The sequence below is a fragment of the Lupinus angustifolius genome, chromosome LG14 (genome assembly GCF_001865875.1).
Source record: "Lupinus angustifolius cultivar Tanjil chromosome LG14, LupAngTanjil_v1.0, whole genome shotgun sequence".
In the NCBI taxonomy this organism is placed as follows: Eukaryota; Viridiplantae; Streptophyta; class Magnoliopsida; order Fabales; family Fabaceae; genus Lupinus; species Lupinus angustifolius.
This window is the reverse complement of record NC_032022.1, coordinates 12,753,118-12,817,246: the sequence shown is the minus strand read 5'-3', so window position 1 is coordinate 12,817,246 and position 64,129 is coordinate 12,753,118. Positions and strand designations below refer to the sequence as shown.

Below are 64,129 nucleotides of genomic sequence, written 5' to 3'. Positions count from 1 at the left end.
AAGTTGTAAAGGTAAATAACTATATGAAATTCTTGAAAGTAATAAAAGTAAGGAATTGCTTTGTTAAAGGTGAGGCCCGAGGGTGTGATATTATGCTCACACAGCGAGATCGTTTGACCGTAAGAGGATTGGCTAGAGGAGTCATCCAGGATAATTCAACGATGGTTCCCAGTGGTGCTGAGAAGTATTATGTTGTGCCCATGCAGCGAGATCGTCTGACCGTAAGAGGCTTGGCTTGAGAGCCGTCCAGGACAATTTAGCGATGGTTCGTAGTGGTGCCGAAATTATTCTCCTTTTGTTTATATGTTAAGACCGGGACTCACTAGAAGCATTCCCGATGGCAGATGTCTTAGGATGGGCATATCGCTAGAAAAGATGGATTAAAAGATATAATTTGCTAATTTCGGTTAGGGTGCATATCCATAGACAAAAATGAAGTAGTGGAGAGGAAATGTACGATGATTCGTCATTAAAGTCTTGTGGGAGAGTTTAGGTGAAACGAGTCCCTTGTATTCCTAGATAAGGTATTCTGTTGGATCGGACAGTGCTCACAACGCAAACTAGACGATCTCTGACAACCCCTCTTTGCAATCAGGATGGATGAGAGGGATGCCCATAAAGTGTTTGATACGACACCATCTTGAAATGGACAGTTCCGTTGGAACAGATCGATCATATATCCTTGCGAGGAATAATTTTGGTGTGATCAAATCGACTTGTTATGGGAACTGTACTTTTCCGAATAGTTATTGGGAGGATAAAGGAGTAAGGATGGTGTGATCATATATCCTTGATTCTAAATTCTCGAGTTTTATACTTCGGTCATCGTTATTATATGCTTGTATGTTCACATGATATATCTGTACTAGTGTGTTGTCTTGTGTATTATTCCGTGTAATTCCACGACGTCGATGACAAGTTTTTCATAGATGTTTTACTCCCCCTCTTTTCTTCAAGTGTATTTGTATGCATGTTCAGATGGACCCATCAGCACTGATCTGAGGTTATCGCTTCATTATGTTCAGGAGGTGACATGGAGTGTTGAAGGTAATCGACACACTTACATAGGTCCTTGCGACCTGGAGCTGGATTGGGTAAGCAATGGCTCAGATCTACATTTTCCACCTTACTACACAGTTCGGGAGGCATCATTCACTTTGCCCGACCGAAGACCTACAATCGCTGGACTTTCTGTACCGGCTGAAGCTCGAGGCGTACCAGAAGTTGTTAGGACCTGGTCCCACACATGATTCTCATCATCAGGATCGGCGCCAAGAGAGACAGACAGGGCCATGCCAAGGGGGTACACCCCGGACCCCCTCGATAGATTGGGGAGCGGATGAAGTGGAGGATGAGGAAGACAACGGCGACAGTGTAGAGCTTATCTGCATAGAAGATTTAGTTGAGGTCATTGAGATCTCTTCTAACTCGGAGGTGGAGGAAAACCCTAGCGAGGCTTCCAGTACACCTCTGATTTAGGAAGTTCCTCTTTTGTTTTGTTGTGATAGGAATCTGTGTGAGGTACTTTTTGTAATGCCAATGCTCCGACATTATTTTTTTTGTATTTTCAGTTTTTTTTTTTATTTGGGGCGATGATTAGATTTCGCCCTATAAACAATTATGTATTTATTCAAGAATTTTATGAATGAGAATTATTTAGAAAAGAATTGTTTTCATTTAATTATCTTCAATATATTAAGAATTTTATTTCCGCAAGCTTTGAAAATGTGGCGTCTTGAAAATGGAATAAGTTAAAAGTAAAAATGATTTATAAATTATAGGTTACATAAAAGAAAAAAAAGGAAAGAAAAATTTACCAATTTTTCTAAGAGATTAAATATATTAAATATTAAATGATTTTTGTGGCGTTACACGTGAACTTACTTAAAAGCTTGTGAACTGGAATTGAGACAAACTTAAGTTAAAAAATCGCATTAAACTCAATTCAAAATTTGACTCGGATCAATTTTTAACAAGTCGAAATAAGCTAAGCTAAGATGGGCTCAATTTATTTCCTCCTTGAGATCCATTGTTTTTACAACTTTACATGTGTGATAATTGGAAATGAAGCATTATATTTATTGTAAACATATATAAATGATAAAGTAGTAAAATTGTATAAATTTACAAATATATAAACTATTTAGTTCAATAAACTTGACTCATAAACTAAACAAGTTGAACCTGAGATAAAAATTAAACTTGTTAAATAAATGAGCTGAACCTGAGCTAAAAATTAAACTTGTTAAATAAATGAGCTGAATTTGAGCCAATTATATTTTGAATCATTAAATTCATGAATTGACTCAATTATATATAATAGTTAAATTTATATATATTAAATATATAATCATATATATATATAATGTATAAACTTCAACTCGTTAACTCACTCGAAAATTCATGAATTTTAATTGAGTTAAACTTGAGTTAAAAGTTACATTGAAATCGACTCAAAACTTGACTCAAATTAATTTTTAACGTGTTGAAATGAGCTAAGGCAAGCTCGGCTCTACTCGTTTATGAACCTTAGATTGAATGTTTTTACAACTTTACCCATATTTAAATGAAAAAGTAGTAAAAATTGATATAAATTGACATATTAATCATATTTCCCTCTTAAATATGAATGGTTAGTAGGAGTAATCGTTTCGTCCCAATTTAATTGTCATGTTATCTTAATATACATATTAAGATAATTATTAAAAATGTTAATATAATATCAAACAAAGTATTTAATTAAAATATAATTAATGATGTTTATTGTAGTTATCAATATTATTTCCAATTTCAAGATAAATGCTCAATATATAATGATATAATATAAATGGAAAAAGTGTAAAATAATTACAATACTAAAAAGATGGAGAAAATACTTCTTCCTCCTACATAATTTTTCTCATTTCTAATTATTGTTAGAAATTTATGATTTATAATTATATTTGTTCATCATATATTTAATACAATTATATTAGCTATTTATTTAATGAGTATGAATAAGTGGTCTAATCTTAATAATTCATATTACTTCTAGAAATTGATACGAGATTAATGAGTGAATATTTGTATTAGGTCATTGGAGGTAATGAGAAGTTGAGAACTCAACTTGTTTACACGTTTGTGATGGTTTCTAACAATATATCAAATCATAAATAATTTTCTTTTCTCTTCCTTAGAGAGAAAATGATCCTTGAGGAATTAAAAGGTTTGTTTGAAGATTATCATCATATCAAAACTCTCATGAATTCAAATATGTGTTTACATCTTTATTTTATTACATATCCTCAAAGAATTAATAACTCTCAAATTATATGAAAATTCTAATACATTACATGAATAATGATCTATGTATATCGTGAATTTAGTAATATAGTTTCATCAATAAAATTTATTGATAGTAATAATAAAATAAAATGTATATAAAATTTAAATTTTATGTATTGTCAGTATAATAGGTTTTTTTGCATGGTGAGTCAATCAACCATTTATTTATGCTATGTTTTATTTAAAAATAAATGGTAGTTAACACATGAATAATGATTGAGAAAATGACATTATAAAATTTTTATAATATCAATAAATATAAATATTAAACTCTTACATGGATTAGTTCAAGTGGTACATGTTTGATTTCCCTTAAACAAAGTTTCAGGTTTAAGTCTTGTGAATGAAAAAAATATATGTTGGTACATGTTTGATTCCTCTTCTTAAATTATGTATTTAATAAATCAGCAACTATTCAACTTATTTTTTCAACACAAAATTATATTATTTTATATTACTTAACTAATATCATTAAGCTTCTCCTTAACAGTATCTTAAAATTAAAGAGTTTTATCTATAATTTATCACATCATTGAGAATGATTAAAGTTAAAATGATGAACTAAAGTAATGACGACTAAAAACTAAGAAAAATAATTGTGACTAAAATCAAATTTGTCTATATTTTCAAGAATTAAAAGAAATTTAAGCATTTATAAATTATAAAGTGATTAGTAATTGTTACACTGAAAATGAATAATCATAAATCCATCTTATACACCTGCATTCAAGATTATCACCTATATAAGAACTCAATTTTTTCTTCTATTTTTTTTAAATGACATGTTTTCATTCTTCTTAGATTAATAATTTTGATTCTCTTATATTCATAATATTCATAATCATATGTTTCTTCTTTTCAATTATTTTATCTTATTGTTTACTAACCCCAAAAGATACCTCTCTTTTTTAATGTAAAATGAAATTTAATAATTCAAAGTAGGGCAACAAGTTAGTATCTGGATATTTTTATTACGATATTAGCTTACTTTTTGGGGTCAAAAAGTTTTGAAATTTCGTATAATAGGTGATTTAGGATTTTAGGTATAATTAGACAGCCCAATTTAGTCCTAGAGTCACGATCGAGCTTCTTGTTAATTGACTTATTAAACAAGTACTTTAAGAAAAATGTTGCACATTGCGTAGCTTCTTGTATGCTTGTGTTTGAGGCCGACTTAGAATTAAAAGAGACAAACTTGGCTGAGGACATCAAAAAACAAAAGCATATTAAGTTCGTTAACTCTATATCTCTCTTTTTCTAATTTTATATTTCTGCCCAAAACCTTAACATTAATTTAGCATAAATGAATGTTATTTTCGAACAAATACCACTTGTTCCTAGTGATATTTTATTCTCTTTATCGGACTAATTAGAATATTGTTTTTCATTATTTTTGTTTTTAAAAATTTCTCTTTATTTATGTGACAAGATATGATTAGTCTAGAATATAGATTAAAATATCATTATGATATGTGATCTCTTACATTGGGTTCTCTCACCCATCATCAATTGTGACCTGTCGGTGGGGTATACCATTTCCCTGGGGCCCAAGTCAGAATTGCTAATCCACCCAAACATTTTTTATGGAGATCAGTAAAAGCAAATAACCTTTATGTTTCACCAGAATAAAAATGAAATGTATTATATTAGCATAGGTATTAGCAAAATGTTTAGGAGAGAAATTTGATTCGTTTTTCAAATTAAATAACAATTAAAAAAAATTACATTGATTCTTTGTTGTGATTCTTTCGTTCTTCAAACGAAACAAATAAAATAAACTCAGAGCGATTCTCTAAATTCCTTTCTGGATTTTTCTCAATGTGACGACTATTCATTAAACCTAAGAAGTAGATGGTCAAAACTTCATTTGAGTTCGAATCTACTGAGAGGTCCACTAGAGATCACAAATTGAATGACAATTCTAAGATTTGAACATATGTTTGTTTCTAGTGATTTTCATTTTTTGTACTAACAATGATATATTCTCACCTTTTGAGTAAGAAATTAATCTCTTTTGGAATGTGTGGTTGTCTCTCCTAGCAAGTGTCACTATTATGAATCGAATTTTTGACATTTTGGTTATTATAGAAATCTAACGAGGCCTTATACCACTAAACCAACTCTTTATCTCGTGATTATAAATAGGAAAGATATATCAATTAAGAATAGCAATTTCTAAATAGAAAAAAGGCAATTTGCTATTACTTATTTATATGTTTTATGCAACTATATATAGTTTCCCCCTATTGAGTTAGTGTGGATTATTAGTGAGTTTATTTTAAGTCAACTCCGAAAGCAACACTCATTCATCCAAGTGTAAAAGTGAGCCCCACCCATTTAAGACTTAGGCGTCAAATAAAGCAACAAAATGTACTCTCAAAATCCAAACCTTGAACAGGCTTTTAAAAAATCAATTATAAATACTAAATAAATAAGTGATGACGACGTGTTGATTAATATGTATGTGTAACATCTTTGTTTAATTTCATTAAAAAAAAATGTGTCTCACTCAAAGAACAGTATAAACTTATGAGTAAATTATACTGACACTCCCTGAGTTTTAGTGAAATTACACAAACCACCCCTCACTTTTCTACACTTACACAAACCTCTCATATTTTTAAACTTTCATTACATTGGCTACCCCTGCATAAGAAATAAGTGTAATTTTTTAAACAAAATATGTGATAAATACAATTAAGTTAAAAAAAAGATGATATATTGAGTAGACAAGTCTAAATAATATACAAATCAATGTATCTTTATTATTTTTTGTTACAAAATCCATCAACAAGTCTAAAGAAATAGTGTTTAAATCGTTCTTATAATATAGTGTAACGAACCAAAAATAATAAAGAAATATTGACTCATATATTATTTGGACGTGTCTCCACAATATATCATGTTTTGTTTAACTTAATTGCATTTATCATATTTTTTGTGTAAAAGATTACACTTATTTCTGATGCAGGGGTGGTCAATGTAATAAAAGTTTAAAAATGGGGGAGGTTTGTGTAGGTGTAGAAAAGTGAGGGATGGTTTGTGTAATTCCACTAAAACTCAGGGGGTGTCAGTGTAATTTACTCTAAACTTATTTATAAATATCTTACAGACCGATTTAATCAAAAAATCATTTAACTGATCTCTCATAAGTGTCAAGGTATCATACTAGAAATAACATTTTTATGACGTTTTAGCTTAACAACTAATCTAATTATTAGTAAATTGCTCTTGACTTAATATATTTTATGAATTGTCATATTTTACCCTTTAGAATGTTTGTGTAGGCTAAAATTGAAGGAATCACTGTAAAGTAAAGTTTTCATACAAGAGTAGCCTAAGCCCAATGCAGAAGTCACGCCCATCAGATTCGACAGAGCATGAAAGCTACACTTAGCACAATCCCTACACTGAGTGAAAATAACAGATAGTAGAAGTCACGCTCATCGCAATTCCTGCATCGGGTGAAATTTGTTTGCAGCCTTTGTTCTGAATTTGCCCTGAGAATCGCTTGTGCCCAATGAAATAAGGCAAATTTGTATAACACAACTTGGCTAGATGAAAAGTCGAGGCTTAACCAAACGAAGTGTCGCGCCCATCAAATTTCTTGTGTTAAACAAAATCTTAGTTCCTTAAGCCAGTTTAGCTCGAATTAGGGTGTAGAATCAATGAAGAAAGGTTGAAAGAGCTAATTTATGCTATTTGAAGCAGTATTGTTGAAACCGTACCGGTTATCAAACCGGTCATAATACTGGTATAGTGATACAATGATTCAACCGGTGGTTCAGTAATTAAACTGCATGCCAGTGAAACCGGACATATCTGCTTATATTTATATATATAAACTTATAACAAAAAAAATTTAAATAGGTAGATACTCAAATTTATAATCCATATTCATAATCTACTCAAAATTTACATAAACAAACAAATTTAAGTCTTTAAGAAATTCAAAGTTTAAATTACAAAACATATATCAATCCAAAAATATCACTTAACAATCGCAAAATTTAAATAAATGACACACGTTTACAACTCACGCTACAAAACAAATAAATTTGGAGTTTTAACAATTAACATCAAAAAGTCAAAGTTGTCTCATATCGAGATTATATTTTTGCACCAAATCCTATCTTCAGACAGTACTCCAATATTACACAATTGTCATTGAGATTACACACGAATGTTAGGAACTAAAAAGTGTAATCTAAGTATGTCTTGGAAACATGTTCTTTGAAGTGTTGAAGAAGGGTCACCTTGTAATGGGTTTTTAATTTTTTTTTAAATATGTGTATAAACCGACCGATTTAGTCAAATACCGGTCAGTTCACCGATTTTGACTGGTTATGATACTTGCCCAGTTCAACATCTGTACTGTACCGATTAGGAGTCCGGTTCGCTGGTTTTTCAGTCGAATCGACCGATATGGTACGGTTTTTACATCATTGATTTGAGTAGATAATTTCTTCTTCTATGAGCTTAATTTATCCTTTTGTATATTTATGTTTGGTTACCATGACAATGTGTACCTAAACCTATTCCTTGTTGAAATTGAATGTAATATTTACTTGATGTATACATTCAAATTAATACTTATTTGTTATGCTTTGATTATTATGAGTTATTTATGTGCTTGATTAATGCATACTTAATGTTTATATATTTTTGGTATGATTGTGTACTTGTGAATGCATGAAGGAACTCTCATTCTAAATTCTGAATATAATAGTTCATCATATTGATAAAATTGCTAGACATAGATTTATATCAATATGTCACATTTTGCAAGTTGTTGATATAGTTGCTAGAGATGAAGCTATTTTGACAACTAAATAACTCTCAAATTTGTTAACAAAGTTGTTAGATATAAAGCTATGTTTGCGGTTCATAAATCTTCTTATTATTAATATAGTTACTAGATATACAACTACATATGAGATGCTAATATGACTAAAACATTAATGATTAGTACCATTGAGGTGTTGCATTCAAATCTGAATATCATAAGTATAGTTGTTTGACATAGATGTATGTTTTTGTGGATCATAATTCTCTATCTTTTGAGTAGAGTCGCTAGACATAAAGACTTATTTCTGAACTATTAATTTGACAAAGTTATTAATATATAATACTATTCATGTCCCATATTGTTTTTGAAAGAATAATAGTTTATAAATACATGTTGTTGAATGAAGTGTACGTGAATAATCTAATCTCAACATCTTTATTCCAATAGTTTTATGAAATCATTTAGTTAGTTATTAACATAATCAAACAAATCAAACTTATAAAAACCCACTAAGAACAATAATCTTTGATTGAAAAACTGGTACCGAAAAAAGTTCTTGTGGTTTCGACAAAGACTTTTTAGTGAACTAATATATGAATACTTTAGAAAAAAATCAATTAATATAAAACTTTGAACAAAGTTCTATAAAATTAAATACTTCAAATAGTCTTATAAAAAGGTACTATGGAGTCTATAACAAAATTAGCAAAACCACACCACTATTGAAATACTTCAACCTAGTTAAAAAATAGTTTTTTTTCGATGATACAGGTTTTGTAACTGTTATTGTACTTTTATATAAATTTAATAGTGTAGAATTGGTTGTACCTAAAGTACGCTAACCTTTCCTAACTTAGAGCACGGACTAATAAATGAAGCATTAAATAAATATAATTTTTATATGAGTGTAAAATGTGTAAAGATTTAGCTAATTGCATTTCATCATCTACTATTTATTTAGATTACTTTTTTAAAAAAGTCACCAACAATCAAATATTATTGATGAGTTATGTAAGGACAATATATAAAACTCATATACAGTTAGTGTATACATCCTTTTCTTTTTTGATATATTATCACTATAACATTTATATATGAGTTTAAAATCTATGAATTGTTACTGTAAAGTTTTTGCACTTTTAGCTTATCGTCCATCATTGGTTTATATTACTTTTGTTTCTGAGTCAATGATAGTTAACATATGAATGATTGATGATTTTTTACAATATAAACAACATTTACATTATCAGTATATATATATATTAAATCATTTATATATTATTAATTATTTAATGACATAGTATTATGTTATAGGTAGTATTTAATTCTCACCACACTTAAAAAAGTTACATGTATTAAAGTCTACTATTTCTAACACAAAAAATTCACACGATAGAGACAACAAAATCATGCAAAACAAAAATAAATGACAATGGACCATTTTTAACCACAACAACAAAATACATATCCCCAACATCATCAATCTCCATACCATTTTAACATTTTTTATTTACATGCATCCCCTCCTTCCTCTTCCATTACTTTTCTTCAATTAAAAAAACCAACTCTCTTTATTAGGGTATCAATTCTCTCTAGTAATGGATAATCAGATACTAAAATGTCAGGGTATAATAAGTTTAAGAGAGTAATATTTATACACTAGCAGTCTAATTTTTTTTATACAGTCAGTATATTATTTAGAATTATTTTAAATTACTTTTATCGTGTCAATAATAATTGAAAAATAAATGATAGATTATATAATAATAATATAAAAAATTCCTATATTGTCAATGTATATACTTTTCTTTTAATGATTTACAAAATAAAATATTTATAAATAATTTAAAATTTAGATCCTCAAATTTTCTTGAAAGACAAGAGTCACCATCCCGTTGAGTAACAAACCCTCTTTTTGGTTCCACATCTTTCTCCAACCCGTATGTGTGATTGTGCCAGAAGATATGATTGATCAGAAAAATATTTAATAATTATATTATAACCTAAATAATTTTTTTCAACCAATCAGAGGTGATGGTACATTGGCTGACACAAGAAGTGAGATAACAGATGTGCTTACCTTTTCGTATCACCAAGAATATATCCTCATATTGGGTAATGAACTAATCAATTTTGAATTACGTGACTATCATTCTCAATAAGTGTCAATCTGAAACTTTTTCCTAAAATTACACGTCGTACCCAATCCTCTATTACAATGTGGATTCCTCTTATTCTCCCTCCCTGATTTGCATGAACGGTGATCCTTCTCCCTCTTCCATCTCAGCCGTCAGATTTAATTCTCTCTCTGATTTTTCCAAATCAAGTTAACCTCAAAATCCAGACATGAGTGAACAGATATAGTAACTAACTGTCATAAAATTCAACAAACACTGCCTCACTCATTTACTTCATCTCCTTCTCCTTCTCCTTCTATATATCACTTTCCATTTTCCAATAATACCCTTGGTGGTTTTGTTTGGTAAATTATGCACATTCATCGTTGAAATGGGTTGCGGTGGCTCCAAGGCGGAGGAGTCTCCGTTAGTTACCCTCTGCCGGGAGCGGAGAGATTTCCTTAAAGCCGCGTCGGAGCAACGATATGCTCTTGCTGCAGCCCACGTCTCTTATTTTCACTCCCTAAGAGATATCGGCGACGCGCTGCGTAAATTTGTCGATAACGATCTCATCATTGCCACCGCCTCCTCCACCACTTCCTCGCCGCGACTCACATTACCCTCCGACGAAGGAAAACCACACAAGAAGAAAAACCACTCCTCTTCTTCCACTTCAATTTCTCACGTAGTAGAAGAAGAGATCGAGGGCTCTCATTTGAACTTGTCTTCCGGGTCGGATTTTTCTGATTCGGGTCACATTCATGTCAAAGATAGCACCGGACACGTGGCATCTGAACCTTCTTCTTCTTCTCCTTCTCCTTTTGGTTATGAACATCGAGATTTTGAAGATTGGAACCAACCTCAAACTTTTGCTTACTACATGAAAAGATCAGCTCCTCATGGAAAATCAATGGTGTATCAAGAGCCAGAGAATCATGTAGCTTCTTCTTCACCGTATGGGTATCAGAACGGTGGTGGATATGGGTACCAGAACGGTGGTTTCTTTGGGTTTCAGATTGGTTCTTCGCCGCCGCCGCCGGTGAGGGATTATGGGTTTTATTCTCAGCCGGGGCCGTCTAACACAACTCCTTCTCCTCCGCCGGCACCGCCTTCGCCGCCGAGAGCCTCGGCGTGGGACTTCTTTAACTTGTTTGACAGTAACGAGAACGGTTACCAGCCGGGTTATCTTAACGGGTACAGGTCGAATACGAGTAGCCCGGATTCGAAAGAGGTGAGAGAAAGGGAAGGGATTCCTGAATTGGAAGATGAGACTGAGAATGAAGTGGTGAAAGTGAAGCAACAAGTTGGTAATGTTAACAAGAATGAGAAGAATAAGAAGAAAATTTATATGGAAAAACATTCTAGAGAGAGAGATTTTGGTGAAGGTAGTTCTAATTCTAAGGCAGTGCCATTATCACAAGAACAGAAACAAAGCAGTAGTGAGGGAAGTTCCAAGACAGTGAGATTCCATGGCAGTGATGATGATAATCATGATGATGTTGATGATGATGATTCTTCGCTATCAGTTTCGGGTCATGAGGAGATTAAGATTAAGAGCAGTCCTGATTCGGTTATTTCGAAAAGCTCTCTTAAAGAAGAGCGAGGGCGAAAGAAAGGGGTGAGTTTTGAGGTTGATGAAGTGCCTGTTGTGACAATGGTGGATGTTGAGTCTTCAAAGTCGAGTAGTATTACCACTTTGTCTGCTCACGGTACGAGGGATATCCATGAGGTTGTTGAGCAAATTAGAGATGAGTTTGAGACTGCCTCTAATTTTGGAAGAGAGGTTGCTGTTCTGCTTGAGGTTTACAAACCTCCTTATCACTCCAGGCTTGCTGCATTAAAAGGTATTGATCGACATTTTTATCTCCTTAAACTTGATCACAATGTTATGGACACTGGTTGCGTGTCGGACTATGTTTATGTAATCTTCCATGGTCTCAACAAAATTTGATAGCATTGAGAAGAAGCTATTTACTAAAACAGTAGTGGTTGCTAGTGTTACTAACGTATATCTTATGCTGAGTGTTACTGATTATATTGAATGCGTGAGTTTACTCCCTCTACAGATAATTACTGTGCGCAATCTTGTTAATATAGACAGGCTGTGCTAGAATGTATGACAAATTCATAACCAAGTTGAATAAGTATAGTTTTTCTTCTTTCAACTATGCACCCCTGGGGTTTATATTCCAATAGTCCAGCTTCCTTGAAATAAAATTTTTACTGCATGTTTTAGCCGGGGTTTTGTTGATCATCTTTTCTTTTTTTAATTTTTATTCTCCATGCTATTATTTACAGTTAGTCCACTACCATCTTGTGAATATTAGTTAACAGATTTAATGTCTTGTTATGTCTTCATATGCAGTAATCTTTTCCAGAATCTTGCAGATGGTAGCACCTTCCAGTCTACCTTCGCATCCTCCATCTAGACCGCCTATACAATTGTCTTCTAAGGCAATGAGATTGGCAAAAGCATATTGTGGGGAACCTGGGAAAGACTACAAGACAAACCCTGAAAACATTTCATCCACATTGGAGAAACTTTATGCATGGGAAAAGAAATTATATAAGGAAGTTAAGGTATTGAAATTAATCAATAACATGTACTGTTTGATGTTAAGGTATATCAATGGTCAACATAATTTTGTATATAATATCATACTTCTTGGTTCATTTTAAGTTGTGCTTTATATTCATATATTTTTAATGATCTCAGGATGAAGAGAAGTTACGAACTCTTTATGAGAAACAATGCAAGAGACTCAAAACATTGGATGACCGAGGAGCTGAATCTAGTAAAATTGATGCCACTGAGGCATCAATAAGAAAGTTGCTGACAAAAATCAACATTTGCATCAGAACAGTTGAAAGTATATCGGGGAGGATACACAAATTGAGAGATGATGAATTGCAGCCTCAACTTGCCGAATTGATTAATGGGTATTGCTTCACTTATTCACTGTGCTAAATATCTGTCAGTGCTAGGTAGTAATTTCTTACCGGAAAGATATAATTCTGATAAGAAAATATGTCCAAAGTACAATTTGTTTGGCAATCTCTGATTCTCTTCCCCTATAAGGATTACACTGAATATGCATTACGCAATCATATATTGATGTTTTTGTTGTTCAGAGCCACCAAAATTTGAAGTTTCACATTATTGATTTGAAGTCTCTGTGTGAATTTGATGAGTTAATTATCTAATTGTTATCAATTTTTCTGTCTTAAAGAGTCGAGCAAAACCCTGTTTTGTTCTCCATGATGCTTCAATTTACATTATCCCCCACATTCAATTTCACTAGTTTAGTCCCTCAAAGATATGATTTGGCTAAATGCTACTCCTCTGTCCATCTAAGCATGAGAAATCCCTAATGGAATGTCTAAGTTTACAAATTAGTGCCTTGCTTTCTCCGTGAACGCTAATATTGGAGTCCAGCTGGACATAAGAGGCTTCGAATGGCTCCTGGCGAGGTGCTTAACATGCCAACTCAGACATTCCGTTCAGGATTTTTATTTCAGATGGACAGGGAGGTGACATTGAGCCAAACTATATCATTAAGGGACTAAATTGATGAGAAATAGGCTTCACTGACAGTGATTATGTCTCGTCAAGTGGAAGTGGTTGAGGACTTGTTTACATCATTATTATTGTTCATATTAGCCTTTTTTTTGTTTTGGATGGCAAAATCCAGTGTCTTCCAACATTGTTGAATTATTTTCTGGAGTTGGTTGTTAAGGAGCTTGGTATCTCAGTTTTCTATTTTCTTCATTTGATGAGCAAATTTTGTTGGCAGATTGATAAGAATGTGGAAATTCATGCTCAAATGCCACCAGAAACAGTTCCAAGCAATCATGGAGAGTAAAACCCATTCTCTTAGGATTAACACTGGTTTACAAAGAGATGAAGGTTTGACAGCCATCCTAGAGCTTGAAAAGGAGCTTCTGAATTGGTCCAGTCAGTTCAACAATTGGGTTAAGACTCAAAAATCATATGTTGAAAATTTAAACCAGTGGCTCATGAGGTGTCTTCATGATGAACCTGAAGAAACAGCTGATGGTATTGCCCCTTTCTCTCCGAGTAGAGTTGGAGCTCCACCAATTTTCATAATTTGCAATGATTGGCATCAAGCAATGACTAGAATTTCAGAAAGAAGGGTGGCTGGTGCCATGCATGAATTTGCACAAAAATTACATGAGCTATGGGAGAGGCAAGATGAGGAGCAACGCCAGAGAATCAAAGCAGAGTTTCTCACAAAGGACTTCGAGAAGCAGCTTAGAACGTTACGAACAGAAATAGGTAGCTCAGAACATGAGCATGATAAAGATTCAAACAAGACTGCATTGTCGAATTCTCCTTCTGATGGTGTTTCACCACTAGATGATCTAAAGGTAGATTTAGATTCAATGAAGAAGAAATTGCAAGAAGAGAGGGCCAGGCATAAAGAAGCCATTAAGCTTGTTCGTGATGCTGCTTCTAATAGTTTGCAAGCAGGTTTAGTTCCCATTTTTAAGACATTAGAAAGTTTCACTTCGGAGGTGGTGAAAGCTCATGAGCAAGTCAGGCTTCAAAACAATCAAGACGCTGGAGACTCCTAGAGATGCTTCCTATTTGGTTTCTTTTGACATGATGAGATTGGATTTCCTAGTGGCATTGAAAATTTTGTAACTAACCACCAGTTTTGCAGCTAGTTAATCTTACTGCATAAGAAAGCACCTCTTGGAATACCTAATTGAGGTTTGCTTTGAACAAGTTTCCGGGGCTTCGATGTCCAAATGTCGGGAATGGTCATCCTGAATCCACCTCCTCTAACACTCATTCTACAGTTAGGTAAAAACATTTACAGAAAATTCATTCATTGATTGATTGCTCATATGTATTTGTATATGTTGTTGCATATGCCTAGATCCTAGGAGTATGATCTTATTAGGGAGCAGGGGATGTTAGTAGAATTTTCAAAAAATGGTCTAATGAGTTAAAGTATGCTATAGTTTCCTGCAATCTTGATTTCTTCCCTCTTCTTTAATAGCTATTGTCATTTTATTTAAGCCACATCGATATGCCCAAAAGCTGGTAGTTGGCATCACTTAGTGAAAAATATCAGTGCATGACATCAGTTTTCTTGCAACTTTCTTGTCATGCAATATGATACTCTCAGGACACAATCTTGATGCATAAAACTAGTTATGCCAGTTTAAATCTTGTTTAAACGTATCAAAATTCAAAAGACTCTTGCTTAAATGTTTTCAATTCTCTCAGAAGTATAAGTTAATCAAAAGATTATCTCTGCTGCACTCGTTTGTTCATGGAATTTCCATTAGAAATTTAGGATAGCTATTAATTGGAGTGCAATTTCTTTTACTTTTAGTGTATGTGGTACTCTACGTCCAGTTCTGATACACAACCTAGCATCTCCAACCCATATTTAATACCCTCATGGTAAGGGTACCTTCTGTTTGTTTGTGAAGTCATCTTAAGCTTATTTCTTTAAAAACTAACTCAACATTTGAAACATAATTTATGTAAAACATCATGCCGAAATTTAATCAAGCCGACCACACCTAATAATACGAGAAAAATTGGTTGTTGTTGTAACTCAACATTTGAATAGTTAACATTTTTCTCATACACTAGTGGTTCACATATTAATCTCAACAGTTTATTAATCTACCATTTATATTTTAAATTTACCCAAATGAGAAACCCAATTTTTTTGGTTAACGTATATGCTAGGTGGAATAGACTTGTAATTTATCTCCAACAATGAATTGCTAGTAAGCAAGTATGCTTAGGCTTAACGGTTGGACTAAACCAGGCTGGAAATGAGTCGAACCAAGCCGAACCAGAACTCAGCTCGGTTTAGCTCGGTTCAGCTCGATAAGGATTGGTTCGACTCGAAACTTGACTCGAATTCAATACGAGTTATTTTTTAGCTCGAGTTCAGCTCGATTAAAGTTCACAAACTATTCGATTCATTTCGAATCGTTAATTCAGACAACTTAAATAATTAATTAAAATTTGAAAAATAATGCAAAACGTCTTATATATAAATATAATCTTGCTTATATATATATATATATCATAACATTAAATATAAAAATAATGTATGAGTCATAATAAATATAAAATTTAGTCTATATATATATATCGAGCAAACTCATGAACCTAACAAGTCGAACTATATTCAACTCAAGTTCGACTCGTTTATTTAACGAACTCAATTTCTAGCTCAAGTTCAACTCATTTGGTTCATGAACCAAGTTTATTGAGCTAACTAACAAATCAAATTTCGAACGAATACCAAATTGGTTCGGTTCATTGTCAGCCCTAATATGCTCACAAATGTAGCACATGGGCTTAGAAAACAATCTTTGCCACAACCTCATTCTTGTTCTCATGACTATTAATTGAAAAATGTTTAAATTTCCTATTCACACACATGAGTCAATATTTTTAAAAAAATGCTCATTTTTTTAGTTTTGACAATGTAGAAAACCAATGTTTTTCCAACCAAAACTAGAAATTTTTGTTTGTCCTAAAATTAAAAAGAATCTTTGGTCAAATAATGAAATAAAATTAATTTGTCAAAACGTGTAATGAAGTTAAATGAAAAAGTTTACAAAATTAAAAAGAATCTTTGACCAAATAATGAAATAAAATTAATTTGTCAAAATGTGTAATGAAGTTAAATGAAAAAGTTTACAAAATATTTTTTTACCGTGAGAAGTAATATAAAAAAGTTACATAAATTTTCTTTGACCAAATAATGTGACTATTTTTGTATAAAATCTTAATTTGATAATTAGTTTTTCCTAATTAGTAATACAAAATTAATTACTAATTTCATATTTTTTATTTGGCTCATATTAATACTAAATATAAGAGTAAGTTATACCTACATGGCCTAAGATTTAACTCAATCACATTCCCAACTCATTATACATATTTGAAACATAACAAACTTTCCTAAAGGTGACTGTAATAACATCCATCTTCCCCATAAGGATACTAGCGTAATATATATGTATATAAATTAGAAGTAATTTATATATATATATAAAAGATGGTTTCTCTGATAAGATTTTAAAATCTATGTACTATCGATACAAAAAAATTTATATTATAAATACATCAATCATTATTGATTTGTATTACTTTTGATTGACAGTTAATGATAATTAATATATGATTAGTGAATTATTTGTAAACATTATAAAAAATACTTACATTGTTAACATATACATATTAATTTTTTATGTAGGCGAGTATAATTTACATTAAATAGTGCAAAAGTTGACTTCAACATTTTAATTAATTTTTTTCCTTTCAAAATTCAAAGTTTGAAATTTTAATATGTGAGTGGAAAAGAAAACTTATATATATAAAAACAATCAATAAAATTTTATCAGTACATTAAAAGCTAATTTTAATTAAAATTCTGTTATATATTAGTAGTAAGGATTATTTTCATTTTTATTAATGAAGAAATAAATATTACAAAAAAATAAAAAAAATAGTAACATAATAATATATTTTTTATCTTTTTATACACACAAAAAAATTAATACTTGATTCACCATTAATAAAGATTCTTTTTCAGAAAAGTTATTGGATATTTCTAAGTTATTCTCCTCATGTCTGACAGGAGCAATCCAATTACATTGTGCCACGCAAGAGAGAACGCGCACGTGGAAAGCGTAGAGTCGTCGTGTCCTACGTAAAGTCCAGGAAAAAGAAAACACATGCTGACGTGTTCCCTCTTTTCACTCACGTTCGTCTCATTCCATTTCTACTCTCATTCACTCACTACAAAACCCTCTTCACATCTCACAAATACTCACACCAAAAAATTTCAAAACCTCTACAGAGGAATCGTTGCAATGGCGGTTAAGCTTTCGATATGCTTCCTCATCTACGCACTCTCTCTCTCTCAGATATTCGCTGATGAATCCGCGGAATCGAAGGAATTCGTTCTTACATTGGATCACTCCAACTTCTCTGATATCGTTAGCAAGCATGATTTCATTGTCGTCGAGTTCTATGCACCTTGGTATTGTTTCGATTATGCTCATTCTTTTGTTTTTCTTAATCTTTTCATATAGCATATGGCCCGTTAAGATTAAAATAAGATGATTTTGAATTCATCTAGAAAAACGATTTCTGTTGGAGAAAAAAAAAGTATATATGTCCTGATTGCGATTTCTACACACTGTAACTGCATCATCAATAATTCATATTTAATATTTTACACCAAAAGTGCATATTTACAACGAAAGTAGTACATATGAAGAAAAAGTCTGTCATGCAGTAACTATATATAAATATTTACGAAGTGCATTAATATGACATAATTTCTGTTTTTATCTTTTATGTATATCAAAAAATCTATTTTGTGTTTGATTATCATCATGGGGATTACTTTTAACAAAAGCTTTTTCCTATGAGTGATTTTTTTATTTGTTAAAATTAGTTTTATCGTGCGAAAAAACTGAAACAGTGTCTACTCTGAATGTAAAAGTTCATTTCATGAAGGCATAATGATTTGTTGGCTATATTAGTAAATTGCAGTTTTATTTCTCTTAATTATCAGTAATTAATTTATTTTGTTTAAATCTTTCTAGGTGCGGTCACTGTCGGAAGCTTGCTCCAGAGGTATTATTTGTTCACTTTTTATTTTATTTTGTTTCCATTGAATGTATGCAGTTTGATTAAACAAATGCTGATTTGCTATCATATTTATTTATGCAGTATGAAAAGGCTGCTTCTGTTCTGAGCAGTCATGATCCTCCAATTGTTTTGGCTAAAGTTGATGCCAATGAGGCCAACAACAAAGATCTTGCAGCTCAATATGGTGTTCAGGGATTCCCAACAATCAAGATTCTAAGAAATGGGGGAAAGGATGCTCAAGTATACAAAGGCCCTCGTGAAGCTGATGGTATTGTGGACTATTTGAAGAAACAAAGCGGTCCTCCATCTGCTGAAATTAAATCTGCAGATGATGCCACTGCTTTCATTGGTGAAAACAATGTTGCTATTGTAAGTGGCTAATGATTGTTCTTTTACTTTATTATTCTATAAGTCGTATTATTATTAGCCTTGAATCTTATTTTCCTATGTTTTCCAGGTTGGGATTTTCCCCAAATTTTCTGGGGAAGAGTTTGAGAACTTTATTGCAGTAGCAAAGAAGTTGCGTGCTGAGTACGACTTTGCCCACACCTTGGATGCCAAACTCCTTCCACGAGGAGAATCATCAGTGTCCGGGCCCACAGTTAGGTTATTCAAGCCATTTGATGAGCTTATTGTTAACACCCAGGTAATGATGATTTCTGTAGATTGATTGCTCCATCTTACATATTTTAGTGTTTTTATCTCACTTGGCTGTATATAGTTTTCTCATGGTTGTCTCATGCTTGTAGGATTTCAATGTCGATGGTCTAAAGAAATTCGTTGTAGAAGCTAGTATCCCCGTTTTGACTGTCCTTAACTCTGATCCAAAGAATGCCCCTTATCTTGAAAAATTCTTTACCAGTTCTCGTACGAAGGTAATACACTATCTATGCCAATTCTGTTCCTTTAATGTTATGCTGTAGGGTTCACCTTAATCTTACTGTTTTAGCAGTATTTTGTACTTGTTAATGAGTCCCTCCTTCAATTAGTGCCCTCCTCATGAGTTTATTACCATTCTGAACATCATGGCATTTTCCAAAATTTGCTTGATTTCCCTAATTTTTTATTATTTTTTACTTCGTTTCCCCTGCATTTTATCTTGTCTCCCAGAAATCTAAATTTAGATTTTGAATTTGGTAGGCAATGTTCTTCATTGACTTCAATGCTGAAGGTGCTGAATCTTTGGAATCAAAATACCGTGAAGGTGCTGAACTATATAAGAAAGACGGCATAAGCTTTTTGATTGGAGATCCTGAAGCTGGTAAAAGTGTCTTAGAGGTGTGTATTGCATAATGTAACATTATGTTGTTATATTCTTTGCTTAATATCAATCTTTTACATTATGAATGGCTTGTCTTGGCAGTATTTTGGAGCTAAGAAGGACCAATTACCTTTAATTCTCATACTACAAGATGATGACAAGAAATTCGTTAAATCCAATTTGAAGGCTGAGGACATTTCAACTTTTTTGAAGGATTACAAGGTGATGCTTGTTTCTTTTGCCTGCTTTCACTTTGGTATTTATTTTACTAGAAGTCTGGATATATAGTCTGGTTAACTCTTTAACTTCAAATATTTTATTATGGCTGTTATTTGTAACTGAGATTGTTTTTTACCATATGCCCCCCCATATTTCAGGATGGAAAGGTTGCACCACATGTGAAGTCTGAGCCTATTCCGGAATCTAACAATGAACCTGTTAAGATAGTAGTTAGGGACAATCTTCAGGACATAGTTATCAACTCTGGAAAGAATGGTATACTTCATTGCTTCTTCTATCTGCTTTTATTCCATTAATTATCATATAAATTTTGCTCTAATTAAATAGTGTTTCTAAAGTAATTATGTTCCCCGTATTGATTGACAGAGCATTGTAGTCCAACTGCCATGATGAAATAATGAATGAATCCTTGTAGAGTTCTTGTAATATCAACCATTACATCTTAGATACAATTTTACCTCATTTCTAGGACTGCCAAATTTCCCTTTCAGTATTTTGTATGCCATCAATCCTTTGCTGTGATCCTTGGTTTTTGGTATAATTTACATGCAGGCATGCATCACTTGTGTTTAGTGGTGTGTCTTGATCTTATAGAGTTAGAATAATATAACTAATAACACACACTCCTTGCAGTTCTTTTGGAGTTTTATGCTCCCTGGTGCAGTCATTGCAAAAATTTGGCTCCAATATTGGATGAAGTTGCTATCTCATATGAAAGTGATGCTGATGTTGTTATCGCAAAGCTGGTAAGAAATGTATCTAGTTTTCAACATTGTTCATTCGTTTGAAAATAGTCTCTCAGCTTGTGGAGATAAGGCTGTGTATATCTATCCTCTTCATACCCCATTAAGTGGGAGTCTCATACATGGGCATATTCAGCTTGATAACTCCTAAACTGAATGTGATTGGGTACAAAAAACCATGTCGCATGACTCTATGTGTGCAGACTTTAATAAATGCATTTTAATGAACTACGTTTATTTTTGTGCTAAAATTTACTCTGCTCATCATATGTGTCACCTTCTAGGATGCAACTGCCAACGATGTCCCAACTGAGACCTTTGATGTCCAAGGCTTTCCAACTTTGTACTTCAGATCATCAAGTGGAAAAGTGTCCCCATACGATGGCGATAGGACCAAGGAAGCCATCATAGAATTTATTGAAAAGAACCGCGATAAACCTGCTCAACAAGAACAAGCAAAAGAAAAAGCAGAAGAGAAACCTGCCCAGAAAGAACAGGAAAAAGATGAGCTTTAAAGGTAACTATTTGGGCATGTCATAAGTTTCGCAATCTGATTCTAGTGAACACTACACTTGCAGAGTTTCTATTAACATATTGATATTTTTTGCCCCATGCAGGAAAGGAACGGTTCCTTCTGGAGCACACTTAGTTAAATGTAGGATCTACAATTCTACATCACTATGTAGCTCTAGTGAATCTTAATTCCAATGTATACCTTTATCTTGTTGCTTTTCTCTTAGTGATGTTTTTCTTAATAAAACGGGAGTTTTTGTTTGGCGTAGTTGAGTTTAGCAGTGTAAAAGTGGCGGTTGTTTATCCTCCCCGAGTTAAATTAATACAGATCATGAATGAATTTCCCGTTTCTCTAAACATATGTGTCCTTTATAGTGTTTATACAGCATTTCAGTTTTAGACTCAATAATATGAATAATTGAATTGATCATACACGATAAAGGATGCATGGTTCACCAACCCAAAGCGGTGTAACTGGATCCGAAGAATTCAGGACCACAACAGTTTTCGACTTCATAATTGTTCGTCTCGGCTAACTAAAATTAGACAGCATTTTCTCGGCTATATATATTCTAACATAGCCACGGTCAAATGCTTGAAGTTTAAAGACAGTAACTGAACAGATTTAGACAATTTACTTTAGGAAGCGTTGTCTAATCTGCACCTTACAAATCGTGAAAGATCATGCTGTATAATGATAGAGACAACCAACTTCAATCATTTCCACACTGGAAAATGATATATTCTCCTACTACATCCTCCTACTTATCCTCCTGGGAATATAATATAATACTTTATTTATTAATGATTGGTTTATAAGGACATGTGTCATTTCCTTGTAGGTAGAAAGATTAATATGATGATTTAGTAGAAGGATATAACATTATTCTTGAATAAATTAATATGTATAATTGGTTGGAGATACTATTGGTGCATGAATAAAGAGTATATAATTATATTACTTTATTTGAGAATTTATTTCATTAAAGAAAGGCATAAAATGAAATACATTTTTTTCTTTTCATTTATTTATAAAAATCTTTACAAATCCTCCTATAAAATGATTTGTTATATATTCTCTTATTACTAGTATGTCGTATTTGTCGACTCGCGTTCTTATTTATAATATTAAATATTAATTTTTTATTTTAGCAAATTAGAATGTTTTTTGTTGGAAACTTTATGTTATAATTTTTGTATTTATTATAATATTCAACTTAAAGTGAGATGTATTAATATAGTTATTTAGGATTATATGATTTCATTATAGAAATAAAAGAAAATAAAATCGTGGTAGTTATTTCAAATTTTGACATTATATATATAGTATAAATTAATTATAAGCGAAAAGTGTTAAATTCTAATCATTAACACTCATGTGTACAATTTTAAAATAAAAATAAAAGGAAGTTCATATTTTCTTGGGTACATTGGAAATAATAAAGAAATAAAAATATGAGATAGAGATCCAATTTTAAAATCTGAACCGCTTTAGGAGACACGAAGTTCCAAACTTGAAAAGGGAATAATTTCCCGTAATAAGCTTTATTGAATTATAATGAGCTTTATTGTTTTAGTTTCAAATATAATTTTGAATTTTGAACCAGTATAATATTTTTTGGATAATGTATAAATGTTGCACTAATGAAGTAAATGAGAAGTTATTGCTATGTGTGTGTGTGAAAAATAAGAATTGACTTGATTTAAGGAAACATTTATAATGACAATTTATAATTTACAAACATGTAATTTAGTAATGATATAAATATGTGGAATATTTTGTTGGATGAACAACAAAAGAAAAATCCTAGATTTTTTTTTACATTAAGATTTTATTTTACATTAAGATATTTTTTTATAAGATTTGTAGTTTGAATAAAACATTCCAAATTATATAAAAAAAAATGTGATTTGTTAGAATGATATATCATTGTTCATGCCAGTTAATTAGTCAATTTTTAAAACAAAATAAATCAAAATCACCTCAAAGTGATTTACTTTACAACATTATTCAACAATAAAAAAACGCATTAGCCATTAGGTAAATAAGTATACATGGACTTGATTGTTGGCAATATTAAATAACACTATGCACTCAGAATTCATTAAGCTCTTAAGTTAAGAGTTAAGACAATAACCATTATAGATATCTTAATAATAAACTACATAATATGCATCAACCACCCCATATAGTGTTTTTTAAGCCACCTCCAACCCTTTCATTTTTGGTCTTGATCTTTCTGGAGGGTCAGGAGAAATGGCCTTCCTTTTGCTAACACTATTAATGTTGTTATTACTAATGTTATCTTTGTTGATGATGAAATTGTCATTTTCTGAAGCTATAGAAGTGTTAGTTGATTCTTGTTCACAAGAATTATTATGGGATTTCATAAAATATGGCTGAAGCTTTTTCAGATCTGATAATTGAAGAGGCTTCAATAGAAATTCTTCTGCCCCTTCTTCTAAGCACCTATCAAGAAATGATGTTGTCAATTAAATGAATTTAATTAAACTGTTTGCTTTAATAAAATGTTTGCTTATCAGGGAAATGTTAAATAAGTAAAGAGAATTAGCATTTTCAACAACTTATATTACATGCTGATTCTGGAAGGTACATTTTCTGATGACATAACCACCACTGGAACATCTTTCCAAGAAGATCCCTGCAGCATGCAATGTCAGCAGAAGAAAGAGAGTTAAATAAATCAATAGATAAAAGAAAAAGGAGAGGAAAATGATTTTCTATGAATTGTAGCACTGTATGTATTATTAGTTTGTGATTGGTTGAAAAACATGAATTTATGGTAAAATTTTAATAATTAACTAATTTTCTGATTAGCTAATAAAACATGCAGTGACACAACTTGTGGGACAACAAATGTGCATAAAAAACTAACTATGTATGATTATGGAACCTTCAACTTTTCCTTTTCCTTTCCCTTTCTTTTTACTAAAAATGGCAATATTACTTATATAAAATAAGTTAAACTAATGTATAAAAAATCAACCAGGTCAGTTCTCTGCACTGATTCAAGTGAATGAGCATAATATAAATTCTAAAAATGTTGATTCATGTGGAAAGGAAAGTTTGGCATATTTTTGGGTCTGAATATGTACATGCATTGAACCTAAAAGGACGTAGGGAATTTCTGAAAGATATGGATGAGGGGAATAAGAATTGTGTTATTGACCTTGACTCGTTTAAGTAAATCATAGCCACTCATCCCAGGCATGCAATAGTCTGTCATTATCAAATTCACTTTCATTCCCTGCATTTCATAACATTCAACATTATTATTACATGAATGTAACTATTAAGGATATATTAATTTAGATTATCTAGCTACACTGGAAAAATATACAAAGTATGCACTAGAGTGAAGAATGAAACTTCACTGCACAACCAATCAGAATCACAAGATAATTGTATTAGGTGGTTTTATTGTGTCTAAAATTATCATTATAACCTAACCAATGTATGATTCATTGTAGTTAGATAGGTAGGTGCCACACATAAGAGTGGTGTAATAATTAAAAGAGAATGAGTCTCGGCATTGCTGCTTAATGATAAAGAGGTTACGATTTCAAACGTTGAAAACAAGCTATCTGCTTAGAGCATCTATCCTCCTAGATCCTATCACTGGGTCGGAGCTTCGTGAACTTGACCTTCCTTTTAGTGATGTAACTATCAATGGCCACCATGAGCTAGCAAAACCAAAATTGGTGACTAATCTAAAGCCTTTTCCCGTACCCTTTTTTTCCAAAAAAGATTTGAAGGAAAATAGAACACTAGACTAGGCAATGGTGAAACTAACATAAAGGAGTAGATCCGGTGCAATAAAAGAGTTTCTGCTTTTTTCCCAAATAAAGTTGTTTAGTTCATTGAATTGTATATATTTTTTTCCCTGATTTGATCAATTCTTGGTGATTAATAGTATTGGATCTGGAGGAATGAGATCAGTGAACATGACTCATTGTACATAATACATTTATATACATAATATGTAGTGAGGAAAAATAAAATTGGAAACTGCATGTGTACAATGTTATGGTTATAATACAATTTGCCTTCATTTGTAATAGTGTTTTATTCATCTTGTGCCATTTAATTATCGATTCAGTCCGTACGTATATGGTCTATGTATTTATTATACTATACAAAAATATATAACATGGAAATCATAGAAAACACTCTTACCATTGAACTGTGTTATTTGAGAAGGGAGAAGAACTTAAATAAAAGAATACTGTTATTAAATAAAATAATAGTTGTATCCTCCCACTTTGAGATAAAAAAGATAGCCCGATATAGGAGGCTCATTTGGTAGATATGTGGAAAGTAAAGGATATTTTTAAAATCTAAACACATAATCTATAAAACACAACCAAACAACCTTTTCGTTAAAACAAGTCTCACCCTATAGTGAGCAAAAAATTTGAGATATGTGGAAAAAAATCTTAATATATAAAGTCCAAGTAGAGCTAATAGCTTAACTCAAATGTAGTAAATAAATAAGGACCACACACTTATCTTGAAATGATTCACAAAGATGAGAAGGAGAACATTATAATACCTCTTCTTGTAATGGCTGAGGAAGAAGACAAGACGGTTCTATAGAAGTTAAGGACTTAGTATTATCAATGTCCTCATTCAAGCCAAGATACTTCAAAGCCTTGTCTCCAGAGTCCACACATGTAACTGCTTAACAAATCAAACACATAAATCAAGAAAACCATAAACCAAAAATTGAGAAGACTCACTTTTCTAAAAATGAAATAATTGAGATATGTAAAAATTACACAAAGGGTATCACAAAATACCCACCTTTGCATGAAGAACCTCTAAGGAGCCTCTCCAAAAGTTTCCTATCAATAACACTATCATCCACTGCTAATACATGAAAATGTTGTTGCTCTAGTTGTAGCTTTCTAGAATCCACAAGCTCCATTTCACTATTGTTGAGAACTAAGGTCATGAACGCAACAACACACTTAGCTTGTTGTATATATATATATATATATATAAGTATGTATATATATAGAGTTATTTAGTGAGAGAGAGAGAAATGTGATGAATGGGAATGTGAAATTATGGGAAAGGAAATGAGAGGTGGCATGTAATTATGTAGCCATAGCTTTTAATTTTGCTATAAGTGGGTGCATGAAAGGAAAACTGTGCTAGCACAGTGAGAGGGATATATATGTCGTTGTTTTAATGTGTGGACTTCATGTTCAAATCTTCTCCTTAGATTCTTTAGTATAATAACCGCATATAAATAGAGAAGACATGTTTTGAAGATATTTTATTTCTATACTAATCAGATTTTAATAAGTAATATAAAAATATTTTTTTGTTTGTAAATTTTTTATTTATTTATATATTAATATCTTATTGGTTTGGAAAATAAAATGAGAACCTATCATAACTTATGATTTCTGTTTCACCACACATTACTTGCTCTCTCTCTTTCCCCTTTCAAGTAGATTTTATTTGATATTGCTAAGTAAAAAGAAGATAGCGAAAATCTATGATATGTGTATGACATGGGGGTGAATTAATATTTTGTATCTCGGACGTAAATGTAATTGGATGTTATATATTTTATGAAGTGATGTTTTATGAGTAGGACACAATCTTGTCCAAAAATATATATATAAGGAAGGTGTTAATAAACTAGTTGTATATTTTATTTATGTTTTTATGTATATTAATAAACTAGGTGTTATTGGCTCATTTTGTTGACATTTTATGTACATTGTTAGATAATATTTGTTATTTTTTTATATAACATTTTATTGGTTCATATTCAATGGATTTTCCGATATTAAAATGTGAAGAGAATGAGAGATTTATAATTTTTTAGTCTAAATTCTTAAAATTTATTTATGTTACATATTAGTATCTCTAAGTAGATATCCTAACTCATCTAATTTATATTTGGTAGGCAGTGCCTAACAGTCTTTTATATTTGAATTTAATGATGTACAATAAAATGCAACAACTGTTCTAAAAAAAAAATATTTATTTTGATTTTATCAGCTATGAGTTTCAAGTTTGTAATTTTTTAATTACCAAAAAATCACTTTAGTTAATTATTATGTACTATTAAGTCAAATATTTTTTTGCTGATATAACAATGCAAAATTAACCGGTAATGTGAAATACTTTTATACTAACAAAATATTACAATTAAATCAGAAAATATATTCACATATGTCGGCTCTTGATTTAAACGTGTTAAATTTTGATGTGGTAGATAGTGCCTAATAAAAAAAAATACTTGATGATGTTGGTCACTTTGCACCCAAAATTACGCAAACAGCTATAACAAGATCTTCATGAAATCTCACCGAATATCACAAGAAGGTAAATGTGCTTACCTGAAATTGGACGCAATGTTGACATCTCTACAAATTTGTTTGAATTCAATTTCCAATTTAAATTTGGAAGAGTAAAAAAACAGGGCATAGATCTCCTCTCATTCAATTGTTCACTTTGGGTAAATAGTCACATCATAAAATCCAACAAAAGATTATCACACTTTTCAGAATTGAAGATGTCACCAAGAAAACAAATAAGAAATAATAGAGGGACCACCATTCATACAAGAATATCATACAATACAAACTACATTATATATATATAGTTAGTGTTTGTAATATAAATATTTTTCCTGGTACTCATTTTGAAAAAGTTTTGATGATTTTGTTAGAGAATAAAGTGTATGTTGGTAAGCTCGTGAGTGAGGAACTAAGTTATTTATTTCATCTACTAAAATTACTCGTTTTATTTCTTTTTAGTTTTTATAAAAAATGATTAAATAAGACATGTGTCATGATTTTAGTGGCTGAAGAAAATAACTAGTTTTTAACTTCTAGTTTGAATAGATATTTTATTTCATTCTTCTTAGTGGATATTGACATTTTCTATACATCACTTACTTATTTTTTTCTCACGTATTGGCAAAATATCTCGTCATCATATGTATAAAGAATTAATCATGGACTCTTAACAAATGTCTCTTCTAAGAATCAAACATTTGACATGGTTCAACTGTCGGACTTTGTACAAGACAGGTGGAGAGTACAGCCTCACATTTTTTCAAAGTATTTATGATAAGTATAATTTTCTATGTATACTTCAAAATACCAACAACAAAACTCAACAATAGAATAAGGATCCCTCTTGTACTTGAGAAGTGAGTACTACCAAAATAAAGAAAAAATATGAGATGGAACTTTTATTCTTTTATATATATTGAAATAACATTTTTGTCATTGAAAATAAAATGATGAAAAATAAGTATTTGTCTATTCAGTACTAGAGATGATTCTTGTTCTCAAGATCAACATTTCTACATGAGTTTATAGGCGTGGATTTTTTTTTATTATTCTATTTAAAACTCTCACCTCAAACTCTACGAGACTTCACCATTTTAAGTATCATGTGGGTCATTCTCCGCCTATGATATATATAGTTTCTCATAACTCTCCCATTCAAACCTCATTTGATTCTCACCTTAAAAATGTCTTATTTACTCTTTGTAAAAAAAATTAGTTTTACTTTTAAAATTTAGATATTCTAGTGATTTCATATATTGTTTATGTGTAAATATGGTCATGCGCCCCTAAAATTATGATCAAAATTCACTACTACATATTCAGATACTTGGTGATCTAATTAGTCTTTTTGATTTTTTTGTTCCTCCATCTATTCACACAAAAGTTTTGACAATTTTCCATTTTTTAAACCAATTGAGACTATCAATAAAAGTTGTTGTCTATGTAAGATTTAGATGGAAGTGTAAAAAAGGATGACAGAAGTAGTAAAGAGGACAAAAATAAATAAAGGTTGTGAGTTGGGACCAAAAGGGGACCCCACAAAGCAAATATTTGAAATCTTATGTAGGTCCAAGCAAATATAATCTTTTGTAGGACCCTAAACCCATTCCTCTATTGTGATGTATATAGATCTTTCAATATTTGGAATATGTTCCCATCAAGGTGTCCAAAGTAGAAATTTTTCCTTTAGGACTCGGTCATATCGTTCAAAACAATGTTTTCATACTAGAGTGGGGGACCCATTGTTGTCTGCCACGTGTATGTTTCTTTCATGTGTAGACATAATCATCATCTGACAAGTGTGGATAGTTTTTTAACGTGGGAACGCATGAACCGTCAGATCACATCACCATCATTAACCCGGTTCCTTAATTCTTACCGACCCAATACTTTCTTAGGGTGGCTACTAGCCTTGGCAATTAGGGTGGTCTTGTCCGCCCTGCCTATATTCACAAATGCCCACTAAAATTAATGTGGGTATGGGCATGCCCGTTTTATAAATAGAGTATGAAATATCGTGTATTGTCCGCTCTAAACATGGATATAGCGAGCTTGCGGACAGCTCTAAATTAAAGAAAAAAACTAAAATTGACATAGTACTTGAGATTATATGGATATATAATGTGACAGTAGGATTAAAAATACAAAACATAACATCTTGTTTTGCATAAACCGAACATACATTTAATTGGTAAGATAATATATTTTGGAAAATTGCCTCATGCAATCAAGTGGTGAGAATATGAATTACTCTTGTCATTCTTGACTCATCAAATTTCTTATTTTAGTGTTCATTGATGTCCATGGGCCGTCCTGCCCGCGCCATTTGAAATGCCTATTGACGGAAAATGTATGTTAGGCGGGCACTTTAGGGCGGATGAACACAATTTTCATGCCCCACCCAAAACACGCAGACGAGCGGGGCCCATGAGCTTTACCCAAATTGTCAATGATAGTCGCTACTGTATCAAAAAGATATATCATTTTGTGGCACTTGTTTTAATTGGTCGAAAAATATATATTTAAGTTTAAAATTTAAAAAAGAAAATATTTTTTGATCAATCAGAAAAAAATGATACATAGGATGACACATAATTTTTGGGATAAAAGAGATGCTTCCACTTTCTTATTGGTTAAACATGCAAAATATTTTGTCCACGTAAATTTTGTTAACAATGGACTAAAATAAACTTATATATTAAATATGGGAAAACAAATTGAGGAATATGTGATGAAAAATATGTGTAATGAATAAGTGTATAGTTGAAAAATAAATTAGAAATGTATAACTACCACAATGTAAGCACCCTCTGCATTCAAAGAAAAATTTCATTATTAGACACTAGAGTACAAAAGCAGTTGTTAGCATAGTAAGTGGAGGCAAACAATACAAAATCAATTATAAATAGACAAATAGTTGACAATGCAAATTATATTTTTATGTATAAAGGGATTTATACCTAACCTCCTATTACCTGTGACCAAAAGAGCCCATAAATAGGACATTGACCAATTTATTTGACCCTTCAATCAAGTCAAGAACTTGTGAATCAGACATGATATATGGAATGAGCATCACTCAAAATAATAATGACAAATTTAAGATAGAACATTTCAGGCTTACCAAAATTTGAGTAAAATTTTAAGAGAGAACATTTATTACTTTATGAATTATGATTGGGCAGATTAGTCGTGATTAAACAATTACATATAATATCAAATGTGTTTATCTAGTGAGGGAAGACTTGTAGATCCTTAAAAAAAATTAAAATTTTAAATATTTAATTATTGTGAGTGATAGTTGTTGAGAGACAGTCATAAACCTTGAAAAATATTAGTTTCTTATTCAAAATGTGATAAAATACGTTTGATAGTGCCAAGAAAAAAGCTCATATGTCATTTCACTAATAATGAGAGATTAATCTGCAAGCCACCATTTTCTTGGGATTTACTTAAAATATACTATTATAAAAGTCTTATATTCTCTATTATTAAAGTGGTGGTGAGAAACCAATAATATATATTATATCCAAATCTCTAGTTAGATCTTACACAAAATAGAATTATTGAATGAGTCTCATGCCTATATGTATTAGTGTTTGTAATCCATATTTTCTAATAATGTTTTGATAGTCGTTTAACACTCTTAAAAATATAGATACCGTCGAATTATATTAAAAAATTTTGTCTTTTTTTCTTCTATTTATTCTCTTTACTTTATTTAATTGTTTGTACTAAATGTTAAGCCAGCAAGACCGCACTAACATTCCCCTAATAAGGGTATACATCTGGTGTTATACAGTTTGTGTCACTTCATGTACCATAAACTTATGATTGGTCAGAAAAAATATATTTAAATTAAAATTTAATTATTAAATATTTTTTTAACTAATTATAAGCCTATAACACATGGAGTGGTATAAACTATGCGATATCAGATATGCACCCCTAATAGGATCTCATACTTAATTCACCCAATCTTTATCCCACCACATACAAAATTTCTTTACACGCTAATTAAAATAGCTAACACCTATTTTGGAATTAGAAAAAAAAGACAAAGTAGTAGATAAGGAAGTTACTTAACACTGATACAATTAAAAAACATTACCTATCATCAAAATAAAGGTACTTACCTTCTCACCCTATAGTTTCCTCCTAATAATGTTAGCTGCAAATAGCAAACACTCATTGGATTCACACCAATAGGAAGTCTCAAATACATTAATGGAAAATGACCCGATTCCAAATTGCAACAATAGACCCCTCCTCCAGAAGGCTTTGTTTGAGAGTGGGGTTTTGGAGAGGAATAAAAGGGAAGATATGACTTTTCAAAGCCTTCCCCTTGTTTGAGAGGTGGATCAAGGAGATGAGAAGGTTTTGGAATGTCTCTCAAACCTTCCAAAACCCTCCACGTGTCTATTTTTAAAATTATCTCAATTTGGGTTTTTGGAGATAAAATATGAAAATAGCTAAATATGTTTAGTAATAATATATAATTACATATTATTATCCATTTCTCATTGTTAATTACATTTTTAAGGGAAAATAAAAAATATTTTTACATTATCATTAGTTTATCATCTTTCATCTAAATTTCATATTCCGAAACAAGAGATATGATTTCCTTCTTTTTTCCTTCTCTTCCTCCCACTGAAGAACCCTTTGATCATTCTCATTCCCTTTTCCTCCTAACTCTAAAAAAAAAAAAAAGCCTAAAACACCTCATACACAATTCATTCTATTTTAATTCCACTTTTGAGATAGTCTAGAAATTCAATATTAACTCTTGGTATAATCTTTAGTACATAGTTTTCCATGTTAATCTTGACATCATTATACAAATAAGAGTAAATTACACTGACATCCCTTAAGTTTAAGTAAAATTACACAAATCACTCTTATGGAGCTAATCAGTATTTTTTATCCCTTAATTACAAATAAGAGTAAATACAAATAAGAGTAAATTATACTGATTTTAAAACATATGCAAATCACCCTTAATTACATATATACATGACACTGACTATCCATGTAATAAAAATAAATGCAATTTCTTAAACAAAAATAGTGACAGGTGTAATTAAGTCAAACAAAATATGGTATATCGTATAAACAAGTTCAAATAATATAAAACTTAATGTATATTCATTATGTTTTATTCGTTACAAACTGCATCAATCAGTCTAAGAAGATGTTTAAAGTACTCTCATACTATATTATAACTAACCAAAATAATAAATAGACGTTGACTCTTATATTATTTGAATTTGTTTTCACAATATATCATATTTTGTTTAACTTAATTACATTCATCAGTATTTTTTATTTAAGAAATCACACTTAAAAATCTCATGGAGGTAATCAGTGTAATGTATATATACATATAAATATAAATGATTTATATAGGTTTTTAAAAAGGTTAGATAAGTTGTGTAATTTCAATAAAACTTAAGGGGGTGTGAATATAATTTAATCTACATATAATTGAGAAATCGAATGTAGCCCCTTCAAACACTTTTCTTGTTTATACTACATGAAGTTTTATCCACACGGCATAATAATCATATTTAATATTTTGGGGAAAAAATATTATCATATTACATGTTTACCGGTATAAAATTTCAAAATATATAACATCTTAATATTGTAACCCACAAATAAATTTATAATTAATATAAAACTTTATTTCATAATCGAACAAATAGTATTAGATAACGCATATGAGATGAAATTAGTTACAAGAATTTAATCTAGTAGTGTAAGATTCTCCATCCTAGTATAATAAAAAATAACATTTATTCGGAAAGAGTTATATGCTAGATTCCATGTTTTGGTTAATGACTAAAAAGAAGAAAAAGAAGAGTAAAAAAATATTATTTGATAGGACAAAAAAAAAGAGATGAAATATACAAATATTAAAAATATAAAAAAAAATTAAAACTGCTTTCCTTCTTTGCTCTACTGCCTCATCCGATAAGCCACCTCTCTCTATTAGTCCTTTTCCGATCCAAGCTAAGATATGCAAAGTACTACTTTTTTCTTCCTTAATTCATAACTTGTTTGCAAAATCAACTTGCTAATGTGATTTGTTAATGTTGCAGAATCTTCCTTGTAATTCATGGCTTCAACAATTCCCAATGCATCATTTACTCTTAACAACGCTTCTTTTTCTGATGGGAAGAGCTATATTGGTGTTCCATTAATGCCCACGAATTTAAAGTTTAGTTCTTCAACAAAATTTCGTCAAAGTTCACACCTTTTTGTAGTTAAAGCCAGCAATTCCCAAAATGGCCCTGGCTTTCTTAACAAATTAGGCCTCACCGATGCTGAATGTGAAGCCGCCGTTGTCGCCGGAAATGTTCCCCACGCGCCTCCTTTCCCGCCCAAACCAGCTGCCCCTATTGGAACTCCGGTGGTCCCTTCACTTGTGAGTCTACAATTCTAATTTGAAGATTCTATGTTACGGTTTATAAAAACGTAATTGAATAATTATTTGATACATGCCAAGCTAATCAGCATTGAATAAGTGTCTAAATGTTTGTTCTGCACAAATATTTTAGGTAGTATTTGGTAGATTAAGACGGAATTCAGTGTATGTGTCTTGTTTGTTATGTGATTGATGTATTGTTTCAATAGTAGAATAGTAGAACAGAAAATGATAAAAAGACTGAAAAGTAACATATTTTGATTACACTCGAAGTAGTAAAAGAGTGTGAGTTTGGCGCAGCAATAAGGTTGTTGCTTAGTAACAATGAGGTCACATGTTCAAATCTTGGAAACAGTTTCTCTGCTTGTAAGGTAAGGCTGCATATATATACCCTCCACAGACCTCACTAAGTGTGAGCCTCGTGCACTTGACCACTCAAAGTAGTAAAATATATGAGAAGAGAACAAAACATTCTCTTTTGTGCACCAAGTATATACAATGATGATTGATGATTAGTCAGCACTTCTTGCTAAGCAGTGATTACTTTTGTACCAGCCACTTAACAGGCGTCCTCGTCGTAACCGGAGGTCATCAGTGCTTCGAGAAGCTTTTCAAGAAACAAGTTTGTCACCTGCAAATTTTGTGTATCCACTTTTCATTCACGAAGGTTGGTCTTTGTTTGTGATGATTTTACTGTAGTTTATGTTAGAAGTTATAAACACTTGTTTTTTAGGTAGTTTAGTATGCCCATGGCATTTTCATTTTGGATTATAAGAATATTTGAACTTGCAGGTGAGCAGGACACACCAATTGGGGCTATGCCTGGATGCTATAGGCTTGGATGGAGACATGGACTTGTAGAAGAGGTTTTTATCTGCTACTGTTTCTGCATCTTGTACTCTTAAACAGTGTGCCCAGCTTAAATGAGTCACATATTTGCCTTTTGTTTAAACTCTAAAGTATTAGCATTTAGCACCACAGGCTGACAGGCATCATTTTCATATTTATGATCTAAATGTTGAGGAAAAAGAATAACAGAGATTGAGAATTTGAAAATATACTAGAATGGATCGCTGGTTAATGCACCCAAACCACTGAAAAGTAACTTTGTATAATAGAGGGTGAACCTCTGGGCTACTTAAGTTTGTTGTCTTGTGACTTTGAAGTCATGGGTAAAATCCTGGAAATAGTCTTTCTACTTGTGGTAGTAAGGATTTGTACATTTACCATCTAGATCCCACCAGGTGGGAGCCTCATGTACCAGGCCAAGCTTTTATCCTGATGTGCTTTAATAGATTAGCTTCTTTTTCTGGGTATTATTTAAGTTAATTATTAGAAATTTTAAGCTGTTTCAATTTGGTCAAGGAGCTTAGATGGATTTGATTGTTCTTTTTAATTATCTAAGTAGTATCTAGCATTCAGTTGTCAGGTTTTGTTTGGCCATTTTACTTCCTGTACTGAATCTGCCAATCACATTGCTTTCTTGTTCAATAATTCAAAGAAGCTTTTGTTATTTAGTTTTAAAGCTAATGAGTACACATGCCAAAGCTTCTTTTTTTATATTCCTAAACTGCATGGGTAGCATTATTCTTGCTATAACTAGTATAAGTTGTTAAGTTTAGCTATTTTCAGTAAGATTTTGTGCTTCAGGTCGCAAAGGCACGAGATGTTGGTGTCAATAGTGTTGTGCTCTTCCCCAAGATTCCAGATGCTTTAAAGGTTCTATTCTCTTTTCTACTTACCATAAGCTTTCTGTAACATAGCTGCAATTTAGTATAATTGGTTTTCCCGTTTAGTCTCCCACAGGAGTTGAAGCCTACAATGAGGATGGTTTAGTACCTCGGACAATACGTTTGCTGAAGGATAAGTACCCCGACCTTGTAAGTGAACATAATTTCTGTAGTTTGAGAATATTATATTTTGTGGTCCTTGTAGAGAGTAAAGACTAGAGAGCTTAGCAATATCCTTTCTCATTCAACCTTTCCGTAGGTTATCTATACAGATGTTGCATTAGATCCTTATTCGTCAGATGGGCATGATGGTATAGTTAGAGAAGATGGTAAGCTATTTTACCTCTTACTATAAAATTACAAACCTTTTGAGAAAATGCAAAAGTATAGAGTGGTGGAAATATATGAATACGCCATATTTGCATAATTTGAACTTTTTTGAAGGAAGTGCTCTTTCTTGGTCACAATCAATGAAGTACTAATTACAATGTATATCCTTGATATCTTGTAGGAGTTATTATGAATGATGAGACAGTTCATCAGTTATGTAAACAAGCTGTAGCCCAGGTACTATGACTGCTATCTTATATTCTTATATGTACATTTTCAATTATAGGCTGTTACCATATATTTATTTTATTCTTACTTCTTGATTACATTAGTTACCTTCAGTAAGGCCTCCAAACCTTCATTAACCTCTGAATGAGTTTCACTTGTGTACAATTAAATTTTGATTTGTGTAAGTACTTGTTGGTAACTACCATTGGGTACTGGTTCCTCTGAAAAGAAACAGGGAGGAACCAGTGCCCAATGGTAGTTATCAACAAGTAATATTCACCAAAACTTTTAGGGAGGTTAATGGTTGAGCATTGTTAACAGAGGTGTCATCATATGATTTTATGTTCCCAACTTCCAATGTTTCCTTTCTATTGTGACCCCGATAACTTCATTAATGATTTAGTTTAACATTTTTTCTTTGTTGATTTTACAAAAAGGCCCGAGCTGGAGCAGATGTTGTTAGTCCTAGTGATATGATGGATGGTAGGGTGGGAGCAATGCGAGCAGCTCTTGACGCTGAGGGTTTTCAGCATGTTTCTATAATGTCTTACACGGCGAAGTAACTACTTGGCCCTTTCTTTTTCCTTGTTTTTTGTGCATGCCATGCATTGGAATCTGCTAAAGGTTTATCCTGTTATGGGGATATGATTATCAATGTGCGGACAGGTCGGTCTGACTGGTTGAGTCATGAACCAGACCGGCCAGGTCATGCTACTTAAACCATTGAGTTGAAAACCGATTTCAGATTGTGGAACTGGCCACAAACCGGTCGAACTGTGGAGTTCACTATTTGAACCGGTTCATTTCAATTTTGTAAGTGGCAAGAAGTCTTCTTGCCAAGCAAGGATACAACTTATATGAATGTGTTTATGAAGGATCTAGACTAAATACCAATAGATATAGATGTTGTATCAGGGAGTATTAAAGGAGATATTCAATAAGTGTAGCAGTTCTATTGTGCACATGTTGGTTTCTTTCTCATGTAGCTTGTAAGCAATTTCATCTTCCATACTGCCATAGCCCAACAACAACAACCAAGCCTTTATCCCACTCGGTGAGGTCAACTATATGGATCGAACAGTGTCATAATGCTCTATCATGATCACTAAGCTACAACTTTACTGTTGCACTATGCTCCCCCTCCATAGTGCCATAGCCCCTAGCATTCAAATTACTTTAGACATGTATCTTCTTGCCGACATGAGGCATCACATATTGTTACTAATTGGTACTTGTTACTGAATTTACTCGACGACAAACCAAATTTTGTAAGAAGAGAAGTTATGCCTAACAAGATGGATTGGTGGATGTTATTAGCTTCATTCACTCTTTTTTTGTCTGGTATATAAGACTCACAGTCCTAAACCATGCCATTTATTTGTTGCTCACAGGTATGCAAGCTCATTTTATGGTCCATTTAGAGAAGCACTGGACTCAAACCCCCGTTTTGGAGACAAGAAGACGTATGTATTAACTTGATTCTTGAAGTTGAACTTACTATCATATATCTAACCACTTCCAAATTATTGATTCTTATTTCGCTTATAAATCTGGCCTGGCTCAACAAAAGTTATCAGATGAACCCAGCAAATTACAGAGAGGCTCTGACTGAGATGCGGGAAGATGAATCTGAAGGGGCTGATATTCTCTTGGTAGGTTTAGTTTTAGTTGTGTTTGTGCATGACCATAGTTATGAACTTCACCATATGCTCAATTTTTAAACCATTTCCGTTCTTGAACTTCACCCTATGCTCAATTTTTAAACCATTTCCTTTGTTGAACTTCAAAAAATCCATTTGCAGGTTAAGCCCGGTCTTCCTTATTTGGATATTATACGGCTGCTCAGGGATAATTCTCCTTTGCCAGTTGCAGCCTATCAGGTTTTTCACATGCTCATTCTAGCACTAAGGCGAAAACAACTCTGATTAAAAGTTGACTAAATGTTAAGTTATTTTTAAGCATTAAGTTTACTAGAAGTGACAGAACTCTATCAATAGATATAGTGCTGAATAGCTTGGGAGCATGTTTGTTTTGCTCTATCATTTCCCATCTCTAGTCTGTATGTAATCTTTTTAATTTTGTGGAATAGGTTTCTGGTGAATACTCAATGATAAAAGCTGGTGGTACTCTCAAAATGATCGACGAAGAAAAGGTTATGATGGAATCACTATTGTGCCTCCGACGTGCTGGTGCTGACATCATCCTGACATATTTTGCTCTACAAGCAGCCAGATCTTTGTGTGGAGAGAAGAGATGAGATTCCTTTTACATATGTTTTTGGCATTGTTCATTGCAGAAGGCCGAAGATTTCGAAGTATTTCGCCAGTAGAGTATGAAAATTTTGCTGGATTTGTTTTTGGAATGCTTTGCTTGTCAATTGTCAACCCATCTGTTGTATAAATGAGAAAATGTGGTTACCTTAAGAATAATATTGTTTCATATTCCATTTTCCTTCACCTCTTTGCAGTAGATAATGCAATTTATGTTGTAAAACATATGTTCAACTGGACTCAATATGATTGATGTATTATTTTCATGAATTCAAGGATACTATTGATGCAATTTGGTTTTATAATAGCAGATCTCACAGTGGTGTATCAGACTCTTAATTGGATTAATTATTATACAGGAGAGTAAAAAACTACAAAATTTCAAAGTATTGCAGAAGATCTAACTAGGTATTCCTCCATTCAATCCTTAGGGAGCTGGTTGATATTATACTGCAATAGTATCAATGACTCTGAAAATTAGACTAATCTCTATTTGATTTACTTTACTCACCGAGGCTTCTAGTGGTCTATGTCACAAATGTTCATATCTAAGATGCAATTTTATTATATTTTCTACCATAGGAGCTATCTCATCTTCCCCCGAATACATTTATTTATCTTGTGATCCTTATTTGAGATACAGCAAGTTAAGTTTATTTAGTTATTTTGCATTCACCAAAACATAAGGGCTAGGTAGGATTTGATTGACATATCAAAACAAATGATAATGATTCTGTATAAATGCAGTGGAAGTAAATCACTAGTCATGAAGTGGAAAAAAAAAGTAGTAAGAAGCTTAAAAAAATATCATAAATTTGAATTACGAAGAGACAGGCATTAGTACCTAAAAAACATCATAAATGCAACCACCTTTTCTCCAACATTCAAAGAATGAACTTCTCTAATTTATCACGCAAATTAAAAAAAATTAACAAAAAAAGATATTTAATTTTTTTTCCAAATACCTTTTTTTTATGAGTGGCGGATAGAGGTATAATAAAACTAAGAAATTTGTGAGGTTATTTATGTTAGTAATAAAAGAATATCAAATATATCATAATTTAACATGTATCTCAAATATGATCTAAATGTGTCTCAAATTAATATAAAGAAAAGATAATCATAGTTTTCAAATAATAAATGAATTACTAAGATTTTTATGAAATATCATAGGATCCCTAAGGTAATAGAGGTACAGAAAAACAATTCCAGACATTTTATGTTTCATTAATTGTATTTTTGATTGAAAAATATTTAAGTTAAAAATTTAATAATTGAATATTTGTATGACTAATAATAGATAGTAGTAAATGAAATAGTACACTAGTTTAGAATAGAAGATTTCAGCCCAACTGTATACAAAAGTGAAACCCCTAATAAATATACAGTGTTTAGATAATCCCATAGGATATGGACCAATCATAATTATCTACAAAATGTCATCAAAGTATTGATCTTGAAATACTTAATTTTTCGCTATGGTTGTCGAGTATTAACATTTAAACGTAGTAGAGACTAGAGAGTTCGTGTGATTTGACCACCTCTCATTCACGTAAAAGAATGGCAAGTCATATTTGATCTCACGTCATCTTAATAATAATAATAATTTGAATTTATACATTGTGCATATTCATACCTAATTATTGTTAATTCCTCAAATGAATTTATCGAAATAATGATAAATGAGGTAAATATTATATATAAATCTTCAAAATTATAATACATAGATATTATATTCTTTAATATACATGTAAAGATTTAAGAAATAAAATCAATCATAATTAAATATAAGAAACAAGAAAAAATGTATACATATTCTATACATTGTCATTACATCACACATCATTCATATTTAATAATAAGTAATATGTACTAGATTCAAAATATGTAACCAAGAAGTGTTTAGTATAACATAAATTTGCTCAAAAAAATATATGCCTCCATAGTGAATTTTTTTTATATACCGTCAGTTATTATCTATCATTTACTTTTTATTATTATTGACTATTTAAAAAAGTAATACAAATAAATAGATAATAATATTATAATTATATATAAACTTTTATATAAATCTTAATCTCTTCACCAATATGTCTACTAGATGAACAAAGAAAACAAAACTACCAAAAAGCTACATAAATGTATGTAGACGCAATTAGCTTACTATTAATTTGCATTGTCATGAAAAAATTTCAATTGTTTTTCTGTATTAAAACAGGTGCATGTTTAGCTTCCAAATATCTAAATATTCACAATTTATTTACATCAAAATACCTAAATATTTTTAGTAAAATTATATAATTATTTATAATTTAAAATATATGTTAACTATCATTCATATGTTAATTATCATTTATTTAAATTTTTAGTAAAGTATATATCTATATCTATACTTCTATACTAATTATAAAGCAAAAACATAAAATAACTAACTATTCATGATGTAATTTATAGTTTGCTATTTTACCCTCACTATTTTCTATTTTCTACCAAAAAACTATATACACAATGTTCCATTCATTCACATTATTACTTAGTTTTCAAAAACTATCATATTTATTACTTTTTAACCGCATATTTTTAGAACATTTTAAAGCCTCCCATTTGAATTAATTTAAAAAAAACTGCATGTTAGTTAGTTTTTCAAAAACTACAACGTTCAAAGAAATTGTTGCCTAAATTATATAATTTGCAAGAATAACACATCTTTAGTTATTGTTCTTTCCACTACATTATTTTAGGATGGTATTTCTAAAAAGACAAAGCAATGCACCAAAGGTGCTACAAAAATATAATGTTACCCACTACTATCATTTCCCATTTTTATTCTCCATTATTTTCCTCTTCCAATTTTCAGGTATTTCTTTTTTCTTTCAAAGAAGAGACTTAACAATAACTACATTTCATGGTAATACAATATATTTCATGAATGTATCAATAAATAAATATTCGTCATTCTCTTTAATTTTGTACTTTATGTTAATGAAGTTATGTTGTTAGATTGGTTAATTGTTAAAATGTGTTGTTCATTCAGGAAGTGGAGTTGTTGGAATAATACTCCTTGAATCAAAAGAGAATGATGTTTCAATCAACACAGATGATGCATTCGCATTCCACTTTAGTGTTGCAATTGTTGGTATAACAAAGAAAATATTGAATTAGTTTTTTTGTTGTTGGGGGCCACTTCAAAAGCTCACAAGTTCGGTGAGTCAACTGACTTTTTTATAATTGCTTCCAATGGAATCTTTACTCACCCACATTGATGTTAATTAGAAATTTGCAATCTTTACTAGCTTAATTGCTACTTAATTTATCTACATTTAAGAGTGGTAAATTTTATAATTTCATCTTATCGAATGATATTTATTATTTTATTTTTTAATATAACTCTTACATGCTTACTATTAAATAATAGAATTGAATAATTACCTCAATCAAACATGTTCAACTCCAAATTATAATATCTAACATAAATTATTATATTTGATATTTATAGCATATAAATTATACATTGTAAACAATAGGAGAGCGGGTTGACAGACACGAGAGTGTCTGTCAACACGCTAGCATTCATAATGTAAATATTTTTTTACAATTAAGCGAATAGTGTATGATACTCTGATAGTGTATGTTCCATAAAACTTAAAAGTGTAGTACTAATCACAAAGACAACAAAAGTGAAAGAAAATATTTGAGTAAATTACATAGAGTTTTAGTGAAATTACATAAACCACCCCTCACTTTTCTAAACTTACACAAACCTCTCATAGTTTTGTACTTTCACTATACTTTCATTATATTACCCCTGTATAATAAATAAGTGTAATTTTTTAAACAAAAAATGTGATAAATATAATTAAGTTAAACAAAACATGATATATTGTGTAGACAAGTCTAAATAATATACAAATCAATGTATCTTTATTATTTTTGGTTCGTTACACTACATTATAAGAGGGATTTAAACAATATTTCTTTATAATTGTTGATGCATTTTGTAACAAAAATTTTTTTGTTTAACTTAATTGCATTTATCACATTTTTTGTTTAAAAAATTACACTTATTTATTATATAGGGGTACTCAGTGTAATGAAAGTACAAAACTATGAGAGATTTGTGTAAATTTAGAAAAGTGAGGGTGGTTTGTGTAATTTCACTAAAACTCAGGGGTGTCAGTATAATTTACTCAAAATATATTTTACCAAAAAGCTAAATAAATGTATGTGGACGCAATTAGCTTATTATTAATTTTTATTCTAAAAAGAATGCAATTGTTTTTTTGGTATTAAAAGAGTTGCACTTTTAGCTTTGAAGTTTCAACCATCAGATGTTCAGGGCTATCCAATGTCCTTGATTGGGTCACTTGATACGTCACCGTTTCAAGAGGGTCGGTTTTGTTAATGCAAACTATCAATTTTCTGATTCATTTCCATTCTCAATTTGCTTCACAAATTCGTGAACTTTTCATGTTCCCATGGCCTCAGCTTCAGGTATACTTCAATTTCATCTATATATCACTCCTTATTCCTTGTTCTTCATTTTGATTTTGAATTTGGCATTACCTATTCCCATTTGATTGATTATTCATATTATCAAAAAAATTAACATTATGTATCCTTGGTAGTTGGTAACTGTGAATTTCAATAAATTTGATATGGATTTTGGATAAGATCAGCTCAATATGCATGTAAAGGTCATTTTCATGTTTGGATATTTGTTTTCTGTGAAGGAGAAGGTAAATTAACATTGTTGTTATGCGTGGAAAGTGCAAAGGTTTAAGTGTATGTTCATATTTTTTTTGCAGATTTTGCGTTAGCAGTTCCTTCTGAACTCGAATCAGTTTTGAGGTTGAAGACTGTTGAGTACTTTGTTACAAGGAGGCCATGGCTTGGTAAGTTTTATGCTTCTAGGAATGGATAGTTATTTGATATCTTTATTTCGCAGTTTTACGAATGTTTGTATCTGTTTTATATTTCAGATCTTTATGGAGTTAATGTGAGACCTGTTGCACCGTTTGGGAGTGCAAGTAGAAAGCCTTATGTGGATTCTGCACTTATACATCGTTGCTTACCGGATGAGCTGCTCTTTGAGGTATTTCTCATGAAGATGTCAGAACAAGAACATATGGGTCCTATTTTGCGTTTGATGTATTATGATATAAAACATAACAGGAGAAAACAGAAGAAAGACTGAAAAAACAGTACATTTTGATTTTACTGTTACGAAGAACATTTTTCTGTCATGTTCCATCCTGTTTTGTTTGTGATCCAAATCTCTACCTAGATAGAGAGATAAAATGGGAATTGCATTGTGTGAGACTAGTTACCATGTGTTGTATGCTACTTTCATTCAGTCAAATGTGATCTAAGTAGTTGATGTGGGAATGTCTGGCTTTGGCCATTGCATGATAATGTTTTAGAACTCAGTTTAAAGGATATTTTATCCCAAAAAAAGGACTAATGCTTAATGAAAGTTAACAAGTATTTTATCCCTATACTGGAGATATAAGAGGTTATTTGGAAAAAAATCAGATGAGGGGAAATTCATCTGTAGAAAGGTCTATAGTTGTATACAAGAACAGACTCTGAGCAAGGTATATAATGAATATATTTTATAGGTCTTTGCTCGAATGACTTCATATGACATGGGTAGAGCATCTTGTGTATGTCGAAAATGGAAGTACACAATTCGCAACCCTGTATTTTGGCGCAATGCATGCTTGAAGGCTTGGCAGGTAATTTCAGCAGATATTTTGAATATGGAGGTTTTACCGCATATAAATCAAAATTTCTGATTATGGAGCTTCTTTTATGAAGGTCTCTGGAGTGGTAGAAAACTATAAGATCCTTCAATCAAAATATGATGGCTCATGGCGGAAAATGTGGCTCTTACGACCAAGGTTGCGAACTGATGGTAAGAGCAGCTATCTCTTGTTCCATCACCTCATTCCATGCTCTTAAATGGCAACATATTATGGTTCACTTTATTTATTCTAATTTAGATAAGTTCTGTATGAAAATGTATCATATTTAAAGGCAGTGTTTCATTTTGGTTATATGACCCTCCCTCCCTCCACCCAAAAAAGACTAAAAATACTTCATATAGAAGTAACTGTAATGTCAAGCTGAAAAGAGATGCATGCATTTTTCTATGCCTTTTCTGTTCTACTTCTTTTGGCTTGGTTCCCTTATCTTATTATGCTCCCACATTTCAGGTCTTTATGTGAGCAGAAATACCTACATTCGAGTGGGAGTTGCTGAGTGGAAAATCACTAATCCCGTTCATGTGGTATGAATTTATATATATTACTGTTGTTAGGCAATAGACATCCTCTTTTTTTCTTTTAGTATTCTGTGTGGGCTTGCCATTAAGTAGTGTCACTTGCTGGGCAATCCTATATTTTGTCCGTTAAGATTTCAAGAATTACATGGCAGATATGCTGCATTGTCATCCAAATTCAAGCAGAAATCATCAATTTCCTTCTTTTAGCTACTGGTGGTGGTTGGTAGAGATATGATCATTCACATAAATCATATAGTTGTAGCTTGTTGCTTCGAGATTTTGTGCTGTTTCATTTAACCGTCTCTTTAAATAGATCTGGGAGTTGAGACAAACTGTGGGGCCAGCCCATCAATGTCATAAATTAAAGGTAAAAAACTAAAGGAAAACAAGGAACATATGTGAAGGCTAACCGTGCAGAAGCAACCTTCAACAGAGACTTTAAAATGGTTTTCATGCAACCAATAGTGCGTGAATAGAGACGTGCATAGATATCATTTATGGAAAGAGTAAAATAATGCACTTGATTGAATTCCAAGACTATAGGGGGCAGGAAATACGTTAGGGAAAATTTGGTTAGTTGTTACTTTAGCCATATTGAATTTTAGTATTTGAATGAGAGGCTTCTCCTTGTAAACTGTCCCAATTGTTGGGGTAGAGTGGTCAGAATATTGTAATATTCTTGATTTAGTGGATTGCTTTTGGATTTCGTCCTGTTTTCCTTAAACCTTGGAGGGTCTTCCATGTAAGATTTGTTTCCCCCCTCCCTCACTAGTGTGTTTTTCACATTTATTTATGTGAAATCGAGGTTGATTGATTTGGATATACCAGATGCTATATGGCGCCATTCTTTAATTATATTGTTTTTCCCGCAACAAGCAGTACATCTAATAATTTTCTGTGAACCCACTTAAAGTTGTTTAAGAAATAAGAATGCAGGCTTTATATTCATTTGTCCTATAATTTCAGTATGTGAATAATGGCTTTTTAATAGCTAGTTTTATTTAGTATGTCATTTATTCAATTTGTTTTTTTTATATATAATTTTGATATGTATTCTGCAGGTTTGTTATTTCCGGTACTTGAGATTTTTCCCTTCTGGGCGATTGCTTTACAAGGTTGTAATTCTTTGTTGTATGAATTCATTTAAAATATATTTTCTCTTGCATCTGACTGTATGATATGTTAATTGTGTTATCTCTAGAATTCTTCTCAAAAGGTCAAGGACGTGGTTAAGTGTATGAACTTTCGATCATCTAAAACAGACTCTGTTTTTGGTGGTAACTACACATTGTCAGATGACAAGGTTAAGTTGTAATTTTTTGTCAAATTATACAATTGAATTCTTCTCTGCCTCCTTATATGCTCTTCAATTTTCATTAGTTTTAAGATCTTAGTAGACATTTTCTTCCAAGGAAAAGCTATTGTGTTTTATCTATATTTCTTTAAATGGATGTTGAGACATTTGCATTTCAAACTATCATTACAGGTTGAAGCTGCTGTCTTGTATCCAGGCTCACAACCTACTGTATTGAGGATACGCTTGAGGTATTTGATAAGTTTGCTTCCCTTCTCAACTCCAAATGATTGGTGGGGGAGCTAGAAAAATGAGATTTTCCTTTTTAGTAAGGAATATGAAGACATTATTCTTTATGTTTGTGACAACAGCAAAAAATATAATAAAATAGTACAGAATAAAGTTGTGAATGGATGAGAATGAGCAGAGGATAATTTGTTATATAGAAAGAAATCGTTATGCTAGTTGATATCCACCTACTATCGGCGAGGCTTCTTGTAATGCTTGAACCATGGGCAAAAAAGCTTTTTATTTTTTAATCAATTTTCCCAAACATATTTGATTTATCCCAAAACAGCTTTTACCCCCTAAAAAGAGCAGTTTTGAAGGGGAGAAATCATTCCAAAATTAGTGCTAAGCATAAAGTTTGACTTCACTTTTGCATCTACTTGTTTTATAGGTTAAGAGGAACAACTACAGGGGCTAACAATAGGATGGATTTGGTCTCACTTGTCACTAGTGGTGTAGACAGTAGCGAGGCTAGTGCATACGAAGATGACATTCTTGGAGTTGTTGAAGGATGGCAGGATGATGAAACCCACAACCCAGATGTACCAGCAGTTTCACATAAGAGGGGCATGACTCCCTTTGTCTTTGTTCCATTTGGAGAGGTATATTTTTTGTCTCACTTGTGGTTTTTCTAGTGACTTTCAGACTTGAGCAACTAGTATTACATCTAGGTGCTTGTTTTTGCCTTAGATATTGTCTTAAATCAATTGTTTGTAAATCAGTATCCGAAGTAAAAATGTTTCTCTTAACTGTAGGTTTTGCTATTTCTTTTAAGGGGTAATTTGATATATTTAATATCATGTTTTATTAAAGTCCATTAGCTTCTATTTTAGCCAATCAAGTAGAGATCATGCTTGTTGTAGTTATTAAAATTGAAGTTTTTGTTGTAGTTATTAAAATAGATCAACATGCGGTAAGAATATCCATTAGTTACCAACATATATATGTGATGGATCAATGTTACTTATACCTACAAACATGAAGTTGGAAGTTGGTCAGTGATATAAGGTCTTATCATATCCAATGGACCCCAGTTATCATATAAGGCCAAAGGTCAAGGTTCGATCCTTAAGAGTAACACTTGTTGGAATGGTCAATTATGAAAGGCTAAAAATAATTATTAAAAGAAGAGATTCTAGGCTCTAATGGCACTTACTGTTTCTGAAATCTTATCCTCTGTAAATTTTTGTATTTTGTATAGGTGGAGACATCTGTTTTGAATCTTCCAGTGGAGAAAATGGATTATTATGTACCCGGTTGAATGATGCTTTCAAGCAGAACTAGTTCATTTGTAAATATTCCATAACGTTCCAATTTAAGGTTATTGGAATTTGTGCATTTATATATATGGATGGCAATGGGGTGATATCTTTGATTCTGGGTTCTTGTTGCGAAATTATATTTTTATTCTGTTTTATGCACTTCGGATTATGGAATCTTATCGATTATGAACACCTGTTTGTATATAAAATGAATAATAGTAAAGTGTTATACCATGGATTCAGTTATTGAGCTGTTGCCTTTATAATCATAACATTATTTATTTGAGAATTTAAGAAAGTTACACAGAAATTGGCTCACAAGTCACAAGATTTATAGTTATTCATTGGGCAGTGATCACAGTTTTGATTGGTTTGGTAACTATAGAAGGGTCTGTTTAATAATAAAAAAAAGAATTAGAAAGTAGGAATGAAAGAAATCATGGAGTTGGAGGCCTAGAGTGAACTTATATAAATGGAAGGAGAGGGTGCACTCATATATTATGAGGCTTGGTTTAATTATATTTGACAATTATATTGCTTTCTAAATTACATTAACTCCTTCAAGTTTCATAAGGTATTATAACCTTGGAATTGCACTTTATCAGATGAATAAATTAGTTAAGAATGAGAGGGAAAGATTGCTTAATATGCACGATTAATGATAATCTATTGGTTTCAATATTTAAACCTTCAAAATCTATATCATGTTTCTGTTGGATTTCTAACTTTTATAATGAAAATGAATATATATTTTTGGTGTAAAATATATTTTGCCTGTTTTGCATACGAAAAGTTATTATACCTGAACTCGATTGTATGAGAACATCGTTTATTGAAAAAATTAATCTCAATTGTTGCCTGACATAATCTTCAACTTTAAAAACATGGATGGGGATCACCTATTCCATTTGGTGTCCTCATCCAATCAAAAAATTTTATATGATTAAAAGTAAAATTTATAATAACATAAATTAATATTTGTATGCTATTCTATGATATTTCATTGACTTGGTACATGAGGATAAAAATTTTTTGGGACAAATGATACAAATGAAATGAGCAGCAGATTGTTACCCAAACATGAGAAAAAACAGAAAACTTTAATTTGAGTACATTGTACAATATAAATAAACTATATAATGATTAATGAGATCCATTCTGTTGGGCTATTCATCGTACTCTACATTTTTTAGTCCCCTTCGATTTCACATACAACTTCAAACCAATGAGTTTTGTCTCTGATACACAAGGCTCCCATGATAACTAAATTATTTAGCAACTTGGTACAATTTGTTATCATAGAAGTTATTTCTCACCAGTTCATTTTCATATTTCATAGTGTGAATATTGCCTTCTAGAGGCTTCCTTTCCTTATAAATCAACCTATTACCCTTTTACTACAAAAGCTCACATAAGAATGGTATTTAACATTCCTATTAGGTTCCTAAAGAATAATAGTTGGGGTTAAACATTGAGAATAAAATATCTCCTAATATAAAGAGATAAGTTATATCCTCTGACTACTAAAATCATGACATATATCAAAATCATTTTCTATAAAAATATTTTTAAAAACTAAATAAAATAGTACACATATCATATTTTTACTAGCTGAAGGAGATAAGTTATCTCCTGATATGAAGATATATTTTATTCTCTTAAATATATTAGTTATTTTTTTATTCTTTACATGTTTAGTGAGGTGTTAGATGATAGATGATATAAATGTGAAGTCTCCACAACACTGGCTAGGCTTTAGAGACACACTGCTATCTAACATCTTGCAATACATGTGAGGACTAACTAATTGAGAGTTTGAAACCCACACTCCATTCATATTTACCACAAATGTCATATAATTGAAAGTTTGAAACCCATATAATCAGTAGTAATGACAAATCCCAAATTATCTGAAAATTCAAACTCTTCCTAGGTTTGTTTCAACCCATGTGTGCTGAGAAATTTTTTCAATAATTCCCTTATGAGTAGAAGGTTTTGCTCACCAACAGAGGGTGAGTAACTGTGTATTTGAGGGTACAACTTCACAAACTTATCATATGTAATACAAAGATAAAAATAGAATTCACCATTGGAAGCAACTTTTGAATAGCAAAGGCATTCAATGTCAAATGCGAGATAAAAATAATTATTTAACTCGAACTAGACCAGATGCCTAGTGAATTTAGATATTGGATTGACCACCCCCGGTGTACAAGACAGAGTTCCAAGATGGATTGCGCGGAATAAATGTGTCCTGCCAACAACAGATATAAACAAAAATATGAGGTTATGAGATTGTTAAAAGTAAAATAACAGTCCAATGTTGAAAGAAAAAATAGTAAAGAATGTAAGAGCGCATTGCAAAAGGTTGTTGATGATGTTAAAACTGGGATGTCTTGGAAGTTAGTTGTATTGAACTTTATTGTTTAACAATAACATCTTTGCAACTGATAGATTTTTGAAATGAATGTGTACGCGACTATTACAGAGTTAAGACAAAAAAGTGGTTAACACAAACCTGCAGAGAATTATTGTGTTTTGTACCTTAGGTGACAAGTGTTCATATTTCATATTGAGCATGTAGTTAAGCCTAAATCCTTCCTTTGTTTGAATAAATGTTTTTCATTTACTTTGCTTTGAATGCCTTCTTAACTTTCACAAATGACATGAAGATGAAGGTCAAGGAACTTTGAAGTTAATCCTTAGATATTTTTAAATTTGAGAAATAAAACTTACCATTAAATTTTCAGGGATTTCAATAATCACCACCACTAAGCTATTAGTTGCTTAAGTGGCCTAAGATTTCTAAGTAAATCAACTGCAAGGTAGTACATGGAATCTGAGCAGATCATAAAACACAAATTCAGTAGTTCAATGTCAACAACAACTATGTCTCCCTGGGGCTAAATTTGGCCGAATGAAGCTTGGCTCTTGCAAAACAATTCATATCTTACAACAACAACCAAACTTTTATCCCTGTAGGTGGGGTCGGCAATTCATATCTTACAGGAGTTAAGTTTATAGTTTTTTGATAATGAGGCTCATAATTGATATTGTTTCTACTATGGCATACAACTTAGACAAGCATTTATGTTAGCTTGCCCAGATTGAGCAAAAGGCATCATGCAATGGGCCTATATTGAAAACATAGATTCTGATTCAGTCACATTTAGCATCAGTCAGAGAGCATTTTTTCTACGAGTCTAGCTCAACTAAAAGGCAAAGAAGACTAACCTATGAAAAGAAAAATCCTACCATTATATTTTGGGTTCTTACGAGAGCAATGGCAATCGGAGAAATTGTGAAAATTCACAATAGCACAAGGCAATAACTGAGTTGCAGATAATAATTGGTTACTAGTCTGCTCTTTACAATGGCTTATTAGTTAAGAAATTACAAGGTATAAATGCATCAACAACAAAGAAATGAAAAATGACAATTATATTTGGAAAAGGCTCCTCTAAAGTGTGAGTTTCTCCCTGAACACATAAAATATCTGTGTTCACTGTTAATTTGACAAAGTGCATAGAGATCTAAACTCAGTAATCTTAATCCAAGGGTGAACACACCTTTACCTACTTACTTTAAAAACAACCTCACTTCAAGGAGTTTTATCCATTATATCTATAGTGTCATCATGAGGTCACGGATCGGAATCTTAGAAACAGTCACTTCACTTGTAGAGGTAAGACTACTAGGTACATCTACTATACCAGACAACCCCAGTAAGCGGAGCCTCATGCAGTGGGCGGCCTTTTTTTATCACGAATCATTATTGTACTGAGATAAAACCTGCTTATTAAATATCTCGCAGAATTCACAATCAACATAAGCAAAACCAAAATCATAGGCCATAACGACAGGGAAAAAATTGTATTTTGAATTCAGATTTGGGGAAAAACACAAAAAAGTTGTCCAATTTTGCAAGAGCTCCTAAACCCATTTCTATTATTTATTCTTTTAGTAAAACTAAAATCAAGTAATTAAAAAAGAGACCCAAATTACATAAAATCACATAAGACATAGCAAAAATATAAAAAACCCAAAAATTAAAAAAAAATGTAAAGGGTTGAAGAATACTAACAGAGATATAAGAACATGTGGGGATAACAAACAAGGAATGAGACTTGGCATGTTGAAAAGCAGCAACACAGAGATGATATGCTAAACCCAAACCTCTCTTTGAAGAAGGAACAAAGGTGTGAAGCAAATCCATGACTTTACCATTTTGTCTTAGGACATATTCTACATAAGCTTCTTTGTCCTCTGTTTCAAACCTCTTATTCGATTCGTTCCATAGTATCAGAGGAACAACCTTAGCACCTTCATTTCCTTCTGATTTTGTTGCTGTTGTTGACATTTTCCTTGAACTGGTTATGCTGAATGGTGTAAATGTTCTTATTTGTGTTTTTTTGTGTTGTGACTTGTATGTTAAATAGTTTTGGGAATTGGTTTTTGAACAAAGACCAAAATATTGAAGCTTTAGATTTTGGGCCATAGTCGATTTGGAATTTGTTGCTTACTAATGGTCTATGTTCATCCCATACACAATAGTAGTCTTTTTAAACCGAGTGAAATCCTCTCTAGTATTGAATTCTCCACTGATAAATTATGAAATGATTTTATGAAATGCCATCATTTTAATTTAGTACTAAACTCTTTTATATTAGAAATGATCTGAATTCTTTTTAAATGTATTATTCAGATTTAGTATAATATATATATAATAAAAACATTAAATTATTTGCTCATTTGAGGGAATTTGTTTTTTTTTTTCTCAATAGATAAGTTTATCAAACAAAAAAAATTGATTCACATAAAAGATATTTGTTTAAAATGACATTTACACATTTATAAAATGAGTGAATATTCTTAATTAAAACAAAAAAAAAACTATATTTTCAATAAAGTGTAATATCAAAATAACCAAATATTTTTTAGTTTGAGTAGAGGTATGGTACTTGACTTTCGAAAGAAAATATTATTGTTTGTGAAGACTACTATACTCCATTACTTTTTCAAAGCAGAAAGGGAAGTTTATTTTTTCCATATTTATTTTAAGAAAAGGACAGGTGAAATAATCAATAAAAAATTTCCTTTGGGCTTTTATTAAAAATAGATTGATGTTCTGTCCATACGAGATTGGAACATCTTAGAAGTGTTTTCACTTAATTGCTACTAATATGTTACGCAAACTATTTTAAAGTGCAAGATTATGATTTAGTGGCCCAGATTTGATTATTATAAATGCATGATTACATGTTGTGTTTCCTCCAACTCTAGTAGCTAATTTAAAGATATATCAATACCAAAATAGGTGTGCAAAACCACTAGGCTTATGGTTGAGGCCTAGCACACCCAATATCATAAGTGATGCTTGTCACGTTAGGTGCAATTTCAATATATGAATTTATATGTTGCTTTGTAGTTATTAAATCTTCAAGATTATATGGCATAAAAGTGAAATGAGTTGATGGGCAGATTGGAATGGAAATCTGAAATCACTTGTTTCTGAGAGTGTTTTCACTCTTTCTTTGGGGTTAATCAAATATTATCATATAAATATAAAAGAAATTATTAAAAATAAAAATAAATATTTTGATTGATCTGAGATAGAAAATATATTATCATTAAAGAGAGGTGGTCTCTATTTTTCACAAGGCATGCTTAAATAGTGGACATTAGGGATGATAAAATAAGCTTTGTCTGACGGCCAGCCCGTCCAGATAGGTATTTTAAGCGGGTCGGACTGAGGGTTTTAACCCAAAAGCCCGTATTCAACCCGTTTGGAAGCCCATTTTTTAGACGGGTCATGGAGGGTCGGGACCAACATTAAGATTAAAGTTCATTTGCCTATCATGTTGTTCATTGCAATTAAGATTAAACTTGTACAATTTTAGCTTATGTTTAGATGTTATAAGTATGTAATTCTTCTTTCTCCTTGCAAAATGAACATTTAATATCTCATTATGTACTTATCTATGATCTTCACTCTTATCCGATTATTGTACTTGTTATCAGATAAAGGTAAAGTTTCACTGACAATTAGAGGTGTTTGAACCAAATTTAAACATTTAATTAATTAAAATGGAAAATTGGAAACTCAAATAGAACTACTAATTTTGATTCCTTTGGAAAATTAATAGAATTCTAATGGGTTTCAATTTATATTTTTAATATAGTCGAATTTAAAGTGAATTGAGTAATATATATACTTTATTGTGATTGATTTATAATATAATAGTTTTGATTCTTATACATTTTTTAAAACTTAGGAGTTAGAACTTTATTGTGAACTAGGAGTCTAAAAGTTTAGGACTATATTTGTTTATTGTTTAGAATTTATAAGTTTTGAACTAAGGCGACATAATATTATGAGATTGTGTCTTTTATTTGTGATTTTTTGTTTTAAAAGATATTTATGAGACACGTGAATTATTTATTTTTGTCTAAGAGCTTTAATGTGTGTTTTGAAAGAAAAAAGTGGGTCAGTCTGTCGGCCTGCCAGCCCTGCCAAATATGGATCGGACTAACATTTTGAGTCATTTTAACAGTAAGGGTCGGGTCAGCTCATATTCTAACGGGCCAAAGGTGTGTCAGGTCGTGCTGGCCCGTATTGCCACCCCTAGTGCACACTTCACAATCAAGTCTTCTTGCAACTTCCATTTAAAAAATAAAAGTCCACTTGCAACTTGCAAATCAGGTTTAATAACATATTAAAATAAAAGTTTTTGAAGGTAATGGAGAGAGGAGAATATTTCATAGCTATCTAAATGTAAGATTAACTTTTTTAATAGTTTGATGTTCAGGAAGAGTGACCAGAATCAATATATCATTAAAACATAGTTATCTCCTAATAAATTAAAATCTATATCATACACTAACACACCTTCTAAAGTGAGGTAGAGTTGAAAATATATCAATCCAAATCATTAAATATAACCAAATAATTCATATCATAATAACTGAATATACTCACGTTAGAAATTCATCCATATCAATATACTTTAGGCTCTGAAGTAAATAAAAAAAGGTGACATTTTGTTGGAATAGAAACGTCAAACACTAGGGTGTAATTGGTGTGTAACACTAACCGTGAGTGATGTACATCACTATTTTATTGTCTCATTTATATTTCCATCCAATAAAAAATAACATTTAATTAAAAAAATCATAAAATAGAAAGTTATTAATCATAAAAATAAAAAATAAATTTATTACAGTACCATATAATTGAGTGACTTTGAGACATGAACACATGAATTTTCTTTTTTTTCAGTCTCATGTGATCCTTGTTCATCTTTGAGAAGTGAAAAGTGAGGTATATTGACTACAAGATTCTACTAAGATTGTGTGTACTATATTATTACTACTACTCTTTCATCCATCAATAACAGTCTTGTTATTTGATATGAGGTAGAAGAGTAACATGAAGAAGCAACAAGGGAAAGTCAAAATGCTATAAACTCATTCCAACCTACCTTTACCTTTTACCTCGATCATCTATTTCTTTTGTTATATTTGATTTCTCATCATCACTCTTCAGGGAGACCCATGTCAGATTCAAGAGTAGACACGATTGCAAGATTAGCCCAATGGAAAATCGACAACTTTGGACCTTGTTCCTACAAAAAATCTGACCCTTTTAAGGTTGGAATCTGGAACTGGTATGTTTTTATTTATGTTCATTCTCTATCATTTTTTTATGTATTTTGATTCTTCAATAATTATTATTGTTGTTATCTTTGTCCTGCATCTACTTGTTTTTTAGGTACTTATCTATAGAGAGGAATAGGTACCTTTACATACATCTTTTTCCAGAACCTTGTCGTGTTTCTAAGGAAAACCCACCTGTTGCTAAGTTCATTCTTCGAGTCTCCAATGCTTCATCTTCACGCAAGTTTAGTGTTTCTCCTGGTATAACTTATTACTCTTTATCATCTTACATATTTGTGAAAATGGTTGCAAGTGATAAACTTTTTTATGCACAATTTATTTAGTATCCGGAAACAGTCTCCTCGCTTGCAGACAAGGGTTGCGTACATCTACCCTCCTCATATTCCGCAAAGTCGGAGCATTGTGAACTGGACCGCCCTTTTTTAATTTTTTTGGTGTGGTCGATGGTGCTTTACTCGTGGAATGAGGGTTTGGGATTTCATTATGTAATTGTATGATCAAAAGTTTTCAATTATCTGGGAATGAAAGAGCTTGTGAAAATTACTTGAATGAACATTGGCTAATACATAAGTTTAGCAAAATTAATTACTTTATTAATCATCACTGTTTGCCTGCTTACTATTAGGGAATACTTCCCATAGGGCTCCAAAGGAGACTAGTGATTGGGAAATGGGTTAATCGCTAAAGTGAACAAACAACTCTATCGGTGCAGGGGTTGCCGAACTAGGTAATTAAGACTGAAGAGTGGGTTATGCTGGAGAAAATACAAGGGAATGGACTAATAACTTGATAATTAGTCATCATAAAAGTAAGGGACTGGCAGAATTTACAAGAAGAGTTCATAATTTAGCTTAGATCTTTACAAACTGAATATTTATTGGCCTTGTTTCAAGGCGATCCCCATTTTTAGATTTGTGTTGTGATGTTTCAATTTCCATTTCAAACAAAAATGATGAACATGAGCATTCTAAAGTGAGCTGGGAAGGTAAATAATGATCATGCTTTGAAGCAACAATGGTGTATTAGGATGCTTCTGTGAATAAAGTTTCTAATCTTGGTATTCTGGTTTTACAATTTTGATAAGTTTCAATTAACTTGAGCATTTTTAACACATTTAACCCAACGTATAACTGCTTTAATGTTAATGACCTCTTATGCCGAAGGCTTGATGGCATTATTGCATGACAAATTGTTGGCCTGCACATTTAATTGAATATATGGGTAGTACATAGCAGTTATTAGGAAAAAGCTAAAAAAATTATAAGAACTTACATAACGAGAAACAGAGAGCCGAAATTGTGAGAAAAGTACTGCAGCGAAAAAATATCCTTATTCTCTTTAGTTAGTTTTCACATGTTCTTGTTCTTACTCTTATTGCAAATTGGGCTTTGGTATTCTCAAGACTGTTTTATATCAATCCAGCTTTGAACCTTAAATGCAAGTTAGTAACCCAAGTTTGAAATTTTCTTCCTGGAGTTCTGAACCAGCTCTGACTTGGCTTCGTTAGCATCTTCTGTCTTCTTTACCCAATAAGAAATACGGATAATTTTATATTTAAACTCAAAGTGGCATCCAAAAAGTTAGAAAGTGCAAATACCTATAGCAGTTTCAAGATCATGAAATGAAATGCTGATGAGGTTGTGCCTTCACTTTGTTTTGGTTGTAATGCCGCAGTTCAAGAAAAGGTGCTTAGGACATATGATGACTTTGCCTGGGCTGTTGATACTACATTTGTTGGCCGCATCATTATTGATGTTGAGTTTCTTGACCTGAAGATGTCCCCTCTGAATGTGAGTTCTTATACTTGATTTTTTTCCTTCTTTTTTCTAAGAAAAGTGCATCCACCTCTAATATCATTTTCTTCTTTTTTTGTGTGCAAATCATCTCAGAGTTAATTAAATATAGTTATGTTGCAATGTGATCACTAGTGAATTAATCTATTGGGACATTAAATAAAGTTTAGGGATTAATTGAAAAGGTTTTAAAGTCTAGTGAGATGATTTGTGTAGAGTTCAAGCTTAAGGAGTTTATATACTCTTTTCCTTCATCTAATAAATGTACCTAAATGAAGTTGATTTGAGTTACTTGCTTAGCATGTTACTTTCTCTATAGACTTGAGTTCTCACCGGACCGTTGTAATATATTCAGATTGTTGCTGCTTAACCTTTGATCTCTTCTTTCGAACTCAGGGTGGAGAAGCTAGCTCTGTATGGCCATGTGATGGAAAACTGCAATCCATTGCAGAGCAAAGTACTCTCGGTTGCCTCTCCCGGATGCTAGACGAAGCTATACATGCAGACCTAACCATCATCACCGCAGATGGTAATTTGAGAGCTCACAAGGCAATTTTGTCTGCCAATTCTCCTGTGTTCCATAGCATGTGTCATCACGACCCGGATGAAAAAGAATCATCTACAATCCATATAAAAGATATGTCACCGGAATCCTGCATGGCTCTTCTAAGTTACTTGTATGGAACAATCAAACTAGAAGGTTTCTGGAAACACCGGCTCGCGTTACTTGGAGCAGCCAATAAATATGACATTGGCAGTCTCAAAGATGCGTGTGAGGAAAGCCTAATCGAAGATCTTAACTCGGGAAATGTTCTTGAGAGGCTAAATGAGGCTTGGCTTTATCAACTACAAAAGTTGAAGAAAGCATGCTTCACCTTTTTATTTGAATTCGGTAAGATATATGATGTTAGAGATGATATGAATAGCTTTTTTCAGCATGCAGATAGGGAGCTAATGCTGGAGATATTTCAGGAAGTTCTTACAATTTGGAAACCAATATAGGAACATGGAAGTGTTCATGACCCTTGAATCTAGTAAATAATAGATCATTGTGTTTAATCACTTTTTCTCAATTTCTATTTTTCAATGTACAACTATGATAAGGATTCCTGATACTAAAATGTCATTTGCCTTCAACAATCCAGTAAGTTAAAATGGCAAGTTAGAAGTAAATTATTCAGTAGTTTATAGTAGGGTTATTAACATTTCTAGTTGGTTATTCAAATGATCTTTAATTGATGATGGCCTAAAAATAATGGACCTTGGTTCACATGCAAACACTCTCTACCTCCAACATCTGTCAACCACCATGTACACCGGCGGTGCCGCTCACACCCACCATCCCCAAAACCCTGATAACCATCCCAAAACTATCATGACAGAGAGAACAGTCAAGTGTTTTCTTACTTGATAGGTGAAAGACTAAGCTTATGGGGTACTTTCAAGTGTTGAAGTTGGAATCCTTCTCAATAGTACTTTTTTTTTGTTAATATTGAATGATAAACATGACCAACATAATTTTTTAATATTTGACTAGTGGTTAGTATAATTTTCTCTTGGAGAATGATTAAGTAAAACTCATCAAAATATTGATTCAAATGTTTGAAGATATGATATTACATATAAAATTATGCAAATATCAGAGTATGATAAACCACTATTTATTCAACCAACACAAACTTATAATGATAGAACAACTTACATGAAATATATATAATCTTACATAAAAATGTTACTTGTATGAGTTTATTAATGAGATCTCCCCCGGCATTATACAGAGTGTAATATTTATGTATCGATGGTACAAAGGTTAGTGTATTACTCACCGTTCATTTGAATTACTTTTATTCAAGAGTCAATAATGATTGAAAATGAATGGTGGACAATACAATGATAATATAAAAAATTTACACTATTGGTGTGGACATCTTTTTCTCAAAATTATAGTGGAAGTGGGGTTTAAGAATCTTTCATGCTGACTTATATGGACATGCTAACAACTTGACAAAGAAGTGAGACTTATGTTAATGGTTACCAAATAGAAAAGCAACCCTCTTATATTGGTAACAAGTCAAACATCATTAGCTAGATAAGCATCAATATTCTAAGGTGAATTAAAAAAGTTTATGCTTTGTGCCATAAATCTACATAGATTTTTCTTCTTTTCAATTGAAGCATTTGTTGTTGTTGTGAATTTAAGCCCAACATGAGCAACCAGACATTGGGCTATGGAACTCATGTGAAGTGGTGTATCCACAAAATGTTCCCACAAGGTCATCATAGCAGCCTTATCAATATGTTGTAGTGTGTTAAAAATAATGATATTATATTTAATTTTATGATTCATCTTTCATGTAGACATCTCTAAATGTATCTACCACAATTTAAGTTTAAGTTTATTAGTGTTTCCAATATTTTTTGGTGTAAAGAAATCATATGTAATAATATCCCAAATATCTGAGTTTGTTGATGGGACAAGACCAATAAAATATGTCTTTCTAGTAATTGCAGTTTTCACCACTAAAGAATGGAGTTCTTAAAAAACAAAACAAAAACAAAATCGTGTTTGGAAACCATGATTTAAAAAAATTAAATGTGCTGTTAGCCATGAGTTTAGTTTCCCCCACAAAAATGTTGTAGTGGTTGGTTGCCATGAATTTCATAGTAATAAAACAAATATATATGATTAATAGAGATGACAATATAACTCGAACATGTGTTTATTTACCATAATTTAATAAGAAAAACCCACTACGACTGAATTTGAATTCAAGTTTTACTTGATTTGAAAATTTGGATTCAAGGTTGGTTTGATATAGGTGATATCCAACCCAAACCAAATTTATATATTAAATTTCAAATTATAGAATTTTCTAAATAACATATGCATAACACAAAAGATAAATAAGTACATTTAAATTATAAGATACAAGTTTTGAATGAGTTAGATACAAGTTTCGAATGAGTTGGATTCAGTTCGTATTATCGGAAACTCAAAAGTAGTACAAGTGGTAATCTTTTTTAGCCCATTGTATTCAGTATGAAAATCCGAGTTCAAATAAGTATAAACCCAACTCCAATTTGCAATAGGTAATAATTAAGTGAAGGTATAATAATTAAAAAAAGTTACATAATTAAAAAAATAACTCATTTAAATTTCCCACAAGTATGATTAATCCATTTCAAAATGGAAGTAAAAACATATCCATCAGCAAATCAACTTCATTCTTATTTGATCTCATACATTATTTTATGATTTATTACAACTCCCCATAAAATAAGAATATAATCTACTTTTTCCTCTTACAAACATCATTATTGTTCGTAGGTCCATAAACTACCCTATTCTTAATCAAACATTTACATTTTTTTCGTTTTCTCCCCTTCTTCTTATTTAAAAACATAATAGAATAACCTAGCATTCACCTCTAGTACAACCCCATTCTGATTCTTGTTACCCGTGAAGGATGGGTAAACTTTCCCCCAAACAAACCCCAAATCTCAAACCAGCTTTGCCTCACAAATAAAGCTGAAAGCTAGAGAGAGAAAGAGAAAGAGAAAGATCGATTCTCCAAAACTCAAATTATTTTCTCTCAACAATCCCATACCCTTTGCGCCACTCAACGACCCCATAATCCAAAATTTTCCCACTCTCTCTCTCTCCCCCTAAAACCTCTCTCTCTCTCTCTCGTTGCCATGTCACCTTCTCCTTCAGGTTTTCTTTCTCTCTCTAAAACCCTCACTTTCCCTTACTCTTTTGCTACAATGCCTTCTAATTTTACAAACCTATTCTCAATTTTATTTATCAATTTTTTTTGACTCTTTTTTTATTTTGCAGAAAACCGAAGCAGGTGGAGGAAGCGCAAGAGAGAATCGCAAATCGGCCGGCGGCAACAGAAGCACCACCACCACCACGAAGACAATGACGATGACGAAGAGGAGAATCGCAATGCCACCGCCGATGAGGACCATGATGACGACTCTGAGGACCAATTTCACCACCCTAACCCTCAATCCGCTACCAATCCCCAATCACACCATGAGATGGAGGTCCTCTCCGATCACGCCGTCCAGATTTCGCAATTCCCTGTCGTTGTCAAGCGCTCTGTCAACCGCCCTCACTCCTCCGTTGCCGCAATCATTGCTCTGGAGCGAGCTATCGAGTTCGGGGACAACAATCACCGTCAGCTCAGGAATGCTCCGGTGCTTGAGAATGTGTCCCATGGTCAGCTTCAGGCGCTGTCTACTGTTCCCGCTGATAGTGCCGCCTTGGATCAGGAGCGTGGTGGTGATGGCAGTAATTCGAGCTTTGTCATTACTACGCCAGCGATTTTGGAAGGCCGTGGCATTGTGAAACGCTTTGGGAATAGGGTGCTTGTAGTTCCCATGCATTCAGGTCTTAATTTACAGGCTTTCAAATGATGATTGCATGATTCATGTACCAAATATGTGAAGTTTGAATGTTTAGTTTTATGTATGTTCTTTGAATATTGTTGCCATTTTATGTGAGGATGAATTTAAAAGGTCATTTACATAGTTTTAGGAAAGCTTATTTAAGTTCAGTTACATAGTTTTTAGGAAAGCTTACTTTTTCATTTACTTTTTGGAGGTTGGTAGGGATAGGTTGGGAGTCGTATTTTGAGGTTTTTAAGATTTCCTTTTGAAGCTTTGCAAGTTGAACACTTTGAATTAATGTTGATTTTCGGATGTATATGAGCAGATTGGTTTTCACCAGTGTCAGTGCATCGACTAGAGAGACAAGCAGTGCCACATTTCTTTTCTGGAAAATCACCAGATCATACTCCAGAGAAGTACATGGAGTGTAGGAACTACATTGTTGCACTATACATGGAGGACCCAGAGAAAAGGATTACGGTCTCGGGTTGCCAGGGATTGTTAGTTGGGGTTGATAATGAAGATTTAACAAGAATTTGCAGGTTCCTTGATCATTGGGGAATTATCAATTACTGTTCTCGGGTGCCTTGTCATGAGACTTGGAATGATATGTCCTGCCTGATGGAGGACACAAATGGAGAGGTCCGTTTGCCATCAGATACTTTAAAATCCATTGATAGTTTGATCAAATTTGACAAGCCTAAGTGTAAGCTCAGAGCAGACGAAATTTATTCATCACTGACAACTCAGAATCCTGATGTCTCTGACCTCGATGACAAAATAAGAGAGCACCTATCTGAAAATCATTGCAATTATTGTTCTCGTCCTCTTCCTGTTGTATACTACCAGTCACAAAAAGAGGTACGATGACTTATTATGATTTTAAAAGTAGTAATGTTATAATTATATCAATCGTATTGTAGCTGTCCATTGCTGTTGTCATATATATATATATATGTGTGTGTGTGTGTACGTGTGTGTGTGTATAACATGCTGGGCATAAAGATGCATAAAGTACTTCAGTTACTGACTCCATATGACTGTCCATTAGTATGGTGTGCTACCATAAGATATTGAACCTTTATTGCATATAGTTGCTGAACATATACCTCCTTTAAAGATTATTAGCTGCACCAAGTCTAATACACCATTTCTATATATAGCAGCCTACTCCTCTGCTTTTAAAACAGGTTAATTAAAATAACATTAAAAAGGGTTACAAATGCAAGACAAAGAATTACTATTTGACTATTTCTGGAAATGGTGTTACAACTGGTCTACTAAATATTCTCTCCCTTTACTCAGGGTCCATATACACAAAGTACAAACAAAGCAAAAGGTAAAACAATTAAACAAAAAACTAAAACAAGTGAGGTTTGGCTTGTCATTTTAGGGTGCATCAAGTACTGTATTGTCAGGATGTAATTTAGAGTGAGAGTGAAATATTATGCTGATTATATGTTACTTCATCTTGAATCTGAGTGTTGGACTGTGGGTTTATCATGCCTGCCAAGTATTATGGAAGCAATCCTTAAGTAGTCAGTGAACAGTTACTGAATTGCTGCTGTCTATGTTTTGAGATTGTTGTGTTTGTAGTATGTGAAATTTTATTCACTAATTTACAGTAAAAAGCACTGATGTAAACTATTTTTTTGTGTGATAGGACCGATGCACCATAAGGAGTTGTTAGAATATTGGGATTTTTGATATGGGATTCTCATTCTTTTAGGAGCCATAATATGTTAGTAGTGCTATTAGGTTTGGCTTGTACTTGAACCAGTATATTATAAAAAGTCATTAAAGAGTATTAGGTTATTGTTTTTGTATTCGACATCTTATATCATCACCTCAATAATATTATCTCTCCTCTCCCCCTCCTATCTTTTCCCGATAATTTCAACTCCATGTCAGAAGGACCATTCACTGTAACCTATCCTTTGTTTTCTGCTTTTGAAGAGTTCTCAAAATATGGAACTTCTTAGTTTGGTGTCCTCTGTTTTTCTTTTGATTTATCTTCTTCTGTCTGTGCTTACTTTTCTGGACACTAGAATGTAAAGTGTTGTTTTCTTTCAGCACCATGTGGGTTCTTTTCCGTACGTGTCCTTCCTGCTGTGTGTGGGTTCTTCTCTGATTGTTCGTTCTAATCTTTTGTCTT

General features: G+C 31.9%; 8 protein-coding genes across 8 annotated transcripts in view; 6 read left to right on the top strand and 2 right to left on the bottom strand.

Annotated features, from left to right (window-relative positions):
* On the top strand, window positions 10,459–15,254 carry LOC109327044. Its single transcript, XM_019560027.1, has 4 exons — window positions 10,459–12,074; window positions 12,596–12,810; window positions 12,947–13,170; window positions 14,025–15,254. Exons 1-4 carry the CDS (start codon window positions 10,622–10,624, stop codon window positions 14,824–14,826), a joined length of 2,694 nt encoding a protein of 897 aa, XP_019415572.1. The 5' UTR covers window positions 10,459–10,621; the 3' UTR covers window positions 14,827–15,254.
* LOC109326983 (protein disulfide-isomerase-like) lies at window positions 18,009–22,011 on the top strand. The gene is made up of 11 exons (XM_019559942.1): window positions 18,009–18,278; window positions 18,850–18,880; window positions 18,977–19,264; window positions 19,353–19,541; window positions 19,645–19,770; window positions 20,036–20,173; window positions 20,259–20,378; window positions 20,534–20,651; window positions 21,030–21,142; window positions 21,424–21,656; window positions 21,757–22,011. Exons 1-10 carry the CDS (start codon window positions 18,109–18,111, stop codon window positions 21,652–21,654), a joined length of 1,524 nt encoding a protein of 507 aa, XP_019415487.1. The 5' UTR covers window positions 18,009–18,108; the 3' UTR covers window positions 21,655–21,656; window positions 21,757–22,011.
* LOC109326984 (two-component response regulator ORR9-like) lies at window positions 23,722–26,643 on the bottom strand. The gene is made up of 5 exons (XM_019559943.1): window positions 26,478–26,643; window positions 26,227–26,351; window positions 24,844–24,921; window positions 24,248–24,315; window positions 23,722–24,122 (listed from the first exon to the last, which is right to left on the bottom strand). Exons 1-5 carry the CDS (start codon window positions 26,626–26,628, stop codon window positions 23,852–23,854), a joined length of 693 nt encoding a protein of 230 aa, XP_019415488.1. The 5' UTR covers window positions 26,629–26,643; the 3' UTR covers window positions 23,722–23,851.
* On the top strand, window positions 33,900–39,292 carry LOC109326790 (delta-aminolevulinic acid dehydratase, chloroplastic-like). Its single transcript, XM_019559595.1, has 13 exons — window positions 33,900–34,023; window positions 34,099–34,424; window positions 34,980–35,091; window positions 35,217–35,290; window positions 36,075–36,143; window positions 36,221–36,304; window positions 36,414–36,483; window positions 36,666–36,721; window positions 37,150–37,271; window positions 38,104–38,175; window positions 38,283–38,364; window positions 38,515–38,592; window positions 38,802–39,292. The coding sequence occupies exons 2-13, from the start codon at window positions 34,116–34,118 to the stop codon at window positions 38,967–38,969; spliced, it is 1,296 nt and encodes a 431-aa protein (XP_019415140.1). The 5' UTR covers window positions 33,900–34,023; window positions 34,099–34,115; the 3' UTR covers window positions 38,970–39,292.
* On the top strand, window positions 43,340–48,357 carry LOC109326791 (F-box protein 7-like). The gene is made up of 11 exons (XM_019559596.1): window positions 43,340–43,473; window positions 43,788–43,874; window positions 43,962–44,074; window positions 44,601–44,717; window positions 44,800–44,896; window positions 45,198–45,271; window positions 46,327–46,380; window positions 46,467–46,568; window positions 46,752–46,810; window positions 47,239–47,449; window positions 48,049–48,357. Exons 1-11 carry the CDS (start codon window positions 43,458–43,460, stop codon window positions 48,106–48,108), a joined length of 990 nt encoding a protein of 329 aa, XP_019415141.1. The 5' UTR covers window positions 43,340–43,457; the 3' UTR covers window positions 48,109–48,357.
* On the bottom strand, window positions 50,002–52,619 carry LOC109326792 (acetyltransferase At1g77540-like). The gene is made up of 2 exons (XM_019559597.1): window positions 52,194–52,619; window positions 50,002–50,363 (listed from the first exon to the last, which is right to left on the bottom strand). The coding sequence occupies exons 1-2, from the start codon at window positions 52,605–52,607 to the stop codon at window positions 50,292–50,294; spliced, it is 486 nt and encodes a 161-aa protein (XP_019415142.1). The 5' UTR covers window positions 52,608–52,619; the 3' UTR covers window positions 50,002–50,291.
* LOC109327187 (BTB/POZ domain-containing protein At1g21780-like) lies at window positions 55,409–58,769 on the top strand. The gene is made up of 4 exons (XM_019560256.1): window positions 55,409–55,776; window positions 55,881–56,026; window positions 57,461–57,576; window positions 57,976–58,769. The coding sequence occupies exons 1-4, from the start codon at window positions 55,664–55,666 to the stop codon at window positions 58,579–58,581; spliced, it is 981 nt and encodes a 326-aa protein (XP_019415801.1). The 5' UTR covers window positions 55,409–55,663; the 3' UTR covers window positions 58,582–58,769.
* Window positions 61,032–64,129, top strand: part of LOC109326620 (SWI/SNF complex subunit SWI3C-like) — a 7,153-nt gene continuing 4,055 nt past the window's right edge. The window contains exons 1-3 of the mRNA XM_019559335.1: window positions 61,032–61,294; window positions 61,418–61,975; window positions 62,300–62,835. Coding sequence (XP_019414880.1) covers window positions 61,276–61,294; window positions 61,418–61,975; window positions 62,300–62,835 — 1,113 coding nt within the window. The 5' untranslated portion in view covers window positions 61,032–61,275. The remainder of the gene's footprint in view (window positions 61,295–61,417; window positions 61,976–62,299; window positions 62,836–64,129) is intronic.

Bases quoted from the DNA above. Each gene is read 5' to 3' on its own strand.
- LOC109327044 (XM_019560027.1), top strand. From the start codon at position 10,622: ATGGGTTGCGGTGGCTCCAAGGCGGAGGAGTCTCCGTTAGTTACCCTC. The intron at 12,075-12,595 runs GTATTGATCGAC...CTTCATATGCAG, and splicing joins CAGGCTTGCTGCATTAAAAG to TAATCTTTTCCAGAATCTTG. The intron at 13,171-14,024 runs GTATTGCTTCAC...TTTTGTTGGCAG, and splicing joins CTTGCCGAATTGATTAATGG to ATTGATAAGAATGTGGAAAT.
- LOC109326983 (XM_019559942.1), top strand. From the start codon at position 18,109: ATGGCGGTTAAGCTTTCGATATGCTTCCTCATCTACGCACTCTCTCTC. The intron at 18,881-18,976 runs GTATTATTTGTT...TTATTTATGCAG, and splicing joins GTCGGAAGCTTGCTCCAGAG to TATGAAAAGGCTGCTTCTGT. The intron at 21,143-21,423 runs GTAAGAAATGTA...GTCACCTTCTAG, and splicing joins ATGTTGTTATCGCAAAGCTG to GATGCAACTGCCAACGATGT.
- LOC109326984 (XM_019559943.1), bottom strand. From the start codon at position 26,628: ATGACCTTAGTTCTCAACAATAGTGAAATGGAGCTTGTGGATTCTAGA. The intron at 26,352-26,477 runs GTGGGTATTTTG...TTTGTTAAGCAG, and splicing joins TAGAGGTTCTTCATGCAAAG to TTACATGTGTGGACTCTGGA. The intron at 24,123-24,247 runs GTAATATAAGTT...ATTTCTTGATAG, and splicing joins GTACCTTCCAGAATCAGCAT to GTGCTTAGAAGAAGGGGCAG.
- LOC109326790 (XM_019559595.1), top strand. From the start codon at position 34,116: ATGGCTTCAACAATTCCCAATGCATCATTTACTCTTAACAACGCTTCT. The intron at 38,365-38,514 runs GTAGGTTTAGTT...ATCCATTTGCAG, and splicing joins AAGGGGCTGATATTCTCTTG to GTTAAGCCCGGTCTTCCTTA. The intron at 38,593-38,801 runs GTTTTTCACATG...TTTGTGGAATAG, and splicing joins TGCCAGTTGCAGCCTATCAG to GTTTCTGGTGAATACTCAAT.
- LOC109326791 (XM_019559596.1), top strand. The intron at 44,075-44,600 runs GTATTTCTCATG...TATATTTTATAG, and splicing joins CGGATGAGCTGCTCTTTGAG to GTCTTTGCTCGAATGACTTC. The intron at 46,811-47,238 runs GTATTTGATAAG...CTTGTTTTATAG, and splicing joins GTATTGAGGATACGCTTGAG to GTTAAGAGGAACAACTACAG.
- LOC109326792 (XM_019559597.1), bottom strand. From the start codon at position 52,607: ATGGCCCAAAATCTAAAGCTTCAATATTTTGGTCTTTGTTCAAAAACC. The intron at 50,364-52,193 runs GTTAGTATTCTT...TGTTGTTGGCAG, and splicing joins CCACATGTTCTTATATCTCT to GACACATTTATTCCGCGCAA.
- LOC109327187 (XM_019560256.1), top strand. From the start codon at position 55,664: ATGTCAGATTCAAGAGTAGACACGATTGCAAGATTAGCCCAATGGAAA. The intron at 55,777-55,880 runs GTATGTTTTTAT...CTTGTTTTTTAG, and splicing joins AAGGTTGGAATCTGGAACTG to GTACTTATCTATAGAGAGGA. The intron at 56,027-57,460 runs GTATAACTTATT...GTAATGCCGCAG, and splicing joins CAAGTTTAGTGTTTCTCCTG to TTCAAGAAAAGGTGCTTAGG.